This window comes from Pezoporus flaviventris, unplaced genomic scaffold, assembly GCF_033815535.1.
Source record: "Pezoporus flaviventris isolate CSIRO_AGI_PZ_B2104156 unplaced genomic scaffold, CSIRO_AGI_Pfla_v1 ptg000006l, whole genome shotgun sequence".
NCBI classification, from domain to species: Eukaryota; Metazoa; Chordata; class Aves; order Psittaciformes; family Psittacidae; genus Pezoporus; species Pezoporus flaviventris.
In genome coordinates this window covers 5,933,250-6,005,338 of record NW_026892554.1, presented here as the reverse complement: position 1 = coordinate 6,005,338, position 72,089 = coordinate 5,933,250, and the positions used below count along the sequence as shown (strand labels likewise).

The 72,089-nt window shown below is 42.1% G+C and overlaps 1 long non-coding RNA gene across 1 annotated transcript; it reads left to right on the top strand.

Annotated features, from left to right (window-relative positions):
* The first annotated feature begins 19,811 nt into the window (after positions 1 to 19,811).
* On the top strand, positions 19,812 to 29,047 carry LOC133265844 (uncharacterized). The gene is made up of 2 exons (XR_009742153.1): positions 19,812 to 25,615; positions 26,895 to 29,047. It is a non-coding gene; the product is annotated as an uncharacterized LOC133265844 (long non-coding RNA).
* Positions 29,048 to 72,089: the final 43,042 nt, after the last annotated feature.

Genomic DNA, 72,089 nt, shown 5'->3' with positions numbered 1-72,089 from the left:
GGAACATAAAATTAATTTTTGGAGGAAATAAACTACATAAATAAAATGAGTATAATTGAATATCACTCTAGTTCCATGGATTCTAGGGCTGTAAATTGCACTTGACATTCATGGTGTCAGGCTTCCAGGTCTTTAAATCTGTTCCTTAAGGGTGACTTATGCAGTGAGGGGCTAATGTTTGCTTTAGCAAGTTTGACTATCTCAAGGGGATCCCAAAATTGCCATAAAAGAAAAGGACTGACTTGTTAATACAATCTTTTTGCTTTTGGGCTGTAATATTTCACCTTAAAGTTGACTTTTGATCCCTGGAATGGTTATTATTCACATAAATGAATGTGAATATGGCATAAATATTTAGGTTGACATTCAGGTGTTTGTATTCTACTTGTGGTTGTATTGTGGTTGAAGTTGTGTTGTATTTTTGGTCCTGTGACTGTACTTATCAACTTCCAAGGTCTTGTGTGGCCAGTTTTGGAGGGTTGAATTGTAACTCATTTCATATCCTGGGGCGAGAATTCATCTATTTCAGCTTTTGAGCCTTCAAGCATGCAAAAATGCAAACACAAGGACGTAAGTTTTATGGTAAATCAGACAACTCTTATCTTAGGAACCTGCCAGTTAGTTTTGATCGATTTCTGGAAGCGCAAGTTTTGAGACTCAGGAATTCATCATTATAACTGTAACATCCTTAGACCGCACCGTGAGCTGCCAAGAATAGAAACCACATTAGATACATGAATTTATCTCTTATAAGGTCTTGTCTTGACGCTCACATCTCCCTAGATGATCAGGTGTAAGAGAAACAGAATCCATGGAGGCATCTTTTCTGGTCCAGTCTGGCAGAGGCAGTTAGGAACTCTTCACTTTCTTTGTTTAATTTATTATACTGTCATGCATAAACATCTTCAGGAAAATATTAATTAGAGTGTGTATTCCTTAACAACAAACTCTAAATGGATTAAACATGCTTTACTCGATGAAGCAAAGAAGTGTTGATGAAGAGAAATTGAATTGTATCCCTGAGATAATTTTCTATCTCTGTGTCGAGAGAATATGGGCAAACCAATGCTTGTAGAAGAAACTGAGCCACCACACTTCAAGTATCTCAAGAAAATAATATTTAGGACATACATATTAATTGATTTAATGTAAAAATGCTTGATACAAACTTGGGCTGAGACTTTAAATTGAGGTCCTGACCATTCTCTGTGGTCACTAGAGGATCCCACAAGAATGGGAACGACCTGGCAATTTCCAGTTTGGATAATTATGTTCTGCCTCCTTATCGTTTCCCATGCCCTTTCAATTAGTATGATAATCATCTTCACTTTGCGACCTACACTGAAGTATAAGTGAAGGAACATGCTGTTAAATAGCTGCCATGTTCCACCCCAGAATCAACCACTTTTCGGCAGTGATGCTGGAACGGAGAGCTTTGTCTTAAACATGTAAAAAAACTCACTTTAAGCAAAAAAAGGCACAAATAAAGGAGCTGTGTCATTGTAAATTCAGTAAAATAACAGCAGGTGAGGAGACCTCCGCTGCAGCTCAAGGGTGAATTTTTAGTGCGACTAGTGCAGTCCATCAAGCAGCTGCAGAGGAATGAAGAGCTGCTGCAGCTCCTATCTCCCTGACAGTGTGATTTAAAGAACTGCTCTTTGCTGGCCTGGCCTTGTGTCTTTCAGCTGCCTTGAAAGGGAGGGAGAAGCAAGTCTCTGCTCCCTCATTGGCATTTGTCTTAAAAATAATAAATAAATAAAAAAGAAAGAAAACCCAGGGAGTGTGCAGTTGAGCGGTGGACACTTTTCCACACCGAAACCCCTGGCCAGCCCTTGAGTAACATGACAATGGGAATATTTCACTGTGCTTCCTATGATTTGTTTACATTCTCCTTAATGGTGAGGTGTTTTTTACACCTTGTGACAGACACAGTTTGCTCCGAGACAGTGGTCCCAGCTGCCTTTTGGATAGCAGTTTCCTTGCAAGAGATATGTTGCTATTTTGTGTGTTTTTTGATATGCAGCCTAAATGAAGTCTCTGAAGGAGGATCTGTCTTTTGCTAACAGCCATCATTTTTATATAAAGTCGAAGGTATTCATATTATGTCTTCATCTTCTATATCTCAACTAGTAACAATATCACAACTACTCCCTCCTGACAACTATATTCATTTCTCATTAAAGATATTTCATGTTTTATTCAGGAATTTAAATGAAGCTATCAGAGCCTGTAATAGCAACAGTTTGGGATAATTGTATCTCATTGATGGCAGCCTCAAGAGTTCTAATTAATATATATTTAGCTCCCTGGCTGTCTTTAGACCAAATGCCTCAATATGAAAGACAGGGAGAGGCGATAAGGGGAGGGGGAAGGGAACACACTCCAAAATAACAGCCCCTTTTTGAAATTTGGATAGGAAAATCTGTGTTGCAAGAAGGAACTGCGTGCTTAGGGATTCTTTCCTTTTTTTTTTTTTTTCACCCCCATTCAATCCAAAATAACTTTTGAGATATAGGCTCGTTCTCAAGAAAAGAAAATACAAGAATATAGATTTACCTCCCACTTGTTTGGGAAGGGGGGAAGGAAGGATGACAAATATGTATTTTTCTCCTCCAATGATACACCTGATATCCGAGTTCAGCTTATCAGTGGTCTCTGCTTTTATTACCTCTTTCCCTGCCTCCTTCAGCCGGAGTGCTCCATTCAAAATTGCTCCGTTTCAGAGATATGATCTGCAATGCAAACAGGCTCTCATTACACTTTTTCATACTAAGGAAAAAAGAAAGCTTACTTTGGTGTATGCCTGATTAGCCCTCACTGTACAGCTCTCCATTTTCTTATTCCCTTTGGGCTTTTTTCATTCCCCCCTCCCTTTCCTTCAACGCTACCTTTTTCTCTGTTGTATGAAATGAGGCTAGGAAAAGATTTGGGGAGGGGGTATTATTCTATCATTGGAATTCATAGCACTTGTATTCACTTACAAGCCTGAACTATTTTCTCAAATCACTTCAGTCTCTGTGACTTTCTTAGACTGTAGTTTATAAATCACTTTTGTGGTACACTATCTAGAGGGGATCAAGACCCCTGGAAGCTTGAGTCATATTGAATTGCATTGTGTAACGGAGAGTCATTAGGAGTTTACAGTCAGGGGGAAAAAAGAAGTCTTATAAATAGGCTAATTCAACTGGCACTTATATGTTTTAAAGGCATTATTGAGGAAGGGGGATGGTAGTATTATTTGCTCCCAATTTTGCTCTCATCAGCAGCAGCTGAGGGTGGCTCTTGAATAGGACAGGAAAAGAGATTTTACAGACCTCCAGCTTTAAAACCTCTGGGATATTTTTTTGCCCTTTATTATTTAAGCAAGTACTAAGGACTCTTTATGGTTTATTTCACTGACTTCCGAGCTGGAAACTAACCCAGCCTATGCGGGCTCAAATTGCCTCAGTTTCTCCTGAATAAAAGTTGCTTTTCTCTTACTTTTACTGATTTTTTTTAAAGGTGTCCCTTTGAGCGGAGTATCTTGTGCAGAGCAGAACAGGGGCTTTCTGACAGTGAAAGGATTTTTGGTAGGAGCTTTACACAGCAGCTGCAGTTTTTCAGTCCGAGTCTGACAGTCGGGAATAAGGCTATTGCAGGAAAGTATCCATGGCTTTTAGCCTTCCTTTTTTCCTATTTTTTTTTAAGAAAAAAGGGTGACGTAATGAGAAAGTGTTTATTTCATTTGGGTGTGTTTCACTTGCAGATTCGTGACACAGAAGTGTCAGCCCCTGGCTGTTGCCTTGATGGAGACTGGATCTTCTTGGCTGAGGTTGGAGGATATCGGGTACCTGGATATCCTCATGCTTACAGGTGTGGTAGAGGGAGAACAATGACCAGAAGCAGGTGCCTGGCCCTCAGGAACTCTGACTCACTGCCAGCAAGCTCACTTCTAGCCGAAATTGCTGTTTTTTCAACCAGAATGGTGATAATTTTCAGTGCTGTCTGCAGATCTCGGTCCCATGTCATCCACTTCCATGCCATCTGCGGGGTCACCGTGCTCAGTGCAGACAGGATTTTCTCAGCAAAACAAAGCGAACCCAAAGCAAACCCTCTGTTAAAAACAAGAGCGGAGTCAGGAGTTCAAAGGGTGGAGAGCTGAGCGGGCTCGTGTGGCCAGCAGCTGCTCTGTATGAAGTGTCTCCTTGGGATTCGGTTGATGGGTTGCTCTGCAGCTCTGCCCTGGCGCTTCCATAACCTGGGTTGGAATCCAGCCCAGCCCTGAGAGATGGAGGGTCAGTCCAGTTTGATAGTGTAAGGTCAGAAATGGAATGAGGCTGGGATATCTCAATTGAGATTTGAGTGTATAAAAGTATAAATCAAAAAAGCAAAATCCTTGAAGGGACACCTTGCAGCTGTCTCGGGAAATGAAAGGCTTTAAAATAAGAAGGCTCAAGAACAGGAGAATCCTGCAGCCGGTGCAGCTAATAACACTGTTTGGTTTTGACTCAGCAAGTAGCAAACTTCTCTCTGCTGACTGTAAAAGTAGAGAAGGTGTATTGTCAAACCTGTGGAGAGATGCTGCTTCTTAACCTAGCAAGCTGCCAGCATCCTGGGGAGGTTATATGTGCACATAAATACAAAATCACATAATTTATACTGCTACTTGCTGACCAAATATGCTGAAAAAGTTGTTCTAAAAAGGCTTTGCCAACTGTAGGGACTCTTCTTCTGTGTCCTTGAATATTCTCAACAGGCTCAAAGTTCCCCACCAAAGTCATGGAAGGGGAAAAGAATGGGCTTTTTCATCCACGTTGCTCCTGAATGCTGCTGTCTCATTTTGCTGCAGGTTACTCATAATTTTATGCTTATTTAAACAGACACATATCTAGTTTATGGGCATATTCCAGGAAAAAAAAAGAAAAAAAGGCATGTAGCTTAGAGTGCAGTTCTCATGGGCAAACACCTGATCCCCTTTAATAAGAGATAAAAGGGAAACTATTCCCTTGCCAAGCTGCTACATTACAGGGCTTAGCTTGCAGTAGCATGCTGGTAGCTGCACGTCTGAGCAGTGTATGGCACTGCAAAGGCTCAGCTTGCAGGTACCGTGATTATCAGCAGCTTGTGCCAATGTCACTTATACCCACTGTAGCAGAACTTGGATGTAGCACTGAGCACCACATAGGACACAGGAGAGGTTTAGAAGTTCAGGATGTGCACATCTGGCAGTCAAAGACAGGCCAAAGGTGGACCTAGCTGATGTTTCAAGCTGCATCCTTACTGTTTTAAGGATTTAGATGTGGTTTGTTTTTTTCTTCCTTCATAATTCCCAGTGGCTTGATATTTTTATTGCTATTAGTATTTCCTTAAGGAAAGCGAGTTGAGTGCTCAGCTCCCATATGCTAGTGTATTCCCCCCCCCCAAGGGTATTTATAAGTTGACATTTGTGGGTTTTCTTTGAAATGGTCCATGCTGGTGCACTTCTATTCTCTGTATGGTCTGTCATTAGTTAGTTGCAAGCTTTGGATTACTTTGTCTTGCTCACAGAGATGGTCAAAGCGGTTTAAAAACCCAGATGGCTCAGCTGTGTAAAGTGATAAAAGCTGTGCAGGCTAAACTGCTGGACCTGTATTTATTTATAGGGCCATCCATAGGATGTCTCTTCACACAACTTTAAAGCTGCTGCTTCTGCAGAATTGTCTTTAACCAATAACATAATGAAACATGTTAAAGGCAGATACCTGACACCTAGCTATTGATCGGGGTCCTTGAGACCCAAACCAGAAAGGATGGGCTGATCCCTGTAAGCATTACCACACACCACCACCACCTGTGTTACACAGAAAAGTGCCAGGAAGACTTATTTAAGGAGATGGAATATGCAGGGTTTGTTACTTGTTAAAACTTCAGTGAGGAAGGCTATATGTTTGCTTTTTCTTTTGATCCCTGTTGAATGAAATTGTGCTTTTATTAACTACTAAATTGTGCAAAGCATCACTCGGGATCTCAGATTTCAAGAAAAGCCACTAGAGGTGAGTAAAATAGTCCTGACGTATCCAACAAGTCCTCACAGTAATTTTAAAGTAGAAAGTAAACATTGTAGATGTTGACTGAGTAACTTTTCAGGCAAACTTGTACCTTCACTGAACCAGAAGGTATCTCTTATTCACACCAATATGGACACACCAGGAACCCTGTGAGAAACTACATTTAGGAGAAGGTTCCATTGAGCAAACCCAATGTGCACTTAGTCCAGATAAACCCTGGAGAGTCAACCAGTGAGACCTCAAAGTCCAGTGTAATTTGCAGTCTGATGTATCCCAGTCAAACTTCACTGCTCTCTTTCTACAAATCAAATGGAAAAAATCAGGCAAAATGGTCAGGCACTCATCTATGGCTCCAGAATAAGTGCATAGTCTGCTCCATGGTCTCTGGGTCTTGTCTGATTTCTGCTCATATGCCACTGAAGAAGTCAGTGCAGGTTTTAATTTGACGTTTAGCCTGTGCAGAAACATTTACATGCTTAAAAAGGAGGTAGATATTATTCAGGTGTGTTTAATTTTTAACGATGTTGTAAACAAGTCATTTTCAAAACCCTTTCTTTTAAGAGCTCTGTTTGGATAATTGCCCTCACAAACAGCAGAGTTAAATGGCTAACCTGCTTCCTTCCCCAGGTGGCTGGCAAAATACTTCCTGCATCTAAAGCTTTATATGGTGCCTTTTACAGAGGTAGTGCGTGAAGAGAAAGAAAAATATTTTGGAGGTGCAGCTCAAAATTTCTTCTGATTTTTCTGGCAGCCGTGTAACACAGATGGTTCCTCTATGGAGAATGTGTTCTCCTGGGTAGGCAAGGGGGATCCTTGAATGTTATTTTTAAGCATTACTTAAAATAAATAGATAAAATAGTCCAAAAGTCTGGCAGCAAAGGGGAACTTGGCCTGAGAGAGTATGGACTTTGCAGGTGTCTTCTCTTTGCTGGTTGTGGTCTTCCTTAGCCCCAATCTTCTTTTAGGATTTGATCAATGCTATTGTAGCTCTTCAGAATTGTCTGGTTTGAACCCATTAAAGTTTTTGTGGTGTCTGGCAGCTTTTCCCTTTCTAAACAAGAAAAGACAACTGCATACACTCAAACTAATAATACTGAAAATCGGCTGAAAGCGGGGTAAGAGAGAAAGGAGAAAAAAGGATTAAGGAATCCCCCTTCTTTGAATCCATCCTTTTGTTTTATGGCCGATGTAGCCTCTCTTTGGCATATCAACAAGGAGCAAAGAACTGAAATAAACTGAAAGGGTTGGAGATTAGAAGGGAATTGTCTGTAGCATTTCAACAAAGCCACCAATGGCTTGTGCCGGCGTTGGCGGCTCTCCCCCACCTTTCCCACTCCATCCCCCCTTGTTACACGATACTACTTGGGAACATGTTATCAAGGACTGAGAATCAGGCCAGTGGCTGCTGATGTTGAAAGGACATGACATGTGCACAAGGCAGGGCATAGGGGCTGGCTGCACATATTAAAGGCACACACATCACAATCCAATTAGTAGAAATGGAGTGTGTGTGCTGGCTCTGGGAATTATTTTTTTTTTTAAAGTAATACTTCTGTGCCTTTTCTATTGATTGATTTATTTTTGAAAGGAGTAATTCCCTTCTAGCTTTTCTCTCTCCTCTCCTCCCTCCTTCTCCCCACCTTCAATTCCTTCAACCCTGCATTTTCACCACACCAGAGCTCCTGAGGAACAGGAGTTCAAAGGCTATTGGAGTAGAAAAAAAAAAGAGTAATAAAAAATATTGCAGATGCAAAGAGTTCTCTAATCTCTTTTTGACCTGTCCTCTACAACAGGCAATTTCTGCAAATCTAACACAAAACTTGTAAATCTTCAGTATTGGGAGACTGCGAGGGATAAAGGCAACACGATGTTTCATTAGAATTTAAGCTGACTAGCAAAATGTGTGTGTGTGTATAAATTTTTGCTAGCTATGTTTTTAAAGTTGTTTTAAGTGTGTCTCATATTCTTTAATATGTTCCTTAGCCACCAGAGTATTTATTGTTTTGCTAGAATGCATCTCCTGTAGCTTGCTTTCATTATTTCAGTAGGAATGAAGGGAAACAGATTTTTAAAGGAAGGACAGTTTTTAAGAGTCTGACACTTGGAAAAAATACAATTGTCATTAGATTCAGAACATTTTATTGAAAGCAGACTAAAGAGCACAGTCTGTATTCAATATCTATAATGGTGCATTCGGATTCTAATATAATGGGCAATACTGTGCCATTGGACTGTAACCTTCCTGTTTGTTTAGCTCCCAGTCTAACTGAATAATTAAACATGTGTAAATTTAAGTTTGCATATAGTCCCGTTGAGAATAAGGGAATTTCTTGTCTGCCTGAAGTTAGACTCGCTGTAAGTACTTTGCCGGTTGAGGCCCAAAGTTTTGTTTCAAGTCATTATGCTCAAAGGTATCCTTGCTCAGCAAATCACTTAAAAGCCTGCTCAGTTTTAAGCATGTACTCAAATCCCACTGCTTAGAATTCATTTTGGTAAGATGTGTGTGGTCATGAGGTTAGTCTAAGGGAAAGGTCAATCAGCAGAGAAACCAGGCAAGTTTTCGTTGCACTTAGGGTGGTAAATACATAGAATTTAGTTAGAGGAAAACAAAACCATGGGGAAAAGGAGAAGTTCAAATGAGGTAGGTGGACCTACATGGGCATTCTTGCTTCCTTCCTTCCCACAGCTTCCTCTGTTCCTATAATCTCAGCACAGATGTTTCCTTTTTAATCCCTGGCTCCAGCTGGCAGTGCATCTCTGCTCTACCGTACTTAGTCGCAATTACTGCAGACATTAACTCTGCACATGCTTCGGAAATTGTCTGCTTTTTCTTCCTTGGAAATGTTGCTCATCATCAGGTTTTTAACAGCCAGAAATAAAGGCCATTTGTATACTGATGAATCCTATTCCCTTCAAGATTTGTAAGAGAGATAAAAGAAGCAGGCTTAAAACAATTGCTGGCATGGTGGAAAATCTGGTTGTTTAATTTATAATACCTTCCTTTACTAGTACAGAGCGTCTCCATCATGTGACAGAGAAGGAATGGGAAAAATGTCAAGCACATGCCATATTCACCTGCCTGCTGTTTGCTTTTCCAGACTAACCACAAGCACTGTATTTGTTTATTTTGATTAGCAAAGCAGAGGTTTGCGATACAAAGCTGTTTTCAGGGCATATCTTGTTGTAGATGACCTTTCATTTACTACTGGTGTGGGGCTTGATCAAAGTGTCTGGAGTCACAGCCCCAAAATCTGTAGCTGATGGCTGGATATACTCTTTTCTTCCATCCAGGTATAAGACTGTCACCTCATGTTCACCCATTTGTGGTGTGATGCTGCTGAAGTGCCGTCAGGCCACATTCTTACTGAGTAAAATACCACTGTGCCCCAGGCTTGGCAGCAATGCAGAGTCCTCCAGCTGCTGGATTCAGGGGTCCCAGTTTAACCTGTGTATATTTTTCTATAGCCACAAGTAACTTTCTATTTGATGTACAAGCAATCTGAGGCAGCCACGCTAACCATGGTAGATGGGACTGATGGACAAAGGAACATTGGAGAATCTGAAGACCCCGCATATCAGATATATTAAACTCAAATAATCTAAATAGACTATGTGAAATATCTTTAAGACTACCAGGAAACCCTTCAGTTGAGCTGGACTCTGTGTTCTCATGCATGATACTGATGATTTTCTAGTCGTGACTCTTGAGAGCAAACTGGTTTTGTGCACTAAAATCTATTAATGAAGTTAACGTGTGTTGCTCATTCTGTTCTCCTCATTCCCCATAGCACTTGCTGGAAGCACTGAATACATTCCCATTGCTTTCACCCCATTCCTGTGGAGGAGGCGAATGGATAGCATGTCCAGCATTTCAAGTGGCTGCTAATATGACATGTACAACTTCAGACATTTATGCAAGCACCCAGAATAAGAAGATGAAGCTGGCAACAACCTGAGGTCATCTTGCCTGTGAACTGCCTAACCACTGCCCTTTAGGTAAGAAACTGGAAACCTGTGCTTATCTCTACCAGTTAGTGTTCTTAAGTGAGCAGACCATTGCAGATTAGATAGATGTGCTGTTACAGACTCAAAACCCTTTTAAAGCCCCTGGAGAGCTTTCAGTATGGATTCGTACTACCTCTCAGTCAATAAGAAACACAGAAATGGTTTGACAATGACAGTTCTAGGACTAAAATGAAAAAGTTCTGCCAAATGGTAACAACGCTGTATGTACCTGTGGAAAACTTGCACAGACGTGTGTATAGTTTTCTCAGGAATGACCCATAAAATCTCAATTATTATATGAAAGGAGAGTTTTATTTACACTGTTGCATAATATTGTATGCAGCCTTCAATATCATTACATTCCACTGAAAGGGCACAATGATTATTTTGGCTTCCTACTGCTATTGTATCCGTTCACTGATGGGGAAGGGGAAAGGAGAGTGAGAAGAAGAAAGCAAAACTGAAAGTGCTTGAGGACAATTCAACGTTGAAATTGTCTTCGTTAAATACAGGAAAAGTGCAAAATAAGCCCTCTTTGAAACTTGCTCAATAAAAGCTATTATCAAGCTCTCAATAATTTTCATCCAGCTTCGGTTGTTATTGTGCTCTTCTAGTCAAGATGAAGTGTGTATATAGACATCACTGAGATCAACTATTGGCAAATTAAAGAAAACAGTAAGTGCAGCTTAGTTACTGCAGAGAAACTAACTGTGCAAAATCCTACTCCTAAGTAAAGCAGGAAGAAAAGAGAAAGTTAATGATTTTTTTTTTAGCTGTGGGACTTCTCTTTGCTCTTATTTTATGTAGCACACCCAAGAATGCCAGAAATAGTTTGATACATATGAGAAAAACAAAATAATATATGGAGACTTTTTGCACAGGGGGGATGCTTTGCAGGGAGACCTATGAACTTGTTTCAAGCTTCACACACACCCTGAACCCCCCAAAAGAGATGAAAAAACCCAATCCAAAGCAAAGTCTTGTAGAGCTGTAGAACTAAGGTGGAGCTGCTGTGAGGCTAGATGTAGTAAGGCTCCTGCCTTGTAATATTTAACATTTCAAACCAGTTCCAGGTGACTTACAAAATAGCTGGCCTTCTGAGAATGGGCATCATTTAAAAAAAAACATTGAGTCATAGAAATATAGCAGTAGTCGTGTTCTTTGGAGGATGAAGGAACTTCAAAGCAACCTCTCCTGACCCTCCCACTTCTGCTTTAAACAATAGCAGTGATCATTAAAGTTTTTCTTCTCTGTCAAAGAAGTTTTGCCAGTTTGTCATATTTAGCTTTTATTAATTGATCTGGTGTAGCTGGTAGTTTAAAATGCTTAGAAGAATTAATCTGTACTTATTTATTTTTTATTAAATCCACTGCATTTTCTGTAGTTTTTTTGTTGCATATAAAGTCAGCAAAGAAAAGGGCGTCTGCTTCTGTGTGCAGCCACCTAGATTCATAAGAGTGTTTTCCAACCTTTTTGAACTGATTTCCAGAAACTATCAATCAGGCCTGTTGAGTCTCTCAGTACCTGAGCATGTCGACTGATGCCATGTAAAATTTGGAGTAGAGATCAAGCATACGCTCTTGATGTGCCCTCTCTCTAATAAGAGTTGGCTACTGTGGCAGAATTGAATAAGAATTCGATTGTGATGGAAGTTAATAGGATTTATTTTTATCGCTGTGGTGCTGGGAAGCAGATGAACCTTTTGAGTTTACAATGGCCTCCAGGCTGTGTCAACTTGTCCTCAATGGTCTCACTGCCTTTCCCAGTCTTTCCCTAGACCTTTTTGCCTACAGTGTGACTGCGTGTATATCAATAAGTAGTGAAACAATTCAAGAGCTAGGAGGGCAGCAGTTGATGCTGTGGGCCTGATTTCTAGGCTATGGATATCTGGGGGTGGATTTGCTTTTGACTCTACTATAGGCCCATAAAATGAATTTCCTTTAACAGTTTGGGTGCAAGGTTTGTTATTTTTATCTGACCATGTGTAACATGCACTGCAGTGCAGACTGTGGGGGTGATTGGGAGATAAAGGCGCATTTCTAATCCAAACACACACACAAATATAGACACAGCCTACATTTCCCTCTTCGCAGCTGCCTTATGAGGAAGAGGAGCTGGCTCAGAGAAGTGATGCTCCCTAAATCAGAAAGACTGGTGTAAACAACAGGGGAAACGAAGAATAGAGACTTTACCCCCATTTTAAGACATTTAGGAGGCAAAACATTCTTTGTATCAACTCATAATTTCAAATGGTTACCACATAATTTCTGTAGGAGGTTCTGGATGTTGCCTATCTGGTTTAATTTGGATCGAGAGGTCACTTGGCTTGTTCTTGTTCCCTGACTAAATGGACTTGATGTTTAGATTCATATTTCTTGAACTGATATTCTTGTTATGAATCTAAGACGGCTTTCCACAAACACTCCTAAATAATTGATACAAGTTGGCTATTTCCCTGGGAAAATGTATGTCTTAAAATATTTGCAAACCCCAAATTTGTATTAAGATTTAAATTTGAATTGACATTTCCCTGCACAATGTTTGTCCATCTCCATTGTGTTTATAGGCAGAGGTTATGTTTCTGGCAAGTTGACATTTCATATTTTTTCTCTAGTTCATTCTCCAGAAGGAGAAAAATTGGCTCAGATAGCAAATTCAAATGGAGTTTTTCCAAGTGCCTATACTACAAGCTCCCATTCACCATCTGAAAACTGAGCTATGGTCCTTATAGTATCGCTAAGCACTCATGATAACAAAACTAGTAAACATGTTTCATGGAGTTAGACTCATCAATCCCAGGTTATCTCTACTTGGAGTTCAGAAGCAGGGATAAGGAGAGCCAAGAGACACCCTACAATGTGTTTGTGCCAAAGGAATGGGGAAAATGTACCAATGTCTCTTCTAGCCTTCTAAGAGAATGCTAGAAGAAAATCGCTTTTTAAACTAAACCAAACAGGACAAATCGATAGAAAGAAAATAGTGACTCTAAAACAAGGGAGTAGCAAACTAGCTTCAGAACCATTTAAAATCAGGTTTCCCCTTGACACAAAGTAATCCTACTGTGCCACACTCCCTTACTTAAAACTGTAGGGAGGGAAAAGAAAAAACGAGAGGAGGGGGGGAATAAAAAGGCAAGGAAAAGCCTTTTAGGTCAGCTAGTCCATCCCTTGCTGATCCAGGCATCTGCTGACAGTATTTTCACATCCATGAGTGCTTTGTCCAGGCTACTTTAACTCCATCGCTAGGGCTTCCATCCACTCTCAGGAGAGATCATTCCATTTATTTGTTATGATTTGGCTGTATGGATTTTTTAAGTTTTATTTTTATTTTCATTGACAAACCAAGCAATAAAGATTGGGTTGCCAGGCCCAAACTTCTCCACAGTAGAGACTGGGTTTTTTTTTAACTGAGAATGGGAAAAAGCTTTCAATGTAGAATCGCCTCCCCCTTCCTGCTCGCCATCACGAAACTGACTACAGAAGCATTTCATTCATCCCCTGAACTGTAATCCCTTGAGAACTCAAATACTCCATAACCTGAAAACACTCTTCGTTTTGAAGGATAAGAAATAATGGACTGTTTCCACAGTAGGGAAAATGCAAGGTTTTTGTCTTGAATTAGTGTCAGCTTTTACCAGGACACTGGGTTTTATATGTATTTCTGAACTAGACACGTGTTATGATCCTGTGTGTGTTCTCTGCCGCGTTGTCTCTATTACTAAGCAGAGTCTGTTTGTCTAGGGGTCCAGTTTCCCGTATCAGACAGTTCTGAGCCTGATTCTGATTTGTTTTACACCACTGCTCTAAATCAGACAGTTGCTATCAACAGGATGATTGATGCCAGCCTGAAGCAAAGGTGGGTAAGACTGACCTCGTGCACTTTGCATTTCAAGGAGGAATCAAATTTTGCTTCCCAACTTTCACCTTTGGTTATAGGCAAGCAGTATCTAGCTTTGCAAAGGGAAACAGTTGGAGGAAGACTATACGGGGGACAAAATGCAGTTAGATTGTGTTTTGCCTGTGAATTTGCAGGCTGCTGTGCTAGGCATCCAGCTCTTTGTACCAACAGGAGTGCTAATATGATGTATTAAATGTCACACCAGCATCGCTGGGTATGCATATCTCTCCTGTTGTACTGCCTGTTTATGCTTATTCAGCTCTTTGAATAATTTAACACATTTCATACTCCAAATTACCCACAACAGTTTGACGGGGCTGCTGGCAGTTTACTTGAAACACTCAGTGTTAGGTCAAAGTAGGGCCCAAGCATCTGCTAAATAGAAGGACATCTCATACTTAGCAAAGCATAATTAGATGTATTCCTGCACACTTTTCCTTAAAAAAATAGGTAAATCCATGCTAATCCCAGTGATACCATAGAATTAAAGGGCTGTACTTGACACTGCTGTCTGTAGCTCTACATCACAATGGATTTGGCTGAAGAAGAATTGTGGAGGCCAATAGTTGCTGAAGACAGATAAAACTAAGCAAGCTAGCACAGCTGTATCAGCATGTCATTCATGCAGTTGGAGAGCAGAGGTACTGATTGCCTTGGTTCAGTTAGGCTGGAATTAGGGATTTGGGAAACTTCACTGTCAGAAGTACAACATTCTTCTGGTTGAATAACCAACCTGGAAGCTAAAGCTAAATGACCTTAAATTGCCAGCTGGCTTTGAGAAGGGAAGAAAACCCTCATGCTTGTCTCTCTGTTCTAGAGAGGATGTTAACATTTTGAGGCCGGAACTTTAATTTCACCAAGGGAAGGAAAGTCTCATTCTGTATGTCTGTCTGAACACCAAGCCAACCTTGATGCTGCATTGGGCCAGCACCTACCTCCTGACTTGACTGGAGATGGGATGCAGCTGTTGGATGTCCCATTGAGCACATGGACTGAGCACATGGTGTTCTATACTCATCCATCCCCTGCACTGTTGGAATCAGAGTCATAGGCAGTGCCCATCTCAGACTTACACCACAAAATCATAGGCTTCATCTTTCCCTACCATCAATTAGCTCAGGCCCTTACCCTGAGAACATTTATGCTCTGTGGGTGTAGAAGAGAAGAAATGAAGAAAATGGGGCATGGTCCTTGGCTGGACAGCTGGGTCTGGGCATCCTGCTCAGGATTAATGTGAGTGCTGGTCCATAAAGTGCTGCTGTTGTTTGGGTTAAATTAGGAAGAAGACACAGAGCTAGGACAAAGTACCTGATGTTTTATGTATGTGCCTAGCTGGCATGGGGTGCTGCTTAGCCACTAGTATTGTCACCTCTTTGTCTTTTTATTGTAAGGAAGATGCAAAATGAGCATTACTTTCACAATGGTACCTATCTGCCCCCCACCTGAGTGGGGCAAGGCTGTGTGGTAGTCCACACTGGACCATTTACACTTGAGACAGAAGTGGCCCAGCAATAAATCAGTGGACTTGGCATGGTGCTGCTCAAAACAATTTTGGGGTTTAGCTGGTAGAAGGTTTGAAACTGCTGACTGTGGGGTGGATGTGGCTCCAAGCCACTAGTGATGCAGCAGGCTGGGGCTGGGAGGAGGACTGATCTCCCCTAGGGGCAACCAGCTCTGCATCAGCATCTCTCCACACTCTTCCACTCAAGCAGAAACCAGAGAAGGGGCAGGGCAGCAAAAAGGTGAGTGTTTTCAATTAAGACTTAGAAATCTCAGCCCTCACAGCGCATCCGGTGGGAAGAATCTCTCCCCAGTCCTGCTGCTTGCCCAGGGCCTCGCAAAGGGTACAGTCAGAGGAGATAGTTGCACAGTGACAGCAGGGCTCTGATTGAGTGAACCTCCCAGGTCCAAAGCACCACGCTGCTCTGGAGGATATGCTGAAAATCTTTCTGGGGGATTTACACATCCTTACTACAACTGGGGGTCTGTAATGAAATGTTTGCTTATCATCCATTTAACCCGCTTCGAAGCGGTCTGAGCCTGCATTGTAACCTCAGGTCAAAACTATTTTGGATAGCTGAAACTCATGATAAACACATGCTTTTGAAGGTTAGAAAGCCATCAGAGGGAGACATCAGATTCGCATCTTTATTATTAGAAGGGGAGAAAATCCAGGAGTGTTCAGCGCAGCAAGTTTTGTATAAAACATGAAAAGCAGATGGGGGGAGGTGGCAGAAGGAAGGAGGAATCTTTTTTGATGGCAAACAACATTGCTTCTGCAGCAAATCCTTTTTCCTTGTAATTTAAGATGGTGCTTGAAATAAGGAGCCAGCTGCACCGGGGGGGAGCAGAGGGCAGCCTGTCCTTTTGGGTGCTTGATTGGCTCTTTCGTGTATACCTGATAATTACTAGGGAGCTGGTAGGAATCCAGTTGTGCTACTTGAACGTGCATTGAGCAGCATCGTATTCACAGCAGCCCTGCTTGCTCTGAGATCTCTGAGAGAGGGAGAGAAGCTTGTCACACAGCACAAGTCTTTACAAATATTAAGTTATGGCCTTACCTAAACTTCAGTATAACTGGACCTTATAAAGGGCTATGCCTACCTTGGGGTTTTCAGCTTATTAAGCAAGCTAGATGAAGGCATTTCACGTAGAAAATATGCCTTTATTTCCCAGCTCCATACAGAAATCCTGCTTCACCCTCTGTGATACGGGAGGACTCCAAGAGCATAATCTTGAGTGCAGTCTCATGGATGTGGCTTTTAACAACATCATCAGAGTCTGGGGCTGATGTGAGATGAGGGGAGATGGGGAAGATGGGGAATCTCTTCACACGTGCCTGCTCTGAACTGCAGCTCAGAGCTACAGCCACCTGCTTGAGTATTGCACAGGGAAACCAGAAGCACTTTCATTACTGTTTAAAACAAATCTTGATAGATGTGTGCATATGTGTCTGTATAGATACACACACACAAAAGCCTAAGTCTCATTCTATAAAATCACAATCCTGTACATTTAAATCACCTGTCCCTGAACAGTTTTCTGTACAAAGAGCAGAGCTCCATGCTGAAACTTTTCCCTTTGTCCCCAGTATCAGCCATATTATGCCCAACCCAACAAACTTTGCACCCTTGCAGAACTTCTGCCTCAGTCCGATAATTCACAGGTTTACTGACTCAACAGCCAGCTACAGGTGTGACAGCAAAGCATCAGCAAAGGATTCCTTCACTGGGAGGACTCCACATTTCCTCTCTTCCCAGGACCTCCATGATAAATGGGCTCAGTTTCCAAGTGAGAAGATGCTGGTTTTTTGTCTTTTCCCCTAATGGTCAGAGATGGCAAACTCCCTCTGGGATCTGTGCATTCAGCTTTGTTCTTTCTCCCTCCCCTGCTGTCGCCAGTAATTAAAACTGAGCGAAGAAACTGAACATGCTATTTTTTGAATAGATATTTGAAATTTAAAGTGGAAAAAAAAAAAAGTTGTGAAACTTGTCAGATCAATGATTTGACACATATTATTTAGCTGGCTCTAAATATTCTGGAGTGAGAACTTAGTTAACAACTTGTTAACAAAGCATAATTCGGAATAAAACCCAGCTCTCTCTTTGCTAGCTGCATTTGCAATATGGAGTTGGTTCTAATAACTCTCTCTCTTATATACTGATGTGGCCCTTTCTACTGCAGTTTCTAAGAGTTTTTGCCACTGTAATGCACAGAACTAGGATGGAAACTAAACACAGAGGCAGCATCCCCCAAAGCTTGGTGCTCAGGATGGTGCTGACTTGTTGAGTCACATGCAGGACGTTGGTGTTTGGGAATTCTGGCTTGAGTTTCCCAAATTCTTAAAAAATGGACTCATCTCATGACGTATTGAAGAGCAATTTCTCTGAGGAGTCAAAAACAAAAACAAAATAAAAATAAAAATATGGTCATTGTCATTTCTTTTTCTCATGCCTGCACTATAGTCTGCTATCTCTGGCCAGATTGATGCTTCTCACAGTCTTTGGGTTTCTTCTAAAGACTACTTTTTAATGAAGGGTCAATGGGCCCTTCATTAAAAGTGCATCCCTTACACCCTCACACCTGCAAACAGTGGATTTCTGCACATGAAATGGAAGGGCAAGCACATCCTGCTACCAATTTTGACTCTGTAGAGTGATGTAGCATATAATCTCTATTCTTTTTCCTGTGATTTGTTAGTGGCTGTTGCTAGGTAATGCCTTTTCCAGTAAGCATCAGTGAGCTAATGTGAGGGCTTCAAGAATGTTTCATTATATAATTAAGCCCTTGGTGGTGCTGACTTCTGCTTTACTAAAGTCTCATATCTTTTTCATGTAAGCAAAAAAGTTGTTTGGCATTACACATGGGGGCACAAAAAACACCTCCGAAGCCAATGTAATTTCTTGTTAACATTACTGTGTTCTGCTTTCTTTTATTATTACACACAGCTATCAGCCACCTGTCACAGTGGCATCTAGTTAGACTGTATGTTGTTTAGATAGGTAACATGACAAATACATGGAATATGTGGCCCACTGGAAGTATCACTAGATTCCAGATATCTCTCTGGACTCCATACTCCATTAAACAAATGTGGTCCCTTTGTTCTGACATCTGGACACTTAGTCTAACCGTGACCTTTGCTTCCCAGGGACAGAACTGAGATACAGAAGAGCTACTTCAAGAGGATGTGACTGGCTAAACTGAAGGTGGGAGTAGAGATTTTCTCCATGATCATCAGACACGTGAGCCTCAAGGGTAAGATGAAGAAAAGTGTGGAAGACATGCAGGTGAGAAGATGTAAACACAAAGTATAATGTTAAGAGTTTATATTTTGTCAGGTTTCACACTAAGTTTCAAGATCGGTAACTTAACATTAGAGGGAGAATACTTGGACATCACAGTATTCAGGACTGCGATGCATAAAGTAACCCTGATGTAAATTTGCTTAGCATCAAGGATGCCTAGCAAATAACAAGAAAGAAACCCTTTACAAGGCAGCTTTGATTGGCCCTGGCACTGTGTGTGAAAGTCTAACTTAGTTCTAAGACTGTCAGGGTAAGTGAAAGAAGAGCCTTTGTAATTTTTGTCTTACAATTATGTCACTCAGTCCCGTAGCCTTCATTCTGCCTGTGTAATTTGTAAGAGACGACAAGTCATTCAAAGTACCTCTGTTTACAGTCTCAGTAATAGAACACCACTGTCAGGCAGATTCCATGAACTGCAGACCCTGTGTTGACAGATGGGGTTTGTGACTGATCGTTTGATGGGCGCTGTGGGTGAGGCTATAGGGGAATAGTGGGAGAAGAACAGGGCACTGGGGTTTTTGAGTTCCAAGGTCATGTCGGTTACCAGTGAGAACAGCTTCCAGTGTTTTCTCTGTTGCATTGTTATCTTGGAACTGGTGATGAAGTTTTAATTGGGGAAGGGCAAGGAGGATCCTGCTCTCATCCTGCACAGCTACACGGATACTGCTGCTACCAGCAGCTCGGGGCAGGATTTCAGAAGCTGTTAGCTTTCCACCAGGCACTAGCCAGCAGAAAGCGAAGAAGAATAAGGCGGGCATTGCTGAGGAGTATCTCCTGTAGATAATGCAAATCTGGTGAGAAGAGCCAAAATGATATGTCTGAAGATAGAAATGCCTTGCACAGAATGGATGTGGCATAGACAGCAGTACAAGTCCCCCTATGAACTGTTATTACAGCTAACCCGATTCAGCCTATTTCTATGGCTTGGTGAGCTTTAGGACTCTCTGCTGGAGCCATATACTATGAAGCTGGTGATTAAATGCAATGCATTTCCACTCTGTAACAAAAACAACAACAACAAAACTCAACCCACAAGAAAACAAAGCAAAACCTCCATGCTCCATTACGTGAAAACTACTCTAGCAATTAGCTAATACCAGTTATCTTCTTGCTATGCCAATCTTCTTGCTACTTCCCAATACCGCAAAGCATAGTTTTGATATTGGAATGCTAACAATTATTTATTAGGTGCCTCAAAGCATTCAGGATCGCAGTTATAGGATCCCTTGTGTTTTAGGGCTGTAAAAACAAAGAACAAAAGAAGAGTCCCCAACTAACACGCTCACAAAGTAACTCCAAGGCAATTGGCAACAGATGAATACTGACAGAGGTAAAGTAGTATGCTGGGAATGATTATAGAAGAACTGTCAGTATGAAAGGCAGTGTTCATGAAATACCTTTAATCTAGCCACCGGTGATTATTCTTTTTCTGGGCAATCCACTCTATCCTCTCCCCCCCCCCCCCCAGTATCTTACAGGATGTAGCAAGCATGCATTCGAAGGTGCTGTGCTCTTGCAGGAGACCAGCCTCCCTTCTTGTCTCCATGAGGTGAGAGACAGAGATTTTCAAACCTGTTAAAAGTCATTCTGAAGCAAGGGATGGATCCCCAGGATCCTGGCCCCGGGTTTCTCACCCTGAAGCAGAAGACAACGCTGTCATTCAGAACAGCAAGTTCCCATTCACAGTTATTTGTCATGTTAATTACTAAAGACAAAATTCTCCTTCATCTTAATCGTGCGGGTCAAAGCAGAGAAGTTTAGCACTTCAGAACATCAAACTTTGCTTTCATCTGTGTACAGGACATCATTCTGAAATTCCTTTTGATCAATTAGAAAAAAAAAGGAAGGAAGACAATTTGAAAGTTTGCTAGTGGCTGGGGTTGTCATCTCTTTGTTAAAATCAAGGGAAAAGGAGTCTCTCTAGTCATTAGCCATTGACTGGGGGTGTCCATAACATCCCAACCAGAGCAGGTAAAGCTGAGTAAAAGCCATGAGCAAATATTGACAACCGCTTCCCCCTGTAGTCATGCAGGATCCTCGTCACATCATTCTCACTTCACTAATTTAAATCCAAGTTGTTAGCACGATTAGATCCCTGTGTACTGTGCTATAGGAAATACCCCTGGCTCAAACCCCTGCATTTTTCACGGAAAGTGGATGCCTATCATGACTGTAATTTACTGCACAGTGTACCTACGCGCTCCCACATTAGCTGCAATCTCTGTCGTGCTCACGCCAACATTCCAGCACTATTTGGCATTTCATGAACGCAGTATTTATCACTGAAGTTCATACAAAGTTGCAAACCCTAACAAGGCTTATCAGCTTTTACAAACCATCTCTGTCCACTGGAGTGTGACATGCTGAGTATAATTCCACTCCCTGTGCACTCATCAGATGTGAAGGAGGAAAGGGGGGGCTTCAAAGCAGTGTTTCGTATCGTTTTAAATGAATCGTGAAATCAAATGTCCATATAGCCACTAAGTTCCTGCAGGTGAGATGCAACTGCAAGCTGGGCACTTCAAGCAGTCCCTCAGTCAAATAAAATCTTCTCATCATTACTGATGTGGTAATTGTGCCCTGGAAAAGAGCAGCGCATTGGTTGTGCAAGGGGAGAGAGGGACTTGGAGCTCAGTTCCAGAAGTCACACTGAGTGCAGACCAGGTCAGTCAGCCTTGGTTTACCTGCTGTCAAGAGGCAAATCACCAGTTACTGGATTTATTTCAGAAACATATCAGAAAGTATAATTAAATATGCAAGTGTATGTTTGCCTCTGAAGTTTTGAAATATTGTGGTATTTGTACCAAGAACTTGGCAACCTGATTTTCTGCTGGTCCAACCCTATATCTAGAGCAAGAGCAGAGACAAGAAAGCTTGTGAAGGGGCTTGCAGTACCTGTATTTTTGTGTGTCTACATGCCTCTGGGTATATAACACCCCATCACCACCCCTTTCCTGCTTGTCAGGCACAAGTGTGACACACTGATGTGGGTGGAATTTGATTGAGAAATGAGCTACTGTTTGTATTGTCATCACAGAGCTCTCTAAAAGCATGAAGTCAGTCTGAAAAAAATCAGGATGTTAAAAATGAATGCTAATTCTTTTCGCTTTTCTGCTCTGTTTTTTGGTTCACGTCACTTGTGTAAGGTGGTGTTGGGATTTTTGGTATGAGTAGAAATCAGAAACACCTCTTTGATAACAAGATTTCACAAACGCTTATTCTCTCTCTCTAATTCCATGATATCAAGAGTCAGGCTGATAAGTTTAATGTCTTGAGGTAATTCCTTAATTATTGTGTAGGCTTTCATAGTTCCATTGACTTCAGCTGAGATGTTACAACAACTGAAGGTATGTGCCCTAATATTTGCAATTAAAAAGAATAAGACTGGCTAAAGTTTGTGTATAGAGCACAGCAATATATCCCCTGCCAGGGAAATGTTTGTAATGGCTGAAGAATGGGATGGGAGATCTTAGGTATCAAATTAAAAATAATCTATTCATTGCATTTAAAAATCCAGTGTTTAATAGGTTTATGTATGCAGTTGCATAGCTGTAAATGCATTCCTTTGCTAGCAAGTGCTTTAGAGATGTTGGTGTGTCCATTTAATAGCCACCACCACATTTCCCTGCTATATTCACCCTGGCCAGAGCAGCCTGTGTCACCAAGAAGGCATAGCCCCAGGCTGACTCCTTCAGCTGGCCATGGGAGCCCGGCTCAGCAATTAAAGCAGATACAGGCACACCTACAGGCAGCGTTTTCTCTGCCTGTTTTTCATCATCCGTTATACTGTTTGCACCCATAGACCATGGTAAAATTTTCCATGGTTGCAGTTTGAGCTGCTTCAGTAAATGTTGTTCATGAAAAGGGAACACTTGTTGCTTCTTTTTGCCCTCCCCGGGATCCTTTTTGGTGAGGTTTTTGCAGCTAGTGGAATCCAAGGCACAGGCGTTGTGACCTGGAGCACAGGAGCAAGTTCCCTGCCTGCCTTTGTGAACTGACTCATGCTCTAACCTTGGTCAGGTCACTCGGGTGGTGGTGGTGGTGATGGTGTTCTCTGTATCTCAGAATTTAAAATGCATATTTTGTTCTCCTCACAATTCTGACATTGTAAACATCTTTCTGGCTCTAGCGACAATCTGTATCATTTTAGATATACATTATCCTGTACAAAAATACCCACCCACACCCCGTACTCTGAAAAAATCACAGTCGCCGAAACTCCAAATTTAAATTGAAATATGTAGAGCTGTGTAGACAAGAGGACATCTCTCCAAATGTGAGTCGATAGCCTTTTTCTCTCAAAACAGTTTGGCTTATCAGAAATTCCTAGTCTTCAAGTTTACAACTCAGTCTCCAACTGGGAGCTGCTGGACCACCCAGCAGCCAGAGCTGGGACACATTCTTCAGCAGTATATTTGCTTTGCCAAGGGAGAGGATGGTTTCATTGCAAATGTCAGCTGCAGGCTGATGCTTCATCTTCCTCAATACTGTCCCATCCCTCACATGCTCCCTGCCCTCTCCCCATAGCTGGTTTTTGCATTACGTCTGTCACTGTCTCCTTGCTGCCTTACCTCCAGCAACTAGGAAGAAAAGGATGCAAGAACAGACAAAACAGTGTTCCTACTGCATTTTAGCCTGGCTATGCAAATATCTGTAGCAGCTAAAACCAGCAGTCATAAGGATATTCCTGCTTTAGCCCTGTAATCCTGGACTGGAAAGAGTCCTGCACTACCCACTTGTCATCAGATCCTCTGCTCCTCTGCCAGTAGGTTGGTGGTGGCATTGAAAGGCACCTGATGTTTCTTGGGACTTGGACTGTCATGGCTCACTGTGAGGAACAGATTATGGAGCTTAAGGTTCTTCACTGAGAAGGCCCTGATTCCAGATCTATAAATAGGTCCCCCTCTATTCAACTCATGTACATCTCTGCTGTCTCAAGCATGGCCAGAGAGAGGTTGTCATCCTGGGCACTCTAGCAGCCCTTCAACTCTCACAGAGAGGCACGGAAGGAAAAGTAGTCTCTAAGATAGAGAAGGACGCATATCATGCTTTTACTCTCCACAGCAATCTCAGTATTTTGTATGTACTTATTGCTCTGAGTTTGTATCCCTTTCCCACCTGTACTTACACTGTCTTTTTTTTCCGTGGCTTGTTATTATTTCTATTGAGCAATCTTCAGCCGAACCGGGAGATCTTGCAGTGAGTCACTTACTTGAACATTATTGCCTAGTTCTTTGCACAAGACAGATTGGATATGAATGAGATCTCTTGTCCTTATGATTTCCTCTTATTTCACAAGACATTTTCTTCAGAACTCTCCCTGCAATAAATTATGTGGTATATTTATTTTTTCTTCTACCATGCTATAGCTCTGTGCTTTTTTTTTCTTTGTCGTTTCTCATTTTTTAGACACTTCTTCTTCTATGATCTGCTGCTGTTGTTTTCTGTTTTTTTCCTCTCACAATCTCTTAGCTATATCCTTGGGAATTTTTCCCTTGTGCATTTTTTAGCACAGTGAATGTATTTGATGTATTCAAAATGAGAGCTTGAGCTAAGTATTTAAAGTAACAAAATGATTTCCCTCTTTTATCTTTCAGATGTTGTGTAATGACTGGGAAAAAATAAAAGCAGTTGAAATGTTTTAAATGAGGTATAGAACTGTAAGGAATACATTCCTATGTATCGTTTTCTGATCTTCGTAATGTCGCATGAGTGAAAGACTTTGGAGGTGCTTTACTTCTAAAGACTCACTTGCCTGGATTTCAGCAACTGCCTTTGGGAAGAGCCTGCAAACCCCATGTCTAATCAAAGGGAGGGTGAGTGTATTTGGGGTGGATGATACTGAAATGGGACTTAGAGATAGCACATGTCCGTGGTATTTATAGGAGTCCCATCTTAGCACTGTATGTCACTGCCAATTCATCCATCAAAACATCACTACATTCCCTTGCTTACCAACTCTCCTGCCCTGTTATCCCCTCTAAACCTTTTTACTCCCACACTGCTTGATGGAGGTTTGCTAGAAGTTTGGATTTAACCCAGTTGTGGCCTTTCTGTGGAGGAGTGCTGGAGGAAAAGTTGGTTTGAACTGAAGCTGAAATCCAGTGGATGGTTTTGAAATACAGGTACATACTGACATTCGAATATTATTGCTAAGTCCCATTTCTGTTCTCCCAGCAACTTGGCTATTCAAACCCTAGTTAGCCATGGCTAAGGGCAGATAGATAGCTTCTTCTACAGCAGGTCTAACCCATTTTACCCCAGCTCTGCCTGCTGTTTTTAACTTAAGTAGCATCTCTAGTTGACAAAATGGACAGGTTAGGAGGGGATTTGTTTCATTTATGTCATATAACATCTGAGTTGACTTTCAAAATATAATAATTCGTTTATATGTCTTCAAGTAGAAATTCAATTGCCAAAGCACTGCTCACAAAGGAAGCCTTTGGGGATCTATATATTAGAATGCACTGAATATTAGTCTGTGGAGCAATGTCTGGCCTGGCTGAGGCTTAATGTCCAACATGTGTCATTAAATAATAGTATAGCAACATATAAAACACCTGCCAGACCATTCCTCCTCCTCCTCTGTACTATGTTTAGCTACTAAGGATGGCTGTTTCCCGTCAAGATTACTTTCATGTTTTATGTTTAAAACTAGAACTAAACTTCTTCACCTGGATTGCAGTGCAACATTAGGACATGTCATTTGGGGAAGTGGTGGGATTTATCTCCTTGGTAGCTTTCAAGGATCATCTACACAAAACCATCCGCAATCTGATCTGGTGTTGATGTTAATGCAACTTCAAGAAGCAGGAGGTTGGCCTAGAAACCTCCGGAGGTCCTTTTTAAATGTTTTTTTTCTATGATCTTACAGTTCTGGTAAGTGTGTTACAGTAAAATAACCAGATGGATTTTTTGGAAGTATAGAACAGATACCCTGAGGGCAGAAAACAGTATGTGGAGAAGACGACATGGGTGGGGGAAAGACACTCGCTGATTTCCATTTATGAGTTATAGAACCAGGACTCCTACAAGGAGTTGAGAAATTTCTCTTGATTTGAGATGAGAAAAACACTTCTGAGTAGCTTTTCACAGTAAGACTGCCTGGCTTGTGATCCTCATCCTGTCTTGAGAAGGATAGACAGTGTTTCAAATGGTAGGGTTGGGCTGGTTCCTGCTCTATCTAATCAGTTTGGTGCATGTATCTTTGCAGTAGGGATTAAATAAGTCTTGTCTCCTGTGGTTTTATTAAAGGGCAGAGAGGAAGCAAGAAGCCTTTTACTTCTGACAGTGTTTCGTCTGGTTGCCTGAGGTATCTACTGCTGGGGGAGACAGAAGAAAGAACAGCTAAATCTCACTGCTGTACCCAAGGCTAATGCTGGAGAGCTTTGTGGTGGGGCTGGGTCTATACCTGAAGCTTGCTTCCTCCATCCACAGGGCCAAATCAGCAGGAGACAGATTCAGGAATAGTGTTGGAAAGGGGAAGATTCGTAATGTGTTCAGCATGCCTCAAAGTTTCCTCCAGAGGCAAAATTCCTTGCACGCCGGGAGTGGTTTTGCAGCCAGGGTTGCTCAGCTGGACACCTTACCCAGGGGTGTGCTATGTAGCAGCTTGATGTTCCCTTGGGTCAAGCCAGTGTCTTTTTCTTCCTTTTCCATATACATTCTTCTTACTAGATCAGCCCAAACCTCCTGCTGTCACTGAAGCCAATGGGTTTTTTTTTTGTGCAAAGCCAGACTTGCACTCAGGAAGGGGAAGGGCCAGCTCCGGCTGTTCTGCCAGTAGATCTCCCTGCACGCATGGCTGTGGTAGATGTGCTGTGTCTTCCCTGGGAAAACTGACTTCTAACACACTGAACTTCACATCATGCCTGATGGGAATTTTTCATATGGATTATTTATTTTTTTCTCCTCCTATTTGGGCTTCTGGTGTCAACTTTAATCAAGCCCCACAAATTTCAAAAGGTGAAATTATAAAGAAAGTTCATTCTTCCATTGCAAAGCACTCTTTCCACTATCAATAAATAGTTCTGTGTTTATTTATAAATGACAGGGCAACCAGAGTACTGACACTAGATAAAAAACCTGAACTGCTTTACACTGTTCTGCATCATGCATTCAAATAACTTCCACATTTTCTCTCTTCCTTTGACTGCAGCATTTTCTTGAAGAAGACGTTGCTTTGGTGCACTGAACAAAAACAAGGCCAGATGAAACCAAATAGCACTGAGCACCGAGTCCTTGCTGCTTGGTAGAAGTCACTCGGCAATTTTGCAGATGCTGAAAGTCCCAACCTTCAGCCCCTATGGTGGTGTCCTTTGTAATACGAGGATTTATCAGCTGGTTTTCATAGCCATGTAGGTCAGTTTTTAGTCTTTTCTGCAATGCTGTGTGTTCTGTATTATACTCCTGCAATTGCATATTTGCATGCCTACTCAATTACCACCAGAAAGTTATCTTCAAAAGCGCAAAGACTGTCACTGCTATCCTTCCTAAGAATGCAGGAATGATAATCGTTAAGGAGGAAAATTACTTGTACACAGTATTGACTTTTTTGCCCCACTGCCTGTCATTACTTGGTAGGTTTTGCTCAGTGCAGGACAGTGAGCAGCCTGCTCCATGCAGATCTTGGCTGGCTTAGGAGGGATAGGCAGCAGGCAGGGCTCTCACAGGCAGTGCCAGCCCCTTGGCTCATGGCAGGGCATGAGTGACCCACCCTTAGCAGCCTCTCATTCCAGCTTTGAAGCAAAGGGTAGCAAGAGGCTTCAGAAAGATGAGAGCTCCAGCCATGAGTGGGGGAATGGCCCACTAAATGATTGGTGGAATTGAAGCATTTATTGATTTAAGAGCATTCTTTTCTTTTGCCTTGCTTTTGTCTTCTAAGGCAACTTTCTTCTGAATTTATGTCCCACATTGTCACATCAGGAGGAAAATACATGAGAAATGTTTTGTTATTTCAAATTTATCGCATATTACGTCAGCTGGCACTGTGGACTCACAATATGTAATGCTCCATAAATTATGAAAAATAAATGTTTTATGGGCTTACTACGCACTCTGTTTGAAAACCGTTGAGCTGGGGAGACTCACTGACCCCCGTACAAATTAATGTGCACATGATTTTCATTACTGCAGCTCCGATGGGAAGTTTGAACATCTTTATATATTTATTTAAAGGAAAACGAGGACAGAAGTTGCTTGAATACAGTTAGCTTTTCTGGCAAGAAGCAGGTATCATTTCACCCAGCTCATAACCTATTACTTCCCTCACAGTCATTGTTATTCCAGGCCAAAGCTTAAGCTCAGAATGGGCGCTTCAAGGATTTAGCACAAGCTTCCAGAGGTCAAATCCTGCAGTCTTTAGCCAGGCAAACTAAACCTCCAAGTTGGTAGGGTTTTGTCTATGCAAGGACTGCAGCGTTTGCAGAAAACTAGGAAAGGAGAAGTCAGGCTCCTGCAGAAGGGAAGGCAATGAAAGGTATTTCTACCCAACTTCCCTGCCCTGCTTTCCCTGAGTGTGATGGAGAACGACAATCAGAGAGCCGCGCATCTCAGCTGTCAAGGGCCTCACCAGAAGTGAAAAGCTAAATCTCGAGGCACTGGAGATCTTAAACCTTATCGAACACGGCAGCCTTCAGCTCCGAGCCGCAGGAATCGGAGGGAAACATCCTCACCCGCCTGCATGGGAAAGTGTGTCATCCCATTTTCTGAGGAGCAGAAGTTCACTCCAACATGTGTTGCATGGGAGGCATGCGTCTTTGTGGGGGGAAAGGGCACGGTGACGTCAGGTATGAGGAGCGGTGAAGCGCTCTCGGCTGCTTTGTTTTTGCACCCGAAGATTTCAGTTGCTTGCAAACAGAGGTCAGGTGCTGCAGCTCTTCCCCTGGATGGTTTTTATATCGCAGAGATCCACCACTGCGTTTCTAATAAAGCCATCAAGAGCATAACCGGGAGCTCCCTGCATGGGCTTAAGCAATATAAGTCACTGCTTCAGAGGACGCTCTTAACTTGGGGCTGGATGGATGGAAAAATCTTCCAAGTTATTCACTCCTAATTCAAGTCAGCTGAGGCATCAAAATGTCGGGCAGATGGACAAGATCTTTGGCTGGAGCCAGCCTGTTTTCTGCTGCTGCTAGGGCTATTGCACTCAACACTCTAGACTTCTTAAAATCATTTTTCCTTAAATCACTGGGCTTTTGAGAAATGAGCCTTTGTATAAGCACATTAAAGGAGATTCCTGTGTGCTTTCTAGTGTAAAAGCCCATACTCCAAGGATCCTAACTGTATTAAATCATGGTACTTATCCCAAAACATAGTTTTTCTTCTCATCTTTCTCTCTTCCTTTCTTTTCATGTTGCTATTAAGAATTGCTGGATTTAAAGACTGTGGCTAGAGGATAGTCATTATTATGGTCACTTGGCCAAGAAGACACAGTGAAACTTATTTTTTTGGCAGTTGTATTTTCTCAGAACTGTTAACTCCAGTCCTCTAACCCCGGGGAGTCTCTGTTGGGGAGATGCAAGAAAACAGTTAATAAACAAAATACACCCCAAGTTCCTACTTTCTTTTATTTTGCCGTGATTTTTATAGTGGAAAAGAAATCCTGCCGTTTCGTCTCGTATCCAGTGGAGGGCAGTTAAGCATCACGATACAGAGCGAAGCTGACTTGCACCGCGGCGTAGCACTCTCCAGGAGGCAACCGATGATTGAAATTAGCTGTTCTTTGCCTATGTGAAACATCACTTAGAAATACCTGAAGAATTGAAAAAAAAAAAGGGGGGAAGAAATTGAAAGCTTTTCAATTTTAACAACTACTTTGCAAGTGGAGCAGGAACAGATCTAAAAGTTGGCTTCAGCAGCTAGGGGAGGGGGGGGGGGGGAACAATCTTATATCCATATACCCAAGTTTCAAGTGTTTCCGTGTTTCCTTTTCATGTGTTAATCGGAATATCCAGTATATGGATGGTAATGAAAAAAGTTCCTGATTCCTCTTTTGCTTCCTGCCCTCAACAGTCTTTAGGTTTGAGTACCATACTCGTAATTCTGGAATGGAGCATGATTTTTGAAGGCAAATTTTCCTTTCTTGGTGTCTCAGCTGTACAAGAAAAATAAGACAGTTCTCAAGACCTGGGATTACAATGTAAATATAGCCATCACTGAAACTGTGACTAGTTTGGAAGCGCTCCCTTAGAAGAAAAGTTTAAAACAAACATTCCAATCAGAAACAGAAACCTAACCATGTTCCTCTTAAAAATGGGTCTCCTCCAACTCCTTCAGTTTATAGCACATACCCTTGGGCTATTAGTCTAGAAAAATCTGAAATAAAAACCACACTGTTTTCTGGGTCTGATCATGTATCACTTGGTCAAAAAAAAGAAGTTTAGGTCTTCCCAAGAAATACAGGGTTTAGGCCTTCCTGACACATGTTGCTTCTTGTTAAAGAAAGCAGTTTAGTGCATCTTTATTGCAAATACATCATCTCAGTTTCATTCTCTTTAAAAGGAATCACAGGTGGATCGAAACAGAAAGCTTTAATAATGTTTGCTATTGTAGTTGCATATAAATATTATTGTGGTCAGGCTCCTAGTTATTCTACACATTAGTAGGGTTATTTACTTCTCAAATTTGATTTGCTTCCATGCTGCTGTAGTGTAAGATCAGACACAAATCACTGCTTACACCAAAAATTAAGTTTCTGTAAGCAACTATTTTAGAACGGTTGCTTTTATGTTTACTGCTGAAGGATCTCGAGCACTCCTGCCAGAAAGGAAAGTATTTATTATCTCTCTTTTACAGATGAGGAAACTGAGACACTGTGAAATTAAAAGCTTGGGGAAATTAGTACACAGTAAATTACGGTGTGCATTTACTATGTACTAACCGCCCTGCACGAACTCATCATGTGGACTGGCAAAGAAAAAGGATTAAACTCCTTTAAATTATCTCACATTTGCCATGGACAGACAGTTTCCGTGGATCAGCTGACATGCAGCAACTTCTTAACCAGCAGCAAGTTGTTCTCTATGGCAAATCCCCTCAGAGGAGAGGAGCAGACTCACAGGGCGCTGTGCTGTGTGGCTAATCCTCTACAACTTTAGGCAAGAGTTTATCACCCACTGATTCCCTCAGCTGGCCAGATCCTAAGTGGTTTACCTAAAAATCTCAGAAGGAAATCTCTGGCAGGACTCAAAATCAGAATTGAGTTTCCTCACAGCCTTGAAAGCAGAAGCTGAGAGTTAAAAGCAAAAGATCAGGAGGAAATAAACTGGATGTGTCCAAGAAGTATATGGGTTAAAGCGGTGGATTAGAGTAGTGAAATCAGGTGAGTCCTTGCATTTAAAAGCCACTCTCATGTCTCAGGGTTTTTGGTGTTAAAGCTGTTTCCAGAGCCCTACAGGCCAGCCCAGCAAACCCGCAGGAATTTGCACGGCATCCATCCATCCTGGGAATCGCATCAGACGCCTCCTCCAGCCCCATGGCTGGGTCGGGTCCATGTGTGTGTGTGTGCAGGGCACCCTGCCAATACAGTAACCTGCTTGCCAAGTTTCATTCTATATCCATCATCCAGTTCTGCAGAGCAGAGCCACTGGACACGACCACCGCAGCCCTGGTCACTGTTCCTTGGGCCTGATAGTGACCTCTGAGATCCAGAGGCCATCGGCATGGCTCCAGGAGTGACCTCCTTGCCTTGCAGCACGCTGAATGGCTGATGTTGAAATTACTTTGGCAGGAGCGCTCCCCATTGTGTCCGACCCAAGCTGGAGAGATGAGCATGTAGGGAGCTGGGACAAGGGTTGGCTGGTGGGAAGATAATTACTGACAAGTTCATTCCACTAATAAACAAAGACATAAATGATGACGCTATAAAGAAGAAACAGGATTCTCTGGAGAAAGCCCTACAGAGACCGAGTAAGGAGGAGATACATTTAGACAACAGTTTTACATTATACCTCTTTGTAAAATAAGTTCTATTTTAGCTCCAAGCTTGAGTCTTGTTAGAGCTGCATCAGGGCTTAGGAAACAGCATGTATTTTAATGCCCTGTGAACAGGAATAGCTGATAACTAGTACATTTAAATGTGAAAAGCTGAACTTTTCTCTGGGGGATGTATTATTATTTTTTTTTATGGATTTAGTCTTCATAGTTTACATTGCAGCTATAGCATTCCGCTGGCAGTCATTTATCTAATGACTTACATCATTCAGGTTGTGGAAAATGCAGGATAACAGAAAGAGAGAAAGTGGTGGTGGTGGGGAAGTTCTTTTTAATTTGCATTTCAGGGCTGAACACAGGATCATAAATATACAGAAGTTAGCACCTATCTAACATCCCTCTGCTATCTTATTTCCAGAGCATTATAATATGAAAACAATGGGATTAGGGCACTATATACTTCAATCCCTCTCACCCTCGATCCCCAAAGTAAGTCTAAATAGAGCTGGATTTGCTTCTGGTATAGCTGAAAATAAAACAAAGGGGTATGTCTGACATTATTCCCCCCTCCCTTCCCCCCCCCCCCCATAAAGCTTAATCTCAGCAAATGCCTGCCTGTCTGTGCTAGAGAAATGGCTTGCATGTAATATGACAACCATCTTTTATAGAGGCAAACCAGATTCACTGGGCTCTAATGTTGTAAAGGGAAAAGCTTTACAGGTGTAATTAACCTGTGGAATGCCCTTCCATGAGATACTCTCAAAGTATTGGCACTAATGCCATCTGACTTCATAACTCAGGGCATCAGTGGCCTACTAGCTGAGATCAAGAAGCAATCTACTGTGTCCCTTCATGACATGACTCCGCTGAATGAATGTAGAGGTCGTGGTGACTTTTGCAGTGATGGTCACTGCTGGCGTTGGAGGAGGTTCTGGCACTGAAGGGAAAAGCTGCAGTTATTTCCAGAAATGGGCAAGAGGGTGCAGCATGAGACCTGTGACGAGGACATCCTGGGCTGCTGCAGTGTGTGATGAGGAGAGGAAGGTCTGCAGGCACCAGGGAGGCTGGAGAAGGAGAAAGGTAGGTCATGGCAGGGGTTTGCCCATATTCTTCCTCTCTCAGAAAAGCTAAAGTTGCTAATTGGGATGGTGGACAGGTAGGGGCATCTAGTGCCTCAGTGAGCACTGCTGATTTGCAAAGGAGCAAAAGCAAAGGTCTGGAAGGTCATTGTGGTCCCACGGCTGGGACTGCGAGATAGTCTTGGGCCCAAAGCAATTCAGTGTTCAGTAGAGTCATGCTTCTGAAGCACGTGGAAGGCAGCAGTGCCTTCATTCTGCTGAAACAGCTCACCTCTAAGGGAGATGGCCCAGACACCAGGGTGCGTCGGGGGGCTGTTGAGTGCACATGGGGTGGGAGAAAAGACTGCCAGCCCTCATCTGTTGAGTCTGGTTCACTAAAGACTCATCTATAAGGAGAGAAAAGTAGAAGCAAGGATGTGTTAATGAAAGGTCTCCAGAGAAATGATCCCTTGTCTGAGGGCAACAGTGTTTGGAGATGGCTGAATTCATATTATCTAGGGCTGTGAAGACCTTCTACAGTGGTACATGGGTGCAGAAACACTGCTTCTCAGGAACTTGAATACTAAAATTATGCGAAACATTTGAACTTCAGATGACTTTAGACTTCAGTTGCAACCTAATAGGATTTTAAGGCTGGCACTTTATATATACAACGCATACATAAGTACACATACAAAAAATACATATATGAGTGTGCATGTGTATTTATATATAGGCCTATAAATAGTGTTTTTTTGATTCTGTCAGATAAGTTCAGTAGCTCTCTCTTAAGCCAGAACTGGGGGAGACTCTTGCAGGAAAAGGTTTGATGGAGCCATATGAAGCATTGGGGAATTTGCATCAGAGGTTCTTCAGATGTTTCATTCAAGGGCAGCTTGTCGTTAACCTGAATATTTGATTTGAAGTCGTGCTGGCTTCACATGTCAAGCTACCCTGGCACTGTGTGAAAGTGGTAGGAGGAGAGACTGGAGGGGGGAATGAGCAAGTAGGGAAGGATTTGGCTATCAAAGCAGAGGACTTAGATTCAAAAGTAATCAACAGAAGGAGATTACTTTGGCTCATAGTCCAGCAAAGGGCTCTATCCCAATAAATTAGGCCACCCCCTCATAGAAATACAAGCACCTCCCTGTGACTTACCAGCTTCAAGGAGATGATGCTTTCGCTTTGCTCCCAACCTGGCCAAAGAGCAGATTTGCTAAAGCCCAACTCTCAAGAATATTAATAAAAACAAAAGATTTTACCCTTTCTGGTCCTGCTTACAGCAGGTTGCTAATAATGCCTTATGAGGCTGCTGCACAGTTCAATCAATAGTTTGATTTTTCTGCCCTAGAGCTGCCACAAACACAAACCCCATGTTAAACCAGCTGAGCAAGGAGCTGGCTGCAGAGACAGGCAGAGACATCCAAGGGGAAATGTGGGATGTGGCGCCTTGTGACTTCTAGGAAACTTGGGCATGGACTGCTCTTGCCAAACCCCATCTGCTGCAACCACTGCTGCATCCTGCTGAGCCCTCGGGTGCTCCTCAATGCCTGGTGCTGGTTATGTATTTATTTCCATATCGCCTATGGAGACATTCAGGTTTGACAAAGGGAAAAAGCGATTCGGCCTCCTTTGACTGAGGGAGGTTGATTTTCATTCTAGACAGAATGGCTCATTTTTACCTTTTTAGCTCCTGGAAGAGTAAAAAGTGAGAGGTCAAACCTGCATCACCATGACAACCCCTGCAGCGAGGGTTTTTGAGCAGATGAAGGGGAGTGATAATGGAGCTGAAGTTTCTGCCCGTTCTTGTAGTCGCTGGGCTTTTTTGTTTTGTTTTCCCTTGTTTCTTTTCTTTAGGCCCTGTAAGGTGTGGCCCCACGCATTTTTCAGGGGCTGAAGGGTGAAACCAGACAGTTTAAAACACTGCTATAGTCTTGTTTGAGATCAGCCCTTGTCTAGCACTGCCTGGGCGCAGGTAGGCTGTATATAAACCTTTTATAAAAAAGTGGATCATAAGAGCTAGTCATGGAATATCAAATATCCCCCTAGATGCATCCCCTACACTACTGTAGGTACAATATGCCAGCAAGTGCAGTCATGTTACCAGGTTTGCATCAAAGGGAACTGTCATCTCTGTCATTCCTGACAGCGCCTTTGGAGTCCAAAAATAAGCTCAGTAAAAGATCCTATCTCTGAGGAGAGGAAGCATTGTACTAATGGATAAATTAAGTAAGGGTCTAAGGAGATACACGCAGGAGGGGGTGCAGGTGAAACTGGAAGCTTATTTGAGATGCTGAGCTCATGCCCTAGTTTCCCAGACCTGCACAAGAAGGAATGTGTAAGAACAGATTGCAGATAGCTGAGGTTACAGCTATGGAGCAAAACCAAGTCAAGTTGAAGTTGCACAAAAAATCCCCCAAATTCTCTTCTACCTAGAAATTGAGCCTAGTCCAGGGAAAAACGAGCAAAGGAGCAGATTACTTTTTTTTTTTTTTTTAATGTCTCTGGTTATTCTAGGTACTTACTAAATCTGGTATTTTCCTAAGATGGGAAGCTTTCTCAGACTGCAATATGTCTCCTTCAGCATGCAAATGTAGCACCTAGGATAGGTTGCCCTCAAACCCCATCTAGAGCTTCCAGATGTTGCCCTTTGAACATTATGCCTCTTCGGAAGTTTTGCAGCATCCTTTTTAACCTTGTTATGGTTGCAACAAAACATGAAACAGAACAAGAAATGCTAAATCAGGTATTAGAATGCCAGAAATGTTAACTTTGCTGGAAGACTCTGCCAGAGTCACACTTTAGTGAGATCTATAGTCATCAGATAGTTATGCAGAGAAGAGGAATAGGTACCACTAAAAAAGTTTTGAATGGCTATAAAATCTTGAGTTGCAACTGTTCTCTGTGCCCAAAGGATTAGGTTAAAACTTTTACAGTGGGGATGAGTTATTCCATTTTTGCCAAGTGAGAGGTTTCTCATATCTTCTTCCAAAGAGTGGATGTGTCCCTTATGTCAGTATGGAGCTACACAGCCCATCATCCAGAAAGGCAAACTGCAAAGAAAGAGCACAGCTATGGTCTGTCTACCACCAGATTTGAAACAATAGCTGCATCAACACATCCACCCAGCAAGAAAGGAGAGCTGGACTATTGGGATCAGCCAGCAGATAAATCAAAGTAAATCCGAGTGATAGTGATATGATGTTGCAATAATAATTCCCTCCTCATGCTGATTTAGAAGAGGAAGCCAATTCAGAGTTTCACAAGCATAATGGCCAGCACAGAGCCCTGTGGGACAGTATGAAAGAGAATAATCAGTTCATATGAAAAGGAAGTCTAGGTTATCAACTGCATGAAGTACAGAGCTGGCAGAAAACAGACAAGATAATTTCTGGAAAGGCCTTGGATTATAATCTGTGCTTCAGACAACTGATTTATGAACTGCTGGACTCTTGTGTTTTAATCAGCCAATCAAAAAAGAAATGTTAAATATGAAGCATCTGTATGTGAGAGGGTTGCAGCACCATTAATTTAAACAGGATGTTGGAGTATGACAGAAAATGCAATTCCATCCTTACAGCAATGGGCCAGAAATCTCAACTTTCCTGTTGCTGTGGTGTGACTGGGCTCTCTTGAGTCAGACTTGAACTTTAGATATGGTCTCAGAGAGGGGCAGATTGCCTGTCTGCTGGTGCAGCTCAGGACAAATGCTTTTGGGGAGCTCATTCTTTGAGGATGAAATAATAAATGCCAATCACACTGGCATCAGACCATTTGGAGGCTTTAATTACATTGATTTGATTTTTATTCCTCACTGCAACTCTACTCAGCCATTTCCAGTCACAGTGGAGTCAATGAAACCTGATGTTGTTTTCAATTTACTAACATCGCTTTGAAAAACAGAGTCATCTCACTGTGGAAATGCTCTGAAAAACAAATTGAAGCCATTTCTTCTTCCCCAAAAGAATAATCAAGCTCCAGAGCTTTATTTTATGCTTTGCTTGCACAATATTTGGACATAAACGATACCTGGCAATTGTGTTTTCATTGAAATTATATCTTTAATATTGCAGGTGATTGGGCTAGAGTTCATAAATTTTTAATTTTAAGATCCTCGTGGCAATAGAGTACTCAGTCTCAGGACAAAAACCAGCCTAGGAGAGGTGTATGGACTGGCACAGAAAATGTGAAATGCCACCCGAGCTCTGCAAGATCTCAATACAGTATCACCTAAAGCTTGAGAGAAGAAAACCACAAGCAACACATATTTCCAGAGCTGTTCCAGCATACCTTTCATCCATGAAAGACTCTGGCATGGTGAGCAAATATTGCTGTCCATGGGTTAAAGTTCAAATGCATCACTTGAGTAGATGAGGAGTTCAACCAGGGCAGAATGACTAGCCATTTCCTTCAGGGAGTGGTGGCTGTGGGGTGGGGAGAGATGTGGGTGTGTGGAGTAGGATGCAGACAGCCACAGCCCTTGTACAGCAATTACCATAAAGATTAAATAAATACAATAGCCTAATTTCACATGGAAGTACACTTTAATTAAGTCTCTGCAGAACAATGAGCTGCTTCCATAAGAGCTGTGAAAATCATCACTAGGGACTGTCCGGAGGAAGAGAGAAACAAACAAGAGAAGGTCTCTTTGTATAGAAAATATGTACAGGAAGTATTTTAAAAAGCTGTTCCCAGTTAATTTACCTAGGAAGAATTAATAACCAACTCCAGGCTTTTGCTCTATGTTTGTATAAGCTCTCTATCCCAGAGTCTCACAGTGCTTACCAGACTGAGGTAGACATTCATTTGCAGACTAATGCAAGAGCATCACAGCTTATTGTGTGGTATACACCAGTGGGCTTAGCTAGGCTGAAGTGCAGTAGCTTCTGGGATGCAAACTTGTGTAAGATAGATAAGCTCCAGGTGTATAACAAAATATCTGTTCTTCCAACAAAGTTAATGATGCGCTCCCTATGTTAACGTGATCAGGTGAAGAGTCCAATAATAGGGGCGAAGGGACCATAAGCTGTAAAACTGCATCCAAAATACATTTCCCATTATTTTCCTTATCTCCCTGTCTGGTCAGAGTTCCTAATGAACAAGAAATACTGCATGAAAATTAACTATCAAAATTTCTACATTATATTTGCCGTTAAAATTTCTACAAACTTGGCAAAGTTCATCATTGTTCTCTTCCTGAGACTGGGATGTCCAAGAGGGGCCACTTCAGTTGCTGGCATCCCATCAGCCACCTTATGACTCGTGATGAATTTGAGCTCAATAGCATCTACAGAACAGGTGCCTTCATTGTATGGACAGAGTTAAGATATTCCTTAAACCCCAGCTAGATACAAATATTCACAGATAGCAGAGCAGTTTGATGAGCAGCTTGATGTTTCTGAAGAATGATTTTTCCTTGAAGCCTGCATGGATAGTTGTAAAAAATACCAGTTTTTATCTTTTAATACATTATAGCTATTTATATGATTCTTGTTGTTGTTATTACTATTGTTGTTATACCTTTTTTTTGCTTTAGAGACTGCTGACTGACAGCTTTCAGCTATGCAAAGCTCAGGCAGGTTAGATCTAGAGAAGCACAAAATCACTTGATGTTCATCTTATATGGAGGCTGTAGAGGCTTTTGGTCAGGCACTCCCTTTGTTTGCTGTCTTTGTTTTTACGCAGCTAGGTAACATAGCTGGGCCCAGCTCCACGGCTGTTGTCTTGGGCATGACTGCATTGCAACCAGAAAATCATTACAAGCAGACAATCAGCTCTCAGTGCATGCAAGTTTCTGCTGTCTGTTTGAAAGAGAGTTGAAGCACTTGTGGAGGTTTAATCGAAATCGGAATACAAGTGACTGAAATTGGCTCTCTCTGATTATTTATACAAGTAAATCTCTTCATCTCACAAGCTCCCAGAAATCAAATGCCAGCTTTGTATGATCACTTTTTAAAGGAGTAAATATTTGTTGGAATTTTTTAGCTGTATTAATTTTACTCTGCCTTCTGTCAGGCAGCCCTGATAGGGAAGAAGAGACTCCTGGTGTGCATCAATCAACCTAGGAAACAGAAATCAAAATATCTGATTACTTTGTCCATAACGTGTTAACGTCACACTGAAACCCAAACTTTTCAGGAAGCCAGGCACAGCTCTTAAAATAGCTCATTTTCCCCATACATCTGCATACCCAGCTAAAATCTTTCCCAAAATGATCCTTATTTCAACACTAGCTACATCAGGTACAGGTATTTTAAGCAGGATGCAGTTTAAGCACAGAGATGTACGTTTCCCTGTGTTCCTAACCCCCACTTGAAAGCACATCTGCCGGTAAGTGGTTTATAACTTGACAGCCAGCCACCACTATTTTTTAAATGCTGTATAATGTTGTCAGACCCTGTTGCTGACCTGTTTTTCTTTTACTTTCTCTTCCTTTTTTAAAACTTTTTTCCTTTTTTTTTTTTTGTGGTAACCCTTTTACCTTCTCTTTCCCTGCTCAGACCCATTAGCAGGATGTTGTGCAATATGGTGCTTGTCATCTGTTTCAAAGACACAGTGATGAGATACAGGTATGCCAGATGGATAAACCTAGTGTGACTAATTATTGTGTATTTGCCTTTAATTATTATCATTTATTACTAGAGAAAAGACAATAGAGGTTCCCAGACTCGTAAGGGAATGTCGGCAGAAGGGGAATTTTTGTCTTTTTTGTCTTTTTTTCTAAGAGACTGGCACATCAGCAAGAAGTTTGCTTCCTGGGGAGAAACACAAGCAAGCATCAAACGAGGGGTCAACATGACCCATGCAATACTCTCCTTTCACTGACACATACTTGAGGATCAGATTATCTCACAGGTAATAAATAGGTTTTTGTAAGTAGAGAACAACTGTTCTCTTGCCTGAACATTCATGCAGGGTATGATGAATGTGTGGATATACTCCAGTCATCTGCACGGAGATCCACTATGCATTACAGGATAGCCTTCTCTCGTCACTGGTCTGGTGCTGGGAGATGTGTACAGCCTTGGCTTTGCCCTTTTGGCACCGAAAGAAAGGGGAGTGAGCTGGCACGGGTATAATGAGGCACTCAGGTGAGTCCATAACTCGATTGATCCATAAGCCAGATGTACATTGTCTCCTCCATGGAGAAGTGAAACCAGAAGTCCCTCAGTGGCAATTTTTGAGCAAATTTGGCTCAGGGCAGCAAATATGGTCAAAGGTTTCTGTGCCATCAGGCTGAGCCCTCCAGCCTTTAAATGAAATTTCCCACCATATCTGACCTTATTATACAGGATTTCTAGAGTTTTTGGCAAAAATGTTCCCTCTTTCTGTTACTATAACCTTATTTTCAACTGATCCCCTCACAAACACACACATTATAAACATGTGTTGCTAGAAACCAAGCTTTTTAAAACAAAGGGAATATTTTTGCTGCATCTCAATAGGCGTAGGGCAGACACTTTGCTCAGCTCAGGACCCACAGCCTGGCACGCTGGATGATTTTGAAGGCTAAAAGGTCGATGGGTAAACTTTCAGATATATTAATACCGTGGTCCTAAAAGCTGCTTTCAGGTTACAGCTGAATCAGCTACAATTTACAAGTGCAAGTAGGATTCTGATAGCTCATAATTCTGATCTTCTTGCTTATGGGGCACTGCACTTTAATTTGGGAGCAGCCGCACTGATTTGGTGCAGCGGATTGAGGAAGAGCTTCAAACTCTAGGCTTTAAAATTCATAAGGATCTGATTTAGTACATTTTACACTGGTATTTTAGCATATTTGCTCTATGGCTAAATTGCATCATAACCTAGAGGACCAGTCATGTACAACAATCTGTCGTAGATAACACAGGACATAATCAATGTCAGCAGGCTGCTAAAATATTTCTATATATAGTATTTGTCAGACAAATACATGCAAAGGCATTAAAAATACAAAGTCCGTAGATGGATGATTCGCAAACAGGAGAAATGGCTAAATTTGCCACTGTTTGCTCTGAATAGCTTACACAGATTACAGGCCAATTTTGTTTTGGACAGAAATATTTTCCATCACATACTCTGCTAAAGTCAAAAGAGTACTATTCCTTTGGCTACAGGATGGGCTGAAGGGCTGGGTTGTATTTTGGGATTGGCAGCTCTGACCATCTCCCTTTAACCTATTTGAACACAGTTTGATTGGGACTTGACTGAACACTTAATAGTCTGTGATTGCCTTGATTGTGGACTGCTACTTTTAAACCAAATGCAATGTCATTATTATACATCAAGAAAAAAACTGCCCCCGATAACAAAAAAAATATGGCATTATGTTGGCAGGCTGAGAATTAAATATGCAGAATCAGCCTAATGAAATAACTTGCCTTTGGTTGCAAGAGCCTTCATCATTCTTAAGAAGATTTAAAGTTAATCTGTCTTGGAGCTGTTTCAGCCCAATTATTTTTCGGCAAGTTTTGGGGCTTTATTTTTCTTTTCAGTGGCATTATTCAGTCTTGACAGTTTTTATTTTGTTATTTTTTTGGCATATTGAGTCAATGGGAAACCAGTTCAGAACCATTCGTAAGTAAAAATAAAATGCCCCGTAATCCAATTTTGATCAAAATTCATCTTTGCTTTACAGGGACCAGCCAGCCTGTGCAGTTATCTCCACACTGCACAGAGTTGATAATAAACCAAAGTAAAGCTTGCATTCTTTTCCCATTGCCCGTGGTGGGAATGAGGCATTGTTCAGCTGGAGAACAATGTGCTGTTCCCCCAGTGTGTGGCAAAGCAGCAGAATGGCAAGAAGATGATTTCTCTCTGTGCTTCTACTTTTGTTTCTCAGATGTTTATTGGTCCAAAGAAAACATTTCTTCCTACCTCCAGGTGAGTGTTTCTCTTCCCTGGAAACCTTTCTGTCTCCCTCTCCTGATGCCTTGTGTTTGCAGCAGATAGCTCACTACTGCAGCACCTTTCCCTAAAGCAGTCTTGAGAAGGAGAGACATATTCAGCTGTCTTCACAGACCTGTTTTACAGCTCCTCTGCCTTCCACTTCAGTATCCATTGCCTTTTGGTTATGCACAGAAGGTGCCAAAATACATCACAAACAGGCTTCATGTCTTTTATGGTGCATGGAGTTATCCCATATACAGTGGTGTTTTGATTTATACTGGCTTTATCGATTCCACCTAAGCTCCTAACTGGCTTTTATTTCACTTTGTCCAGCAGAAGATGTACCTCAAGGAAGCCTTGTGCTTTTCTTGTGCAACATCAGCAAAAGTAGTGGCTTTGAAATGGTTGTTTACAATCAAGCAAAGCTGCTCCATTCCTTCTATAAATGTTCTTCTTCCTTCCCACCCCTCATTCCTTTACCATCTCCTCCTAACTATGGGACAAGCTTTTCTCCGTGTTAATTTTTTTCTGACATCAGTTTACTCCTCTACATTCTTAGAGTTCCTGACTGTGTTTATGTTCCTTATGACTTGCAGTGGCCATGTATTGATGCTGCTTCAGGTAAATAAGCAGTGGAGAGAAAATAAATGGGTTGAGGAACTCTGGGAACAATAGTGGGAGTTGTAAGTGACAGGACAGGAGGTAGAAGACAAGAATAGGGAAAGGGGAATTGTTTGGGCCTTAAAAACACTTGGTCTTCGCTCCCATACTGATGGAATGTGACTATTAAAGATCTTTCTTTTCCTCAAATTCACATAAAACAATTATTAGATAGAAGGATGCGTTGTTAAATAATCATCTTAACGTTACTGGCAACTGTCAATTGTCCCCAAAGGGGAAAGTTAACATTATTGGCAGCTGCCAATTGTTCCCAAATGGGAAAGGGGAAAGGTAACATATCTGTAGGAGATACAATTAAATGCAATTCTCTGGTACCCTCCCAAGACACATAGCAAATGTCCTCTTTTCCTTGGTGTCAGGAAGTATCCATGTTCATAACTGAAGAATATGAACTTTTCAAAGGGATCGGGTTGTCTTGCCAAGTTACCTTTATTTTCAGTTACTCCTCACTAGTTACCGTCTTGTTCGTGTCTATTCTTCTCAATGCATCTTGCAGTTCCTCGCCACTTCACCCTTTCCGTTTTCCTCACCATCTAACCTTAGAGCATTCTTGTCTCTCTTTCCCTCTGAAAATCTGCCTGCTGGTATTTTCCATGAATCCATCTGCATTGAATTATTTATAGATACAATAAAGTCCGCTTTTGTCTAATGTTTATTTTCTTTAATAACAAGAAACATGGGGAAAATGTTCCAAAGAACCGAAAAAGGACTTGACTTTTCCTGGACGCTAGGCAACGGTAGCCAAAAAGTACAAAACAAGCTGTAGGATGTTCGTAAGATGCTTTCTAAAAATAATAATCTTAGAACATTGGTATCTAATGTGGTTTTTGTATTCATTATATTTCCCAAATCTAAGCCTTAGTTATAATACTGTCATGTCACTCTAAAGGCTCTAACGGACAACGAGCTACTGTAGAGGCACCCAGGAGCAACAAGAAGATGGATTACTGCTGGTGGAGCCATATCTCTGCTACCTGTTTTCCTCGTCCTAAGTGTTTTAAATAGGTCGTGGAGATCTCCGATACTGGTTATTCCTGACTACTGGGTTTATCTTGTATGTGGTATAAATTAGAACAAACACTGTATCTTAATGAGTCAGTGCTAGTCCTTTGTTACCTTTTACTGCTTCTTTGAATTTTCTTTTTATGACGATTTAAAGGCTTTTCCCATCTCCTTTTCCAGTGGAGAGTTTATGCTGCTCATTTGCTTCTTTCTTCCCTTCAATTATACGAGTCATGCAAGCATTTCCCCTTGAACACTTTCCAGCTCCCCCCACCCCATACCTCGCCCCCTTTGTGTCCTTCCCCTCCTTTACACAGTTCCATTCTCCACTGTGTTTCCTGCACTGCCTACACTAATTGCACTTAGCATGGATGTGGTGGGGGAGGGAGTATGGAGAGGGAGAAGGTAAAGGAAGGACTTCTGAGGAATCTGAGTGAGTTAAAACTGGAGATTTTGCATATGTGAAAGACAGAAGACATAAAATAGGCAACAGAAGGAAGCGGAGAGAGGAACAGATGGAGTCCAGGTCTGGGGTGACCAGAGACGACTTCAGGGTGGAGACATGTTGGTTCTCATCTCTTTGGAGGGACCTGGAAGCTGCAAAGGTGGAGTTCAGGCCTGGTCCCTTCTCTCCACTTCACCCATCTGATGCAGAAGCTGGAGGGTAAGACTTATGAAGCCTTCCTTCCCACCTCTCTTGGCTAAAGGTTATCCAGCATATGGAACTGGTTATTTCTTAACTCACTCATTTTGTTTCCTTCTCTATTCCATACCCCTTGACCACTCGTGCTATTGCAGTTGTTTGCCTAAAACATGTCCTTATTGGCTCTTCTCTCACTACATAAAAAAGTAGGATGCTGACACCAGTGTGCTGCATGTCAGGGCCGTTCTTGCAGACTGGGGATGAAATCTGCCAGGAGGGCTTGCAAAGTCCCTGTGTTCCCCACAGCATGTTATGGTTGTGAACACCGCCTCTTTCTCAGAGCAGCTTTTAAGCATGAGTATTTGCCTCAGACAAAACACACAACCTAAAAGACAAACAAGCCCTCAGAGACCAGCAGCTCCCAAAAAATCAGCACTTGGTACTCTCTGAAATTTCACTCATTTGGATTCAGAGATACCTGGATGCAGAACACTTGAGCTAGGGAAACTGCACATCTGTGGCATGCACTTATTTATTTATATATTTTCCAATCTCACACCTGCCTACTTTAGCTGATCTCTAGCTATCAAATTGTGATGGAGCAAAAGTAATAAAATGCCCGTAGGATAGAAAATCCTGCCTGAAGTTCTCCCATAGCTCAGCCAGACCTAGAAGATGCACAATTCAATTAAAAGAAATACAAAGTTTTTCTCTCTTCACCTTGCCATTTTCCCCTTCTGTTCTGTGTATTTCATATATCTCTCTATATATAAATAAATACACACACACACACGCACGCGCATACACACATACACGCACAAACCCACCCCTCCCCTTTCCAATCCTTCCTTTAAGGTTTAATTTAACAATAACATTTGCGATCGGGGTCCTGAGCATCTCAAGGGCATTGCGCTTGAAATTGCACACACTCCGCACCATTTATCATAGCCTGACATGTGTCATGTTCCAGACTGCAGCTCCAAGAGGTTACAGCTCACGACTGCTCCTTTGTTGATCAGCTGCCGAGACAACTGAGGCACCTTTCTTTCTTTTTTTCTTTCTTTCCTTCTTTCATTTTTCCCTTTTTTTCCCTTTATTATTAAAGCTGCACCGTCCTCTTTTCAGAAGGTTCATTCTGACACAATAGAAAAAGCAAACGAATTCTTCTCCACCCTCTGCAGTCTCCCCACCCAATCTTCATCAGCACCAATTCAGCTCGCATTTACACTGAGTTTGATAAGAGAGCCTGGGCTGGTTAATATTACTGCTTAATATTGACTGTAAGATGGATAAACTATTTTCAATGTAGTTCTCTGCTTGAGAAGAACAGGGTATGTTAACTGTTAAGGATATTGAGGTAGTGGTAATGGAGTCTCAAAGTGCTTTCCTGTGGCAAAATCCAGACTTGCCAAGCCATGAACTTCTTCCACTGCTGAACTTCAGTCCTGCAACTGTGAGGAAATGAATTTTCTCTTCTCCAGAGCTTCTGCTTCATTTACTCCACCTTTCTTCACTTGATGCTTTACAGAGTCCTTGCTGAGTGCAGAGCACCTGAGACCTGTATGTATCTCTGCAGAAATGATGCGTACAGCAATTCAACAAACCAGGCTGTTTACAAAGCATATTGACAAGAGGCACTGAATTGCATTCATAAATCACTTGTAGATCTTACTTCTGCCAGTCTTCATCCTGCCAATCAACATTTGTATGGGGTATGGGTACAAGTGTCATTGCAACTTAACATGCAAAGGATGCAAAATGCTGTCGGTAGAAGGAAGTGGGTTTTGAATACTGGTCTAAGATCTGAACAAAAGCAGACTTTAATTTTTCTGCTTTCTAAAGAAGGTTGGCATATCAGTTGAGCTAATCATTTTTTTTTTAGCTATTTATAATGAACAGGACTTGAAGGCAAGAAATGCTGATCTGGAGGCCATTTCTCCACTTCATTTTCATCTGCGTCCTGGAAGACTAAGCCTGAATGTACAGGTCCCAGAGTCTGTCTGTGTTTTGGAACGATACTTGATCTTTCAGATTCCTATTCCCCTCAGCTCTAAATCATACGATGGTCATCACCACCTGTTAGCATTAAGCACAGCCTCTGCAGACACAGTTGGAGTTGTCTTACTTTCTCTCATACTCTCACCTCTTGTTGATGGGTATTTTCAGAGGTCTCCTTGGTTTGATTAATCAGAAGTGCCAGATGGGAAGGCTCAAATTCTACCACCATGTGTGTGTCACATGCCTATTAGATTCATAAATGGAGGGTTTTCTTGCCATTGGCCAGCAAGATTTTGCACTTTATCCTTCACTATAAGTTTGGCGCAGCCACTCATCCTGAGCCTCTTTGCCTCCCAGTTCAGCAAGCTCCTTTTTAGCCGTCTAACCAGAATACTGCTTTGCTGGCTGAAGGATGGCTCATTTTCTCCTCATTTCTCAAAGAAAGTCCAGTTTCATGGCCGTAGCTGAGTAATCCTATATTGACAGCATCCTCTCTGAGCGGCTCCTGGGCTCAGCGTGGAGCTGGCTCCCCATGATGTGCACTCCTCTTGTATTGCTGCTTGTGTTCCTGACCTTGACTCATGCTTGATCCCTGCCCTCCCTCTCTGTCAGCACCGAGGCACCTGCCTGGCTCTCAGGGATGATGTAGTGCTACCAGCTGCGATGGCGTAAAGCAACGGTGGGACTCGGCCAAATTCCAGTCACATAACTCTCTCTGTCCTGGAGAATGTGACCACCTGCACAGTCTTGCTTTCCCCCACGCTGAAGGATGAAGGTTTAGCAAAAGTAGGACAGAGCACAGCATAAAGGCAGACACTGCCACAACTGCTGCTACTCCATCAGTTTGCCACCCTAATGTACAGTCTTGAATGAATATAATGGCACCCCATTAGGACTTATTGAGGATATTTAAGAGGGCTCGAGCCGTGTTATTTATGGAGGGGATCTGCCCAGGGTGTGCCTGTGCCTAGCTCTCTTTTTAGGACAGCTGCTCCCATGAAAGCGTCTATGGCGTTTTAATTCCTAGTTCCAGACTGCACAGGGGCCACTCTAGCCCCCAGCAGTTTTAAATGGAAGATGAATAATTTTAAGGGTATTTTGTGGATTTAGTAAGGAGGAAGTAGGGAGGCTGCACAAAGGAATAAAAAGAAGAGTGTATACTGTCAGCAAAGCTAAAAATAAAAAAGCCCCTCAGCTTTTCCCCTCCAACAAGAGATAGTCTCATCCTAATATTGCTCAGGAATGGTGTCTCTTTGGGCTGGGAGTGGAAAGGATACACAGATACTTCAAGCATAACAGAAAAGCGACAAGGTAAGCAGCGCACACAGTAATCAGGCAAGTGGTCAGTGCTTCAGAGACCATCCTCTGAATATCTCAACCATGAAGTAGTGCTAAGAGTGGATTCACAACTGGCTAAACATCCTGGTTTCCCTGTGGAAGGAAATATGGCTAGAGCAGCCTCTATTTATTGGGATGGCACTGGGGGATGCTGGAAGTTAATTGGCTCCTTGGATATAGAGGATAAAAGTAGCCTTGGGTTTCTGTACTAATAAGAAAAGGAGATAAGCACCAAGCCAAGCAACATATAAATAAGAGGACGACCAATAATGACTTAAAAGTATTTAAATGCAATCAGGCAGAGCTGTCTGAGGTACCAGAGGAAAGAATAATGACACGTGTACAGTAGACACAATGCAGATTACAATTTATAACAGGATACAGGATGGAGCCAGCACTTGATTAGGGGACCATGTTACAAATTTTTCAGCATATGTCCTCTGTTTTAATTTGCCTTGGCATAGAAGGCTGGGCACTGCTGGTAAGTAAATCAGATCGTCAGAAAATGCCCATGTTGATGAGAATTGCAGGATCCAAGGAAATTGACTTGTATTTTAGACAATTCTGCCATATCCATTCCTTGCCCAGAGCTGTCAACTGGGAGAGTTGTGCCTGCTTGCAGCTTTAATCAGGGATAAAAATTATCACTAGTTCATGAATATGTTTATGATGAAGATATGTCAGTGGCAGCGAATAGCTTCTCAGCATACAGCTCTGCACATCTTACACTAAAACATGTCATATACCGAAATGTTTTGTTCTCCAAATAGCACCTTCATACTCAACTCATTGTCTAGACACAGACAGAGCCTGGGCAAGGAGAGTCCTCCAGAAAGAGAATACAAGAAGGTTCTGCTGATGAGCTTCTAGGGCCTTAATGCTTCTTGTGTGTTTTGGCCACCATTTGTCTGATTGGCAGGGAAGAGGTCAGGAGGGAAGTTTCCACTCGGTCTAATCACAAAGGCTGCTGGGCCTTCTTCAGTCTTCTGTGTCTCGAGGCTTGGTCTCCCTCCAGGATGTGTTCATTGCTGTTGCTTGGACCCAACGCTTCAGCATGGCTCTTGACCATTAACACCAGCAAGTTGTGCTCTCCAGTGGGATGGGGGAAGCCTGTTATGTGCTATTTGTTGTTGATATCCGATATCCTATGATATCCTATGATAACAGGAAGCAGTCTTCATTAACATAATCCTTTCTAAATGTCTTTTCCATGTCAGTCTGGTAACACCACAACCCTCAGAATATCCTAAATTAAAGAAAGCAATACCAGAACAACAACAAAACAAGGAATGTGAATGACACAGGAGCAAAATGGGAGCAAATGGCTGACAAGGGATGTTTATATGTTGCACGGTGTTATTTTGGCTGCTCTGCTTGTCAAAATCCCCCTTGAAAAGAGAAAGAGCACAAGCAGCTAAATGAAGGTTCCATGCAGGGCAGGGGCTTGCCGGATCCCAATGTGTATGTGCATACTGGTGTGGGTGTATTTGTGTGTACAAGGTGGAGAGAAGGGAAGCTTGTCATTGTGTTTTCTTTTCTAGACAGGCATAAACACCCCTGTTTATTTCCAGCGTGCCATCTAAATTCAAAATTAGCATAAGCTGATGATGTTAATTGATTTATATGCATGCAGGCAGTGCTTTATCAAAGGTAGAGGGACATAAGGTCGTTCCCCTAAGGGCCTCCAGGGAACAAGTGCCCATCTGAGATAATACTGAGATTGGTGTAGTTGGGTATATGACTGCTTCCAAGTATGAAGAAATAGAATTCTTTGTCATTAGCAAAAAAATAATTTTCCTTTTAATATTATAATTTTCCTTTTAATATTATAATTTTCCTTTTAATAAAGGCTGCCCTCATTGAGGTATAGGAAAGTGCCCTCCAGGTCCACCAAGGGGTGGCCCGGGCTGCAGCTGGCAGGCTGGCTGCCTTCCCAGAGAAGGGAAAAGTCGTGTCGAATTGGATATCTGAGCAAAGCTCTAGGAATTTTGTTCCCTTCAGGTCAATGTATGGCAGCTATTGTGGAAATACCAGAGCACTTCCTTAGAGGTCAGCGATGACACTGAGATGGTGGGGACCGACTGGGAGTTCTCTGCTTTCTAAGGAAAATTCAGGAAAACATTTGCTCAGAGCTGTACCAAGAGCAAAGCCAGAGGAAAGCCTTGGCTTGCAAGTGCCAAAGGAGGGAAAATATGCCTCCTCTTGCACTGCCACCACCTCAGAAGGGAGGAAAGGAGAGGAGACAATAGATAAAATACTGCGCCCAAAATGTCTCGCTATTGCTATTGGTTTACACCATCTATTTTTAAAAACTTAATTTTGGCTAAGCACAAAAATAGGTTCATCTGAAGCAACAGTAAATTCTTAGTTTTTTTCCTTTTTTCTTTTTTTTTTTTTTCGCTCTGGGTAGTTTTGGAGGATCCAGGCGTGAAATCTGTCTAAAAAAAAAGCATCTTCCTTTTGTAAGCAAACCTCCCATGGCTGGCAAATTGGGAATTTTGTCCTCCCTAATGGAAGCTGCAGTATCTGATTGCTATCTGGTTATAGGAGCTCAAAGAGGCCACCTTTACACTGAACAATCCCATACATCAGAGGCCATCCCTTTGAATTCAATGGCTTTACTGGTGTTAAGGAAGGATATTGGAATACTAGTCTTAAATCACACCTTTCAGGTAATAAGCAGCAATGAATGGAAGAGAAAAGGAAGTAGGAGGCTTATAGGATTTAGGGAGTTTCTTTGGAAAAAAGAACCCACCCTGCTGCTGATGGCCAGATGCTCATGTGCGTCCTGAAATGTGCAAATAAAGCAGGGTGTAAAGCTGTTAGCAGCGGTTCATGGCAACAGACTATCTCCTGTCAAGGCAAAGCAGGGTAGGTAAACTTTCCAGGTGTTTGGAGGTGAATCTTTTCATTTGTGCACAGCCCTTGTTTGACCCAACTATTTCACATCATTACCAATTGCTTTGTTCGCACGTATCAAACTTCCTTCTTGTGCTTTATTGGTTTCTGCTCTTGCTGACCTCTGCCAGCAGTTTACTTTCTAACACCCTGAAAGCTTCATCATGACCTCACCTACGGCTGAGATTAAAAGGTAAAAAAAGAAAAAGAGCGAACGCAACAGGAGAGAAAACAGAAGAGCTTTTGGCAGCAGCCTGGTGACACCCTGGGAGAAGTGAAATGGGATGGGTAACCACCTGGAATAATGGCAGGGAGGGGGAAAGAGAGAAGAAGCTTGAAAAGCAGGGCCTGAGCAAGAGGATTAGAGGAAACAGCAAGCTGAGCAGACCTCAGGAGGGTAAAAAGGCAGAAAGTCTATCTATCCATCATCTCTCTGTGTCAAAGAGAGATGTTGAGACCTGTTAAAGTAGAAAATGGGGTTCATTTAAATTACAACACTGGGCCCAGGTATCTTGTATCCTGTGGCTGCTTCTCTCCTGGAGTAAAAGTCTGCTCAGGTCTAAGATGTAAGAGAAGTCCCAGGGTTATCTGCAGTGAGGGCAGGATTGGGGGGAAAGGTGGGAATCAAACAGGGTTGAGAGCAGATAGTGTCTGACCCCACCTCCAATGGCCACAGAACACTGTGATGCAGCACAGCAAGACTATCCTCCCTCTATAAGTGCTACAGAGCTTCATTTATACCCCCTCCCTGTACAAGACGACTACAGGGGACAGAGGGCAAGTAAGATGTCAGCCTGGCCAAGGCACACACAGGCTGAGCCTGGGACCTTCTGCCTCCTCTATTCTGGGAACTCACAGCAGGGTTATGTTTAGGCTGCCTAAGCTGAGCATTGCTGCCATTGGTGGAGGATAAACATTTTATTCAGCATAGGGAGGTTGAGATTTGAGAGCCTGGCTCTGTTCTGAACAGGACTGACAATGGAAACATTCAGTACTCATGCCAAGAAACATCATAAGATTCATTTGCTATCAATAAAAGAAAAAGAAATGTTTTGACAAAACCAGAATATTTTGCTTGGGTTTATTATTTTTTAAAAAAAATAATAATTCTCATGTATATGATAGAAAATTAAAAAGTAAAGCCAAACATTGTTGTGTCCCCTCAAAGAGCTGGCATGGGTTCTTTAGCACAGTCAGAAGCTTTCTCGCAGTTTTCATCCAAAAAGAAGTAGTGTCAAAATCAGTTTGGTGTTATCAAGTCTTTCAATGTTGATGGAACCACCTAATAGTCAGGATATGTATGGCTATCTCTACCTCTTACAAGAGAACCTGACCTCCAGGTGTTCATCTCTAAGGCTATTATCTAAATTTGCAGAATTCAGGCTTTGTTTTAGGCTTGCAGTACCATGAAGCATCATGAAGTTCAGTGATGCTTGGATTAGGTTTTGACAAATATGAGCTAAATATTGAAATGTAATGTGAAAACAGAAGGAATTCCAGGAAAGAGCAACTGGAAGCCTGTTTTGTGAAAATACTAAATATGTGCCTGCAACTGCAGCTGTAGGAAGTCTTCTAGTGAAATTAAAACAAACTTGGTTTGAAAAAAATATAGGAGTATCTGACTTGCACTCTTTTTTTCATTAAGTATCTATATGTTTTTCTGAGTACTTCTGCTTTTTTTATGATGCTAATGAAGAATTAAATTGCTACGTCTTCAGATTAATGACCCTCATCGAGCCCATTTTAACAATTCCTTCCCAGACTTTCCAAATTACTGTCTTGTGTTTAGGATAAAGAATTTTAACTTCTGTGTCTGCCTTTAGTATTTTTACTAACTGTAGATTTGAGAAATGCGATACTATGTCCCAGAGTACACAAAGCTTCACTTTAGTGTCCTTGACATCTTTGGTCCTTTTTGTGGCTATCTCATAATTCATGCAAGTGATGCCATGCAACTGTAAGTTTTTCATGAGGTCATAAAATTGATTTATAGAGATTTTCCCATAATCTCCAAGCAAATTAAAGAAGGTTGATGGAGCTATGCAACTCACTGTTGCCTCAACAATGGTCTCATTCAGGAATGACACTGAAGAAGACTGAAGTATTATAATACCAAGAATGTCCTTAAGAAGCCTTGTCTGTCTGTAAAAGATGTGACGTCTACAAACCAAGAAGGTTTGTTTACTCTATAAACTTTGTTGATTTTACCGATGGCATGCACTTTAAGATTAGCTGGATAGTTTCTTCCTTCACTTTCTCCTTCCAAATGCAAAAGTCTGATTAATCCATCGCAGATCAGCACTTGGGAAAATAATTTGAGGCAATCTGCTTTCCTTTCCGAGGTATTTGAAATTTAAGACTATCCATTCTTCAAACAGTGTTTTATTTTGCTTTTTGGCTTTTGAACTAATTTTGCAATGAAGGAATTATTCCAATAAAGGAAAATTCCAATTCAAAAATTCCAATAAAGACAATTCTACACACACACACATATATTATATATAAACCTACATATGTCAAACTGTATATTTGTATATATAAAATCATGGGGATTTATATGTATATAAACTATTTAAAACATACATACATAAAAATTGAACACAAACATGAAGCTATTCTATTTCTACACTACTAAAAGTGAACATTTCAGACTTGTGGGAACTTTATTCTTCCATCTTTGCTTCTGAAGCTGTTCACGAAGCTCTTACATTTTGACAGAACTTATAGTCCCAGAAAATGAGCTTTCACTAAACTGCCCCCAACTTCAATATATGCCCTATGTCAAACTTAGAGAAAGCTTGGATGTAGTTCCAACCTCTGTGGCTGGGGCTGAGTGCCAATTATGCTGCACCTGATGGCCTATAACTGTCTTTTTCCTTCTGTGAATATCACTTTTCTAGTTAAAATCTTTCAGATAGCTTGCAAACTGTATGTTACTATTGCTCTAGACTTGAAAGTAACCTTGAAAACATTTCTCCCTGGTAGTAATCAAGGCGATTCTTCCATCCTTTCTCAAAAATGGCAGTATATCATTTCTATTTTTCCTCCTCAAACTCTCCCCAGCAGGTTTCTTAAGACCTTTTTAAGGTAGGTGCTATCCTTTTTATTTTCTTATTGTTTGATTATTTCATCTCAAACTTCACAGGGAGATGACTATCTCCCAGCTGCATGAAAACAGCAATGAGTGTTTTATATGTATGTTCTAAAGCATTTGATGCAATCTGTACTATGATTATACATAAATAATCTTTTTAAAAATCACCTTTTTGATGGAATGAGTGGGCCTTTTAGAGGAAAAAGTCCATAAAGATCATACAGAAACCAAGAGAGTTCTAAAGGCAAGAAGTTCAAGTACTTTAAAGAGTATTTGAAATATAAATGGGGAAATATAAACATTATAAGAATTAGTTTTGTTATTAGAATTAAGAGTTTATTCTTAGAATGATTTCCTGAGTAGTTTAAAAGTGCTAATAAAAGTATTGGCTATATTCTGACAACCCAATTTTGACCCTTATTAATATCATCTTTATTATTGTCGCTTTAGTGCTGGCAAATCTTGTTTTCTCATGGTATTCCTTAAAGCCTCAGCTGCTGGCATCAGGTGATCACTGGGAATATTTCTTTTCTTTAACTATATCTTCCTAGTTTTCCTAGTTGTAGAAAGAAGTTCAAAATAACATTTTTGAGTGCAACTCAAACCATCTGATTTTATATGACTCTTTCAGATGAGTCAAAGCGCAAAATGTACGAAAAACAGGCACCGTGAAACATAGAAGCTGCCCTAAAGGTCCCAGCATTTAATTTAAACTAACTCTGTTGTTGCTAGTGCCAACAATTACAATAAGCCTGGCATTCCTTGTTACCCTGTGAAATTACCTGCGAGGCCTTTTCATATTGTTTCCATGCTGTTGTTTTCATGCTCAGTAGAGCATTAAGAGTCAATGATGGGCAGCTCTTGTGTTAGTCTATGACTCGTGGGGCATTTTCCTTTGGATGCTATTGAAAATCCTCAAGGTGTTTATTGACAAATGCTTCCTACAGGCCATTATAATAGAGAATTCTCCTTTCTGCCTGCTCCCCAGTTCCTACAAGGCCCATCTGCTCCACATCTAGGCATGCTGTTTCGAAAAATATAAATATATTTTCCTCAGTACCCTCTGTAATATGCCTTCACCAGAAGCTATGGATCAAGTATGCTTCTAGACCAAAGGCACTCAGTCCTCCAGCTTTGAGCAGTGCACTGCCATTTCCCCTCCATTTGTTTCTACGGTGCTGACTATGTGTGCGGTCATCCATAAGGGTGCTGAGATACCCTGGAGAGAGAAGGAATAGCTGTAGCTATTTTTCATTATTATATACTTCACTTTGTAATAAATGAGATCCATAGCATGTGAACACTGGTCTTGTAGATCATCATATCAGCAAGCACAAGGAACCTTCTGTGCCACAAAGCTAAATAAAATAAAGTAAGTAAGCCTGAGAAAAATAGTCTGGTGAGACAGCAGAGTGTTCAGGACTGTACAGTGTATCCTCTCAGACTGAGAATGACCTTAGCACTTGCTGTAACTAGAGAAAAATTAGTTTTAAAGCTAACACTATGGTTTGTATTTCTATCTCATCGCTATCTCTACATACAGAGATAGCAGAGATGCATAGACTTGCATTTCCATTGTCTTGCAGATGTCTTGGGGATAGCAAAGACCTGCAATCAACTTCTGATCTGAAAAGGAAATAGCAGCACTAGGAACAGGACTTATGTTCGGTGTTCGTGATGATGGTAAGTGTTGAGTGTCTATATGGAGCAGACCAGCTCAGATGTAGTATTTTAAGACCAAGGTTATAAAAAAATCTAGGTTTTACAAAACCTCCATGGGCTTACAGGTAGGGTATCTGCGTCATGACACAGCAGGGTTTGATGGTACTGCTGAGAGCCTAAAGTGAATTTCTAACCTATATGATAGGTTCCTTGTAGTTATGGCCACTCTGGTGTATGACTTTTGAATACGAGGAAACAGTTGGAAAGTAAGTCTTCCCCCTGAGGATACTGTATGGAGTCTGGAATTCCACAGAAAGAAAAGAGCTAGAATAAAATCTTCCATATTGAGGACTTCTAGGGGTGAAGATTTTACCTTGAAGTTCATTTGGCATCATAACATTTGCAAAATCACACACAAAAATTTACACACACATACGGTTCTCCTGTTTCAAAATACAGTGGTTTTCTTCACTGTTTGCCTTGGAGTGAGTTGAGAGAATTCTGGGTTTGGTTAAACTTTCTGCCTCTCAGATAAAAAACAGCAGCAATTTTCTGCTTGAATTTCTCTGTGACTAAATCCATTGATCATCCTTTCTCACTGTGAGTGAGGAGTGTGTTTTCCCTTTAATAACTCCTATCCTTCTCCCTGAATATTTTTTTCTCTCCCCTTCGCTTGTTTGTGTTGTGTTGGTCAGTCCACTGCACTATTCCTCTGAGAGACAGAGAGAGCGCAAAATTGAAGTTATTTTATGCTTGGTCTCCCTCGGTCCCAATTTTCAAATCTTCATGTCAATTTTCACACATCAGTGTCATATGGTGAATGCTATGGAAATTTCAGTGGGGTCCTTGGGAGGCAATTTATACATGACCCCCTATTCCCTCCCCCAGCCAGGCTGTAGCCCCTGCCTTTACAAAGAATAAGTGGATTTATAATTAATGTGGATTTAAAACCATAACTACATTCAGAAATTTTCCCGTTGTTTGCCTCTTTTACAACATGAGTTCAAAGGAGTACATACAAGCTCTGTCTCTCTCTTCACCCCCCCCCCCCAACAAATTATCTCATGTTAAATTAGCAAAAATTGCAGCATGTTGAAAGAAGAGATCAACTCATTATTAATTTTATTTTGTTTCCTAAAAGGTATGTGCAAAAAGGTTTGCCATGCAACTAATTTGGTAATCACAAGTTAGCAAATGCACTCATTGCCACCTACCTGGGTGAATCAGAAGATTAGCAGAAAATGAAACATGGTATGGTTTCGATGGGTAATTATATCTTCTCGTAAACTAATGAACATACATTGTCATAAGAGTCCTTGGTGAGTAAAATCCTAGCAACAGATGCAAAAGCTCAGCTGACACCATCAGAGCATTTCAATCATTGACCTTAAAATTGGCCCCTGACATCAGAAAGGGGTACACGAGGCCTACTGCATTTCACAGTGTTAATTATCCTCTCTGTGGGGGAGAAAGGAATGACAAATTGTCCAGATTATATCAGAGCATCTTAAACCTTACCCATTCATGAGGAGACCTAAAATGCCTCTGATCCCCAGTCTTTTGGTTTTGCTTAAAGAGGGTACCAATGTATCACAAGTACTTGCTTCTCTGAACGAACTACCAGTGGTGCCTTAAGAAAGATTTTCTAACACTGAGAGCTATTGTTTGAGTTTTGTTTTTATCCCTCAGTCCCTCAACATCTTTCCCCTCATCTTTGTCTGATTTTTCAGTTTTGGAAAACTGTCTTAGGAATCACACTGGTAGTGGGACATTTGAAGGAATTTTTCTTCTGAAAGCTCTGGGGATCAGGTTTGGGCTCTGCAATGCAAGATCTCATCAAGGAGATGTAGAAATCAGAATCACATCATCCTCCAGTTTGTTTAACTCGCTTCAAAGCCAACTGGAATGTGTACCACATTGCAAACTTCCACCAAGCTCCCTTCCCTGGTGATTTTGTGATCAGCCTCTGGATGGGATAGCTTTATCAGAACTGTTATCCTCCTTTGATCTTGCCAGAGGGAAATGAACTGGATGAACGCTCTGCCGTGCCACACAGAGACCAGCCGATGCTCTCAACAGGGTTTGCAGGCAACAGCACACTGTAGCTTGAAGTAGTTTTCCTAACATGATCCCTGAAAGGACTGTAGAAATATATTTGTTTGGCGTGCTGCCACTGTACTGCTGGCTGCAGTCTTACCGCATCGCCCAGTCTAGGGCAGGGGTAGGCCAGGTGAATTCCTGAAGGACAGTTCAAGAGGGGAAAAAGAATATCCTAGAGGTCCTGGGGCTGCCTCATCCCTTGAGGCGCTGTTTTCTATGGAGGCACTACTCGGCCAGTGTTAGAGAGATCCTTTGGGATACTGCTGCCTGAAGGGACAGCGTAATGTAAAGCTGAAAGCTGCAGGAAATGTTTACCATAAACCAGGTGGTAACCTCAGTTTTGTGCCTTTGCTAGGGAAAGTAGTCTTCAAGCGGTGACCAAGATTGTCCCAGTTTATCAAGGACATGCCCATAGCACTGTTATAATGAGTCTTCTGGAGGTAGATGAGGTGAGGACTCTGGGACAACTTTGCACCATGTAGTCATAGGATCACCAGTTAAAATCTACAAACCCTGCTGTTCTCACCAGCCCCACTGAACATCTGCCTACATCTAGGGTTAAATCACTCAAGGCATATTCATTGCTGGAGAAGTCTTTCCTACACTGATGTAGCTGACAGAAGGATAGGGCCCTTAGCTATATCGTATATATTCCTGCAAAGACAGGGCCAATCCACCAAAGCCAGGCACTCTAGCACATAACTCAGAGTGGGCATGTGCCTCTGCTGTGTGTGCACCTGAGTATGTGAGAGACAAAGATTAGGTATAACGGGAAACATATGAGATGAGACTGGAGAGATAATTTCCAGAAAGTACAGCCACCATCAGAAACTCTGTCTTGCCAGCTGGAGGGTTTTGCTCTGCTGGTGCTTCTTTTAACTTGACAGCTCAACTCTTAGCCCAGCTCATAGTCACGGCCTATAAATTTAATTACAATGGGGGTAGGGGAGGAACAAGCCTGTACGGCACTTGGCACAGTGCTGAAAATAACCAGCATTAATACCTTTGACATTGAAGCACCTGCTAAGGGCACAAGCCACTGTACAGCTGACCGACTCTTCTCTGAAGACAGGATGTGTCACTTCACTTGTCCTCCAAATGTGCAGCCCACCCCGATAAACTGGGGAATCTGAGGCTCTGCGTTCATACAGCACCACAAGGCAGCATTTCACTCTGGAGTAATCAGAGAGGGATGTTCAGCATCCCCGACCATGTGAAAAGGGAGCGACGCAGCCAGCGTGCCTCATGGATTTAATTTTTCTCTTTCTGATGTAGTGGGCTATTTCCTGTGTTCGCAACTAAGCGCTGCACTGCAGCCAGCCGTGAACATTTCTGTTGGCCCAGATGGCCTCTTGCTTTAATGCTGTTCTTGGGGCTTTCCCTGGGTAAAGTAGTGAAGTAAACAGATTGGAACTTTGCCCACACATATATATTTAATTGTGTGCTGACTTCGTGCTAGGGAAATGTAATAGACCCATCACTTCAGGCAGAAAACTCCCAGCTGAGGCAACAGGTTAGATTTCCCCACTTCTGGTGCTTCTTCAGATGTAACAGCTCTCACACAGGTACTGACTCCTTCACAGAGATTGAACCTTTTGTGCCATTTCTGATAACCTCTAGGCAGGGAGGAAGCAATTCAAGGACTTGAGGGGTATTTAGCCTCTTTCTTATGCGTGCTGCAGGGATCCACTTGTGATCATGGCTTTGGGTTGTGGTGTTTGGAGATCTCCCAGATAAGAAAAGAAAGCCCCTGAGCTCCTCTCACAGAGTCAGTAGTGAGACAGTGTTAGAGTGTGAATTAAACCTGGACCAAAACTGACCTTTTTTACCACCGGAAAAGGCGCTGATGCTGCTGCTAGAAACAGTTTTATAAAGTGTGAGTTGATTTTCTTTTTTAAATTGCTGCTGAATTTAAACCCATTTTAGTTCAAATCAAGTTGGTGAAATTCAAATCAAAATCAGATTTAACTGCTCCTTCCAAAAATTTGAGGGTATTTTCATAGCCTTTGGGGAAAGGCTCAGTGGACCTGTCCTTAACTTGGGGAAAAGACTATTGGTGTCTTGCAATCACCTTCATCACCCCCTTTCTTTTTAGAGTCTCTCTGCCATGTACCAAGCTGCCTGGCTGTATCCTTCTGATCTGAAACCCTGTAACAGCCACATTTGCTCAGGCCTGAGCTTTAACCAGCCCACCCAGCCCCTGAGCAGGGCAACACGAACAAAAGGGGTGTCTTTGCATAAACCATGCAAGATCTCAGAGGGCAAGACAAAATACAGTTTAAACACGCTATTGAGTCATGCAGTATTCGACCTATTCAGACTTAACAAATGCCTTCAGGAGATCAGACTACCAAGCACCACAAGTATAGTTGTGACTATGCAGCAGCCCATAATGCAACAGCTCTGATGTGAAGTTATTACCGGAGGCACAGTGTTGATACCTGTGTTAAGCCTCTGAGCATTGCCCAGTGTGAACTATGTGTTTCCACAAGACTGAGCAGACCCAGACAGAGCTGATTGCTCTTGCAGTTAATAAAAAGCGCTGCACTTTCTCTCTTGACAATCCCGACACCTGAGTGCTTCCTACGTATGACAGTTAGCACATTCTGGTTGCTCAGTGGCCTGTGAGAAATGAGCCTCTTCTCAATTTAGTTCCTATCATCAGACAAGCAGTACACACAATAAAAAACACACCTTGACAGTCAGCCCCCAAAGTAGCCCGAGGGACCGAGGGTCTGGACTTCCCTTTCTCTCATACGCAAAGCCCATAAACCCGATATAATTTATTGGGCTGGATTCTGCTCCCTACTACCTTCAGGTAAATCAGGGTAACTCCACTGAGGTCAAAGGAGTCACTCTGGTTCAGTGTCAAAGTGCAGAATAACCTAGAGGAGGGGAACCTTTCCTGACCCCACCATGTTTCTTCTATAGATGGAGCTTGTCAAAGCTGTCCTGACTTGCACTGACAGCCGTGGCCTGTCACAAGGTACCCTCATTCAGGACAAGGTAAAAGCACTGCCTCTGCTCACTAGGTGAGCGTTTGGCCCAGGGCCTGGCCTTTCTACAGCAAAGAGCTTCAGGATGTGTGTGATCTTCCTTCCCAGGACAGTGTGAAAGGCATAGGGCAGAGGGGCTGATGGGCTGGGGCAGGACTGGGTGAATGTTGCAGCAGGCTTTGTTCCAGCCCAGCTCATCAGGTCACGTCAGACGGAGCTAATATAAATGTCAGTGTGCCGCTTTCAGTTGTGAAATCTCTGTTTGTTGTAATGCAGTTCATTTTCAGTCTTCCAGCTCTACGGATTCTATCAGCTGACATGTCTGGCTGGTATCCTCTGCCAAAAATACACACACTCTCAACATGTCTTAGGAGTTGTTCCCCCCCCCCCCGTGACATACTCATGTCAAATTTCTTCCTGGCTCTGTGAGACACAAGACTGTCCACACCTACCAGATAATGAGTTTAACATTTCAAGGACAGAAGCTCTCAATCTGAGTGAGACACAAGGTGGATTTGCAGGCCTGCTTTGGGGTAGGTGCCAAAGGTGGCAGTGCTCTTTTAAGTTTCTCTGGCATGCTCTCTTTTGAGAGAATCAAAATCAGCAGAAACAGATGATGTATGGCTCAGAGTACCATCAGTATTATTGTTACAGTTAAATACTGTTATTAGCAGTAGCTTAAATTCTTTCATTGTTCCTTGCTTTTAGAATAAATTCAGTGACCTTTTGCAGGTCAAGCTGGAGCTGGGATCTATTCTGCTCCCTGGATCCTCCTCAAGGTTGTCCTGTCTTGGCCTTCTGTCAGTACAGTTATCAGGTCTACTCCAGCTGCACTTTCTCCATATGGTTTCTCCCCTCTCTGCTGGTGATGCTTTCTCTTTTCCTCACCTCCAGCCTTTGGTCCTCATGTCTCACATCTTCCAACTGCATTTTTTACTTCTTCCTCAACTTTCCCCTCTTCGTCTGTTTACAGCAGTGTACAGGCTCTTGCTGATTTGCTTGAAGAGAAAACTGAATCAGGTTGGTTTTTCCTTCTTCCTTCCTCCCCCATCACAGTCACAAACATTTTTCTTCTATTCTTGCCCTTATAACCCAGAAGTCTAATTTCATCTCTTGATCTTCACTTTCCCCTCTCATTTCCTTTCTCATGCTGCTGAGCCATTCACTGCTCTCTTTTCTCCAGCTCTCATAATATAATGCTTTATGCCTTCCATTTGTAAGCATCTCTTTTTGTCTTTGCCTCTCTGGAAACCTTGCTATAGGAAATACCTATTGAGTCTTGCTCAATGTGCTTTCTCCACCTTCTCTGTTCTATGTACCCAACCTTACATCCTTCTGAAATAGCTCTCAACAAAACCTATTTATATTTCTTGGGCAAAACTTAACAGCAGTATGTCAGTCCCAGCCTCTTGACCCATCAGAAGTTTTCAGTATTATTGCTTACTGTTTGAAAGCTGTTCTTCTGAGCATCTGTGACTCAGTCCTCTATTGATGTTGCTTTTGTTGACTGAAGGCTCCTCATCATCTCCCCACCCTCCAATTTTGTGTTGGCTTCACAAATACCAATCCTTAGTCTCTTCATCTTCTGCTCCCATACTTTTCTTTAGGCAACTTTATCTGTATATACAAACTCAAGTATCACAGCTATGGCAGTGACTCAGAAGTCAGCTCCAGACTTCACTGCAGCACCTTTGACATTTACTCACTAATGGTGAACCATCATCTTAAGCTGACCATGAATTTCCAATTTCCACACTATAAAATCCTGCCTCTTTCTCTCTCCTTTTTCCTATCATGACCTGGGGCCCACACTTACAGTTACTAAGACTTCTAAGGTATGCAATTTCTTCAGCTTGCTCACCTCCCTCTAACTCATTACATACAGAATGTGTCTATGACTTTCTGAGCTTTATTTATAACAAACAGAAAAGATGCTGAATTTCCTGGTCCTCCACAGAGCTGAAACTTACAAAGGCTCAAAATGACTTGCATTTTATGTGTGGAAACATCGTTTTTTTCTGGACAAATTGGATCACATCCCTGCTTTTCAAAATTGCTCTGTAAACGTAATTTCTCTGTCTTATTGGTGTGACCAAGTTTGGCTTCCTTCCCCTGGAAGGAAAACCTTTTTCCATGACAGCTCTTCTGTTTCAACAAATACAAGCTACTTTTCACTTTGAAGACACTTTCTGATGCACTCACACACTACCACTCTAGCTTGGTCTGCTGCTCACAGTCAGGAGCAGGTCTTAGCGGCAGCCAAGGACCAAAAGCCCTGTCCACCCTCTCAGGCTGGCTGGCTAGAACATACACACTGTCTCCTTATGAGAACAAGAAGTATGTTTGCAAAGCTCTCCTTTCCTGGATGTAGCTGTATCGTATGCTGGAGAAGGTTATCATGTTATTTCCTCTGTTCTTTTCCCAGATCCTCTTCCCCTAGTTTTCCTTGTGCATTTCCTGGGGCAAGAACAGGATTTTATATTTCTATAACACCAAGCAAAGTGGCTCCCTAACCTCTGCGGATGGGACTGTGGCATGTCTCATGCAGTGCTGGTAATAAATAATATAAATTAGAAAAGGGCTTTGAAATGGGTAGGGGAACAGAATGGGGCAGTTAGCAGAAACAGTGCTCCAAACCTTGTGTTTGAGACACGCACACTTTGACATTGGTAACCGGTGGGTCAACCCATCTTGACTCCAGTTGCTTTGGCTGTTACACCAACCTTTGCAGAAAGGTAAGATGATAAACTAGGATCAGAATCAGTTCCTCTGACCGGTGAGTGACAGCAGTGCTTTTATTTTGGCAGGCCAGCACCATTCCAGCAACCAGCACAGGGGAAAAACATGTACACACGAAGCCCTCTCCTGCCCATGGCAGCCAGAACACCTTTCAGACATCCTACCTCACCTGCTGACACAACCCATCAGCGCCCACCAAAATCAAATGCGGCTAATTGGAAGGTGATGACAGCCAAGGGACTGCTGGATTTGCATGCTAATTCCCCTGGTTTAGCATCACACGGCCAAACTGCAGGTAAAATGAAACTGTGCACTTCATTCCAGACTATTTCCTGTCTTCTCTACAGCACACATGCAGACACGCACATATACTTTCTCTTGGGCTTTGCTGTCCTGAAGCCAAAAATCAGCTGGGGATAGCATTACATGTGCTTTCCGAAAAGCTGGCCAAGAATTTCAAGGGGCAACATGTTTTTGTCCTCCTGTTAGGGCTGCAAACTGCAACTGTAGATGAGTCCTTAAATGTCACAGCAGAACAGCCTATGGTGGGGAGAACAGAACTCTTTCTGCAGGCTAGGTTACAGCTTCCCCATGCTCTTTATGTCAGGGCTTAGGATGGATTCCTGGCTCTTGTTTCACACGGTATTGTTGAAGGGGTGTTTTTTTTTTGAGTATCCAACCTCCTCTCCTGTTCTACCACTAGTGTCTGCCCCTGCTCTAAGTCTACCAATTATTTCCTTTAAGTGTCAGCAGCACACCAGACACACAGATATAACCTTTCTTCAAGTTGATGCTGTTAAACTATTACTTGAAACTGAAGGTGCAGTTGACAAGTGCTACTTCAGTCACTAATAACTACTTCAGAAGTGCTAGTGGTGTCTTGGCTCTTAATGTTGTGGCTCAGGGCTCAGGGAGTGTCTTTACAGGTCATTTAGAGCCATCCATCTGATCTGAAACGAGATCAGTCAATCTCTCCTCTGGCTCTGTGCCATCCTCTGTTCATCCCCCGAGCTCTGCAGCAGTGGCATGTCTGGGTGGTTGTAGTGCCTGCCCAGATCCTAGAAGACTCCAGTTTGGGATGCACCTATGAGATACAACACAAATTTCAGTGTTTGCAGCAAGAGAAAGATGAGGGCTCCAATCCCTTTAAGCTGAATACGGCTCTTTCAAGGACAAGGCTTTCCTATCCTTGTCCCATCACACTTTTCCTTTTCTTTTTCTTTAAAGCAAGTTGAACACCTTCCTGGGAAAAACAGGATTTCTGTATGGAAGGAGGATGAGGGCTCAGATACACGCCTTTGCAGGTGCAGGTAGGGAACAGCTTTCCTGTCCTTTCACAATCTTTCTTGAGGCTCAACCTTTTCAGTCTAATTAAATCATCTGAGATATCTCAGATCCAGAGGCTTCGCAGTTTGGCAGAGGTCACAAATATTTCCCTTGTATTTTGGCAGGTATTTGGCACAGTCTTAGGATAAATTGGGAAGACAGTAATAGAAGACAAGGCCAGATCACCTGGGTCACAGAGCCTTGTGCCCTGTTACTGCAGACAATCCTGCAGGAGATGTTAAATCCTGAACAACTTCCACTTTTCCATTGCCTTCTGCACATAACAAGCCACAATGTGGTATAACAAACTAGGTCTGGCTTTTCAGCAGAAACAAGGTATGTCAGGTTTTAAGTCTCCTTGACATGACAATGTCTTCATCTAAATCCTGAAGCCATCCTTTGGATAGCCCAGCCTTGGTCTAATGTCTTTTAGAAAATGATGCATTAATTCCTGAAATGTGCAATCTAGGTCTCAGGTCAAGAGCATAGATGTCATCTAGCTGAAAAATTCCAATCCATCAGGGACTGTCTGTAAGAGGCTAACTTTTCAAACTTTGGATTGCAACAACACTCTGACTTCTATATATAGTCTTATAAAGAGTAAGATCTAGGCAAAAGTACCTTTGAAGAACAGGGCAGTGTTTATGCTCTTGCACCCACAATTTGTTAAGAGACAAAAGACTTTTTCAGGGCCACAAGTTGTCTGCTCAGAACAAATAGCCAGACCTCAGCTTAAACTTTATTCCTCCTTTACACTCTATCGAGCCCTGAATTCCTTCAAGAAGGAGTTTGATGGGACTTCATGGGAGAATCCCCTAAGACAGGCAAGGTCAAATCACACAGAAGGGACTTGCCACTATGGGCGATATAGAAGCACCTCAGCTAGAGTAGGGCAGTGCTTTATATTAAAAATAAACCAAGTTCTTATCTCACTAATTGTAGGGATAAATTTAATCTAGTTGCAGGCAAACAGGAATCACCCCTTCTTTGTTAGAAGATGACAGACCTCTGCCCAAGCCACATACCCTTTGGTAGTAAATCAATTAGCTGAGTCTCTTGCCAGGCAAACTTGTAACCCTCAGGAGTTGTGCTGGTTATGGGCAGGATGTATCTACAACACAGGAAAATTTTCATCCTCAATAGGAAATGCAGCTGAGCCAAAGGAAAGCTTGTATTGCACCTGTAACTAGCACAGATTGTATATGCATAAGAGTTTCCAGAAGGCAACAGAAAGTCCATTCATATGGCAATTGGGTCTTTATATCCTCTCCACGTGTATGAATTTATGGTTGTATGAACAGCCATACCCAGTTATTGAAGTATTTGATGATCCAAAGTGCTCAAGGCCTTCTTATTCCATCTCATTCACCGTTAAAGTTTTGTACAACCTTTTTACTGGCTTTCAGCCTGCAGTAAATACAAATGACTCGCCAATAAAAGCTGGTGTCTCCCTCCTCAGGAGGACTATAGCATCATTGTTATTTAAGAGGTGGCAGTTTTGACACAATGCTTATTTAACATTCGTAAAAGGGGAAAAAAAAGATGATGCAATAAATCTGCATGTTCTTCCTAAGCAGCCGTTGAAAGTCTGAATGCTCTTCCCCTTTCCAAAAGCATCAGCCGTTTAATGTTTCCTAAGTTGTTTTTACATGAATTAGGGCGTTTGAGTGAAGCACTGTCAGTTACAAAACCATGCTGTTGTCTCCAGCTAATTTTGTGTTAGCAGCTCTTTTAAACTGCTAAATCTAGTTTTTAGTGTATGATGATTTTGTTTTGTGATGGTGTAAAACAGCTGCTACTTCTCTGATGAGTTGCCTGTTTTCCATTTTATGTCTCTGCAAGATGTTGGGTTTCATCATGGCCCAGTCTGACAGGCAGCTGAGAACAACCTGCAAAAAAACCCGAAACAACAAAAAACAAAGATCCTCAAATCCAGGGGTTCAGCCATCCATACACCCAAACTTCAGAGTGATCAGTCCTCCTCCCTCTTCACTTGTACCCTGAGATCATCTCAACACTGAACCTAGACTAGGATGGTCTAAATGAGAATGAGAAAGCAGGATTATCAGGAAAGCAGATTACTTGAGATGCTTTAAGATGACACATGAGAGGACATCTAAACAAAAGACAGCTGTCAGGCAGGGTGAACTGCGTTTGAGCATTAGATGCTTACCTCACCTGGATTCACCCAAATGCCAGAATGAGAAATTCGAGCTAGATTATATCCTTTGCCTATTGCCATGTCCCTAAACTTTAGCAATGATCAGCTACAGAAGGACAGGGAGGCTGGCACTGGTGTGATTGGGCTAGTCCTCAACCTCTTATAGCACTGGAAGGTGGACCACCCATTCCACCTTTTCCTCTCTGGCCAGTGGTGCTTCTCCTGAAGGCTAGGGCTGTATTTTCTCATAATCCCAGCTCTCTGTCCAGTTATGCCAGCAGGTTGGAATTATGGTTTGGAGTGTCTTTCCAACCTAATTATCACTCTGCTTTCCTCAGGCTATGCATGCCAGTCACTGCTGTTTTGCCACTGGATTTCCTGGGTGCCAACTCTTCTCATCAGCAGGACCCAGGATGAGGCTGCTAGTGCCAGTCAGGATATGGGAGCACAGGCCAGACTGATCATTGATTTAGCTACCCCTAACTAATATTAGGCAAAATTCCTGTTACCTTTGTTCAAGGTATCTTGCACTTAATGTTCACCAAGAAGTGCTCATGAGGAACCACATAGTGTTCCGCATGTCACCCTGTAGATATTATGCTGCTAACTTTCCCACACAGGCAAACAACCCCGCTTTATTCTGTGGCAGAAGCCTGAATGGTTGTCTTTGATCTTGTCTTATCGCCTGTACCCTGTGGGCTGGCGTTTGTTCCACGTGTGCAAAAGCAAGAAAATGATATAAGACATAAAAGAAGTGCTCAGAGAACTCCTCGAAGAGGTGAAGACTGAGATCTTTCCAATAATAACCCACACCCCCTAAAAAGATCTTAGATTTGGATAGCCATATTGGAAGCAGCTTGATCCCTGATTCATCCTTCCCTTTGCACTTATACCCCTCCCCAGCACAACATGCAGGCTTCTTCAAAAGCTGTGCAACCCATTGAACAGCGGTGGTCTAAACTATTATGGAGATCTTAAACTGCTGAATTGTTACAAGCTACAATTGATTGCAACTGAGCCTGTGAACTGAAGTGCTAGAAAGTGTATAGAGAGACGTGGAGAAAGGATGCTAAGGATTTTGCTTATGTTTAAGGGGTTTTTTACTTTTCTTTTGCATGCAGCACTATCATAAGCTTTCCGAGCAATTGTGCTTTAATGAGTTCTGCATCTTTCTCCGTAATCATTGGGCAGTTTCTCCTGGTATTTCCAACACAAAAGGTATTCTCTGTTTGTCTTCTAATCTGCTTCTCGCAGTGTCATTTCTGAAGAACTGTACAAGTGCTTTGAAGGCAGATCCAGAGGGAAAATCGATGATGTGGAGACTATGATATTTACTCCCCCTCAAGCTAAAAAAGCCTTTTTAGCTTTTTAGAACTACCCTCCCCCCTTTTCTTTTTTTGCCCGCTTCACTCTATTCTGCATTGGTTTTATTTGCACCCTCATCACCAGAGCATCTGAACACCTCCAAGTAGTACATTAAGCAACGTGACTAACATCTGTCACATGTAGTTTACTCGCTCTCTCTCAGCATCCTTAAAATGAATTTAGTGCTTGTGTTGGATCGATAGTGCTGGAGACAGACGGTTTCTGTTTAGCCTCAGTGCAGGCACAATATGCGTGAGACCCCCCCTTGGGTCTCCCAACCTGCTGCCCCTCTGCTTTCTGTTCCCCTGAGTGCCAGCTCGGTCCAAAGAAGTGCCTCTGGACCAAATTTGGTGACAGAAAAATCCAAGCAGTTTGGGGAGATCAGATGAGGCTGTACGCTGAGGGACACATGTATGACTTAGGTGTCTGCAGTAGCGAAACTACTCAAGAGCCCAGGTGGATGCAGCAGCCACTATTTTTTCAAGGTTTTCTGCCTTCCTTAGGTGCCTTTGCTTACGTTTTAGTATCACTTACAATTTACAGCTATTGATGGACCAGAATGAAGCTGTTTCATACCATCAAACGCTTTCTCCACTAGATTTCTGCCACTAGGAGACTTTGACAAAGACTGCAGTCCCAGATACTTGAAGTCAGGTCAATACAAGTCCCATGCTGAACAGGGCTGGCAGCCTTCTGCTTCGAAACATAGCTCCAAGAACAAGATCTAGGCATCCTGAGGCACTGTAATTTCAAGCAATATGTTTTCTTAATGGGCCAACTACGTTTTGCCTAATTTCGCTTTCAATGCATGGGATTGTTATTGCTTTGTGGCCTCACGCAGGTGTTTAAGCAGTTTTGTTGTGTGATTTTTCAGTAGCGGCATAAGGTTTTATTGACTGTTACCTAAAGAGTAACTTCAGAGGAAATGAGCATCGGCAGCCAGTGTGATGGATGCATGTGGGGCTTTGGCAGAAAACTTAGGAGCTGGTGACCTTTTCATCATGGTCTGCTGTGTTTTGGATAAGAGTGCAAAGTAACTGAAAAAGGACACTGCTTTTCATGAAGTGAGAAGAATTAGGAGTTTTTTCCACCAGAAAAATGTTGGCCTCTCAGCTCTGTTAATATGAGCATACCTATGATAGGTCAATAGGTAAATTACACCCCAATGTTTGTGAGGATACTAGGGCGTGGGGGTTATTTTGGTCTATGAATATGCATTACGTGGTAGACTAGAGGAGTCTCTTCCCTGTGTGGTAACCTCAATTATACAGCTTTTGACACTTAAGAGACCTGACCCACAACTTGGCCTTGTTCCAGTTCTATAGTAGGTCAAACCCCAGGAGATTAGCAGTCATTTCTCCTCACTGCCACCAGCACTGTACCTTGCCTCCCAGAGAAAAGAAATCCAAGTACCTGGTTGTTTGGAAATCCAGCACCCTCTAGCAGGACCCACTTAAGGCATGCTCCAGATCCTGTTTCTTTGACAAGATCTGTGAGTGTGCTACAGTATTAGCAGCAATGGAACCGTGAGTTATCTGATCAAGACAGATAAATACTTCTATTTTAGAATACATAATCTTACCACATATGTGAAGTAGTTTAACCATTAGCAAGTTGTCAAGCATTATTGAATGGAATTAGCCTCCTTATTTCTGGTCAGGATCAATCTTTCCCCCCCCTTCCCAGTACAGTGAGTGCTTCTGTGTTATACATTGCAATGCCTGGGGCAGATGACACTTGCCAAAGGGCTTGATGATCGATTCTGATACAAATCTGACATGAAGAGATTTGAGGGAATCTGGATTAGATGATCAACGGGAGAGGTAAATCCACATTTAATATTCCTAAATGTCTATGTGTGTTGTATTCACCCCAAACACATTAGTATCCAAAAGCAAGCGTGATGGACAAGGACAACGTGTGAACTAGTATATGGACAGAGTACAGGGGTGAGGATGGCATTTCACATGCCTTTCTGAACTGAATATTGTGGAAGTGTGGGACTGACACCCCTTTAGAGTTAAGTAAGGTAATAACTATCAAACCATGGGGCAGAGAGATGTTTATGGCCTCTTGCCCACCAACTCTGTGGTACAGAGACCATGGGCAGAAAAACAGACTTTCCATGGGGTTTATGCACTAAAAATCTCTGTTGGATTTGTACCTCCAATTTGGAGAAAGACCTATTACGAGTCCCAGACCTTGGAGCCATGCCTTCATTTACCACCAGTCTGCTTTGCTCCCCTCCCTTTTCTTTCCATGCCTTGCTGCCTATGAGTAGTCACGAACGCTCCTTATTATTTGTCCCTTCACAGTTGCTTTTTTCTTCCCACACCTGCCAACATTAGCTCCTTCCTTTGAAACACATTGCTGTACAGCCTAATGCATGTGATCTCCATGCCAAGATGTTATTTAATTTCCCAATAAAGTTCTTTTGGCGTGGAATGAACAGAGCAGTAAGAGCACAGGAGGGGAGGCATAGATGGAGATGGGAAGGGGAACGAGAAAGAAGGACTCAAATCTCTGTTGCCTCTGGCTTCACATATCAAAGTTGTGCTTCGTGTGGCTGGGGAGCAGTGTGGGTGGTGTAGAAGTGGCAGCAGGGGGTTCATCTATGGCAGGTTGCTGAATCAGGAACCCTGACACTTGAGAAGTACTCTGTCAGGAACATTAAGTATCCAAAAGTGATAAAGCTTCAATTTGCTAGTCCATTAGACTAATTACTGCAATAATTAAGTAACTACTTGATTAGAACTAATGGGTACCTAATTATCCAGGAGAAAAGTATCAGGTGGCAATTATCAGGTGGCAATTAATAGACTGGAGTTAATGTCTTAGCACTGTCTTTGTATGAATTCATAAGCAAGGTAAAGAAAACAAACAATAACTTATTAATATTTATTGGTGCCACAGTGTTTTTCAGCTTGTTTCATTTACACAGAACCAATTAGTGAAAAGACAGTTAGTGTTGCAAAGATGTAAAGTGACTGAAGCAGGAGTTTGATTTTAAAGGAACAGGATCACATTAGCACTTATAAGCAAAGACAAATGGGTATCAGCCAGGGACTTGGTTCTGGTGCTACTAATTCATCAACAGAAGAAATCAGAGTAATTGAACTCAGCATTAATAATGAAACAAACAGGAAGGCAGCTCCCGTCTTAATGGGGTTCACTTTAGTTTTGGTCTCTCCCTGAGTCTTCATCAGCGTTTTCTACATTGCATGGGAAATGCAGGGAGCATCTTAGTGAATGAATGGGAACTTCCCGCTGGCAGGGGTGGAAGACACCATAATAAAATCTTCCAGGCCCATGCTGCAAACTCTCTAAAGGAGACAGGTTTCCTGGACAGCTAATGCCTGTTTGCAACACTGCTACAAACACAGTTTCCATAATGAAGACAAGGTGGTAGAACTGAATTCCTGCCCATATGCTGTGCTTACCTGCGTAAAGAAACTGTAATGACATCTCCATTTGTGGTAATTTCCCCTTAGCTTAGCACCCATTTGAAACATCCCTGGTAGTTCCCACGAGTGAAGCCTAAAAATAAATCTAATCTCTTTTAGAGCTCAGATGCTTAGGGTGAGGTTTTTTGTTTGGGTTTTTTTCACGGCCATGCAAAGGGCCAGCTTCTCAAATGACATAAATTGCTGTTGTCTCCTCGATGTTGGTATGACTGTAGTGATCTATGCAGAATAAAACCATGGCCTAGGATCTACTTTTCCCACTCTCTGCTCCAAATTCAAGAGACTTTAAATTTCCCAGCAGAAAACTGAAAAATCCCAGGGAATTCTTTCCTGCAAATCTTTATGGCCTTAATGATCATTGCTCTTCTTAAATGAGCTTCAAACCAAAAACTGTTGTGCATGCAAGTTATCTCCTTGCCTCTCTCTGAGAGAGCTCATATTAGCAATAATTACTTTCTTGAGCAAGGGTTTTTACAGTGTGATGCACAAAGAGCTGGTGACTGCTTTTAGAGCACAGAATGAAGGGTTCCCTTATAAAATTTAATCCTTTAAAATTCAATGGCTAGCAAACGAAAGACCAAATTCTTCAGTAGATTTATATCAGTGTGGTAAGATGCAGTTCTGCACAGTACATGGTTTTATGGAAGCTGAAGATCTTACCCGTTCAATAGCTCTTTCCCCTCCCCTCCCTCCTTTTCGCTATGGTATAAATAAATGAAAAGTGTCCTAATCATATTTTAGACTGTGTGCAAAGTCACACGCTAAACCATAATGCCTGTATATTAGAACATGTGGGATGATAAATGGAGATAAATCTAAAATTTATAGAACATGAACATTTGCATAAACTGCAATATCCAAACATACAGGCTGTTAAGTAACAATTGTCACAAAGGGCATAAAAAATTCAACTTTGTTTCATGAAAAGTACTCAAATTCCTAACGTGATTAAGATAATATATCATTTGTTCCTATCTTATTAAAGGCGTAATTGTTGTTAGACACAGAAGTGGCATTAACTCTA